Source organism: Pituophis catenifer, unplaced genomic scaffold (assembly GCF_029215685.1).
Source record: "Pituophis catenifer annectens isolate HBS135680 unplaced genomic scaffold, rPitCat1.0.hap2 SCAF_1, whole genome shotgun sequence".
NCBI lineage: Eukaryota > Metazoa > Chordata > Lepidosauria > Squamata > Colubridae > Pituophis > Pituophis catenifer.
The window spans coordinates 197,062,068-197,134,156 of NW_027256881.1; the positions used below are offsets into that span (position 1 = coordinate 197,062,068).

Consider the following 72,089-nt stretch of genomic DNA (forward strand, 5'->3'; position numbering starts at 1 on the left):
AGTTGTGACATTTGCGTTTTTTCAAGTCAGGTAAGGCTTCAGTGAAACAGTCGCCGCAGAGAATTAACGGTTCCAAAGCCATTGCTATTAAAAACGCAGAGTCACTGAGGGAAAGAAAAAAAAAAAACCACCAAAACAGGGAGGCCTGAATACCTCACGCCCTTCTTGCTCTGGACGAGATATGACCAATTATACGGGTAAACAGAAAAGCCGAGGAATAGAATATGCGCGTCGCGACAGTCCGCTTTCGGAATCTGGCTGGCAGTTTTGCAACACCTCTTAAGTATGTTTACCCAGTTGGGTAATGAAGCGTCTGCAAAGCAAACTCGGGGAGCACCAAGGACTCCCCAACTCCAATTCCAACTTCAACACTCAGAATTACTCCTTAGGTTGGACGCAGTGGGAGCGAGGCTTACTTTCTAGCTAAAAGATGCCAAAAGGCACCGTTCCCGGGCCAGCGGGTCTGGAGAGCCTGCTTCAAGAACCAAGGAGGCGGATCTGGGGTGTGAGCGGGAGGCAGAACGACTGGTCCGCCAAGGCAGGAGAATTCCTGGAACCCTTTGCGGGTTTCCCCTCCATCCTGGGGAAAAGTCCAACTTACTTGCACGGCCAGTGACGAGAGAGATCCGCTCATCTTGGAGTTGCGATCCTAAACTTGGCACCGCAGCCCTCGCGAGCGCCGCCTTTTGAGGTTGCAGTGCCAACCCGGGACGGGAAAGCTGACGGTCCCTGTCAGTCTGCCACAAGCCCCCCCTCCCCCGCCCCCCACACACAGGGGAGCTAACAGAAGCCTGCATGGTATGGAAGTTCGTTTGCTTCTATGTGCGCTACCGCGTTTGCAGGGAAAAATAAAATAAAGCCCCGCAGCCTTTTCTCGCGCCCTCCTCCCTCTCCACCCCTCCACCCCCCGGCCCCGATCGCTCGACTGCCCACCCACCCACCCACCCACTCCGTCCGCCTTACGTACCGATCCCTTGGATGAACACGAAGCCCGTGATCATGAGGACCGGGTGCCAATTGAACTCGGCCGAGCCCCCGTTCCAGCCGAGCCCCTCGCGGTAGTGGAGGACCCAGAGCAGGGCGAAGACGACGGAGAGGAAGCCGAGCAGCAAAGCGGACGCGAGGAAGGCCAGGAAAAGTTTGTAGCCTTCCATCTTCCCCCACACCAGGACGAAACTGCGGAGGACCCAAATAAACTCCGGAGCGGGGCGGAGACGGGAGCCGGAGCCCTCGGCGTGGCGCGCCCTCCGCTTTCGTCCCCTGGAGGGAAAGAAAGAAAGGGGTGTGAGAGAAAGCCAAGTGATTCCTCCCACTTGGACCGGGCTGGAGAATCACGAGGAGGTCGAGAAGGGAGTTCAGGGGCTTTCAAGACTCGGGCGTCTGTTTTCTCCTTCTTATCCGCTGCTTCTTTCTGCGCCTCCTTTTCCTCCCCCCGGCCTTGAAATCAGCTGAACTCAAAAAGTTTGGGCTCCTAAATTGCTCTGGTTTAAGAACCATTTAGGCTCTCCAGGCGGGGTTTTTTTTCCCTCTCGGAGGCTGCCGGCGCTGATATTGGTAGCCCGAAAGCAGCAGCGTCAAGCTCAAGCTATTGTAGTTGGCTATTGAGGAGTAAGCCCAAGGGAGGAGAAGGAGGCTTATTTTGGATGCCGTTTGGATTTCAGCTTCAAAGAAAGACCCACCGATCTCCTCCCCGCAGGGAACGCTCGGTGACTGGAGTCCACCATATCCTGGCCTTTCCCGAGGCAACGTGAAAGTTGTAGGGTTGTCCGGTGCCAAAAAGACTGTTTTTCAGTGGTGAAATCCAATTTTTTTTTACTACCGGTTCTGTGGGCGTGGCATGGTGGGCGTGGTGTGGCATGGTGGGCGTGGCAGGGGAAGGATAGTGCAAAATCCCCTTTCCCTCACTCATGGGGGAGCCCTGGTGGCGCAGCAGACTAAAGCACTGTTATTAACACCAGCTGCCTGCAAATACTGCAAGTTCAAATCTCACCAGGCTCAAGGTTGACTCAGCCTTCCATCCTTTCGAGATAGGTAAAATGAGGACCCAGATTGTGGGGGCAATAAGCTGACTTTGTATAAATATATACAAAAGTATGAAAGCTGTTGCTTAACGCATTGTAAGCCGCCCTGAGTCTTCGGGGAAGGGCGTCTTATAAATCAAATTAAAAAAAATATATATTGCAAAATCTCCATTCCCACCCCACTCCTGCGGCCAGCCAGAGGTGGTATTTGCCGGCTCTCCAAGCTGCTCAAAATTTCCACTGCCGGTTCTCCAGAACCTATCAGAACCTGCTGGATTTCACCCCTGCTGTATTTGCATTTGTTTTTAAGCTCCTCTAAACTATCCTGCTTTTTGCACTGGATGCAGCATGAACAGTATGGGGCCTATGGGTGATACTGTGCTTTTTTTGCCCCTTGAGTCGTCTACCTTCTGATGCAGACTTGTCAGCTTTTCCTGTGCTGCTATTTCTGCCCTGACATTCTAGCATGTAGCCAGAATCTAGCATGTAGCCTTGTAAGTATTGGGTATAGGATTAGGGCCCAAAGTTGGCCTGGTTCGCTGTGCATTTATGTACATATATACATACCATACTGTTCCCTTTTGGGGTGTGTATCAGAGGAGGTATCTAGCAGGTTCTGACCAGTTCTGGAGAACTGGTAATGGCCCCCATCTATTCTCTGCCTCCAGAGTCCCAGCTGATCGGGAGAAAATGGGGATTTTGCAGTAACCTTCCCCTGGAGTGGGGAGGAAATGGAGATTTTACAGTATCCTTCCCCTGCCACACCCACCAAGCCACACCATGTCTACCAAGCCACGCCCACAGAACCGAGCACAGAAAAAGAGTTAAATAATAAACCTAGGAATAAAGAGCATGAAATAAAAGAAAAGGAAAAGGAAAATCTGATTTACACCAACAGAGCTTGCTATACTTCTTAATGCCTTTGTATCCTGGCTTCCTTCTTACTCGTGCATTATCTTTTAGTCTGTAATCTTAGCAATTTTTCCTTTGTATCTCATCAATTCTAGCTATTATTTTCAGTTTTGTACTTCATCTCAGCCTGTCCCACTCTTTCATTCACTCCTCACTTAAATTAGATAGTTACTAATTTAGCATGCTGTATGCTTTTTCTACTGGTCTCTCACTGTTGTATTCAATTTTCCTGCATTCCACATTCATTTTTACCACTTTCTATTTTAAGAGACAGACATCTAGAATCCAACCCTGTACATTCAACTTAATTTTTTTCTTTCTCCTGACATAAGCCAACTCTTTACATAACAAAGAGGCAGAAGTACATTTTTACAGTCCCTTTTGTTCGTTGTTTGTTGACAAACATTCTGTGCAACAAACCATAAAGCACCTATTCCCTTTCTATGACAATTTGAACAATCCCTAAATTTTTTTCATGAAGTGTTCTATCTTTAGTCAATATTAAAATATACATTTTAATCAGCTTGCTTTAGCTGTTTCGTATTTATATATAACTTGCAATTTGTTCTTTTTTCTTTGCTGCTGGGCATGTCCACCATAAATGATAGAAGGTTTTGGTCTAACATCAAAAAATGGTTGGAACAAATAACAGAAACACAGATAGATAAAGAACCAGAAACGTTTTTACTAGGAATTTTTAATAAACCATTCCCCTAAAGATATTAAATATCTCACAATCCACATACTAACAGCTGCAAGAATAATATATGCAAAAAATTGGAAGCAAGAAAAAACGCCAAACAAAACAGATTTAATAGAAAAAATTCTAGAATGCACTGAAATGGATAGGTTAACCAAAGAAATACAAGAAAGAGAAGAATCAGATTACTATAAAATATGGAATAAATGGTATAATTGGTTAAAAATTAGAAATAAACAAAAACCTAGAGGGGAAATATTGCCGGTATAGAAAATGTCATTACACTAAGGAGAGATGAAGAAATATATAACAAGCAGAATGTCACTTTGAAACAATGCTTAAGAAGGAAACATAATTTCTTTTTGTTTTATATGTTGTATAAATGTTGTGTGTATGTCATGTCATGTTTTTTTAAATATTTATACTCTAATAAAAATTTATTTAAAAAAAAAACTTGCAATTTGTTCACTCCATTTTTACTATCAAGCACAACCATCTTGGTCTTTGATACATTAATTTTCAGATTCATACCCCTTGCTGCAGCATACAGTCTAATATCTGCTTCAAATCATTTGGATGCTTGGCCAGCATAGCATCATTTGTGCACAAATTCCTGTCCAAACCAAACACACCTGTGGCCTCGCCACAAGCATTTCTCCATAAATTATAAGCAAACAAGGGAACATGAATATTTGAGGGGCTGTCACAGAGAGGAGGGGGACAACCTATTTTCTAAAGCACTTGGGCCAGACAAGGAACAATGGATGGAAACTGATCAAGGAGAGATTCAGCCTGGAAATAAGGAGAAATTTCCTGACAGTAGGAACAATTAACCATTAACAACTTGCCTTCAGAAGTTGTGGGTGCTTCATCAATGGAGACTTTCAAGAAGAGACTGCCACTTGTCAGAAATGGTATAGGGCCATGATGTCACGTGTGCCAGAGCCGTTGCCCCAGGTCAGCTCCACCATGCATATGCACACGGCTCCCACCAGCTGGCGGGCCTTGGGGTTTCTGCTGTGCATGCGCTGGGGGAGGGGCACGTGTGGGAGGCACCTGGGGGAGGGGCATGTTCGGGTTTCTGCTGTGCATGCATGGAGGGCGGGGGGCGTATGCATAGGGGTGGGGTGCATATGCAGGGGCCTCGTGCGCATTGCTTATTGGGGGTTTGGGTGCACGAGCGCGCATTTGCGCGCACGCTTGCGCTTTGGGCACTCAGTCTGGAAAACTTAGCCATCACTGGTATAAGGTCTCTTGCTTGATCAGGGGGTTGGCTAGATGACCTACAAGGTCCCTTCCAACTCTGTTATTCTGTATTCTGTAAGCAATGCTCAACTTATTCTATGCATAATGTTTAATTATTTGCTAAGCAAACCTCCTTGCCTAATTTTTCAGACTTTGCTCTTTGTTACCTTTTGGTCAGAATTCTGTCGGACATTTTTCTGAGCATGTTAACAAACCTATTCCCCTGCAGTTTTTGCATTCACACTTGCTTCATTTCTATTTAGAAAAATTCCCAAAGGTTATTGTTCCAAGCGTCAGATACAAATGCAATCTTCAGACACGTGTACACACACACTGAACAAGTCATACTTCCACTCAGTAAGCCAACCACACATGTATTTTATCATTTCTCAAGGTATATAACTTTTACCTTTTTTCAATATTTTTATAGTAGTTATAATTGGCTTTTCATCAGTGTTTTATTGGATACTAGCGCTTATAGTATTAGTTTCAATGCCATTTTTAAAAAATAAATCTCTATAACTATTTTTACAAAATTTTAAAATCATGCCTTCCAACATTTCCTCAGTTCAGTTTCATTCCAAATTATATCCTCACTTTCATTTTTAATCTGAATCACTCTGCTGGAAGCTCTCTTGTATAACTCTTTCATCTATTTCCAAAACATTTATTTCTTGTTCTGTTTAAATATATTGTTTGCAACCATATTTATTAGATTTCTGTCTGTCATTCTAATTTTTTGCAGCAATCATTCTCTTCATTTCATTTCAATTATTCTACCAAAAGTCATTTTTCAAATTTTGCATTAGCATAACTCAGCACACTTCTTGGCATCCTGTAACATTGTTTTCATTCTGTTCCAAACAGTTTCCATGTCCTTTTTTTGTCTACATTCCATTCATTCTTTTGTGACAGTAATTTGTGTTCTAATGCTTTTTATAGATTCATATTTTTTTCCTGCAGTTCTACTTTCATTCTCATTTCTTTCGTTTCCAACCATTTCTTTCTTTTTCACTCTTAACCCCACCAGAAATTGGTCTGTTTTATTCTGAGAATCTGTCATCCCTTTCTATCCTTCACTAATTCTTTCTTCATATTAAATCAGTTTTGTTTTCAACTGTATGTTCATCTCTTTGGTATTAGTCTATAAGTTTAAAGTGATAAGTGAAAGGAGTGCTTTTTCTAAGCAGCTATTCACAAAACAATCACTATTGTCATTTTTTTTTTTTAAATTTGATTTATATGCCGCCCTTCTCCGGAGACTCAGGGCGGCTTACAATGCGTTAAGCAATAGCCTTCATTCTTTTGTATATTTATACAAAGTCAGCTTATTGCCCCCACAAACTGGGTCCTCAATTTACCTACCTTAGAAAGGATGGAAGGCTGAGTCAACCTTGAGCCTTGGAGAGATTCGAACCAGCAGTAATTGCAGGCAGCTGTGTTAATGACAGGGTGCTCTAGACCACTGTGCTATCAAGGCTCATATCAAGGCTCATTTATTCTTGGATCCCCAAATATCTTTGTCAGTTTTTCTGTATTCTTTCATTCCATTTATTTAAGTCATCTAGCAGAATAATTTTAGCTGTTTACTAAAAAAACATAAAATATATAGGTTTTAGATTAATTCATAGCTGTTTATATGACAAACTGAATCAAAGAATAGCCACATATTAGGTAAACTGTTATGTGAATCCAACCTATGGAAACACAGTTTCCATAGGTTGGAAACTGATGCAATGCAAACACTTCTGATTTGATCAGCTTCTAAGAATTTAATTAAGAAAATCAAACCTGAGGATGTGAGTTGTGTGAACCGAGCCAAAGAAAACCCTATATGCTTAATAAGGTATTTAGGATTGGATCAGTGGATATAGATAAGATGCAGAGTTTCATCCATCTAAGCCTCCACAAAAAGACATAATCATTTAGTGCAACACCTTTTTTTTTTACTCTTGAATTTTTTTGCAGAAGAGGTAAGTGCTAATTATAGTTTCAGCTCCTATCTTTTTTTCCAGAAAGTTGGAACTCTATTGTGAGAACAAAATTGCTGCAACCTACCTCCTTACTTAAATATAAGGATGAAGAGGAAAGCTTTAAAACTGTGTTATATTTCCCCATTCAACTTGGGGGATCTTCTGGGATTTAATGAGAAGGTAGCAACCATGACTAGGAGGGCCTTTGCGGTAGTTCGTCTTGTGCCTCACCTGTGCCCTTTCCTCAGCCAAAAGACCCTTCAGACAGTCACTCATGTTCTGATCAACTCACAATTGGATTATTGCCATATTTCTGCCAAGACCAAAAGTTACAGCTTGTCCAAAATGCAGTAGCAAGAGCAGTAATGGGCACTTGTTATATCAATGTGTCATTGTTGCTACGTGACCTGTGTTGGCTGTCACTTGGCTTCTGGTGCAATTCAAGATGCTAATTGCTACCTATAAAACCCTTTGTGGCCTAGGGCCTATTATTTGAAGGGCCACCTATTTCTATTTGTTTCTCTCCACTAGGTATGTTCAGTTAGACTGAATGTGCTTTAGGTCCCTTCAATTAAACATCATTTTGGGGACCAATGAATTGTGCCTTCTGTATTGTTGCCCCTACCTTCTGGAACAACATCCATCAGAGATACACATAGCATCCAGTCTCCAGGAGCTCTTATGATCTGGATCTGTTCCAGCCTGAGGGTAGTGTATTATGTTTTTATTGTTAAGGTTGTTTTTGAACTGGGCTGATAGGTTTTATTTTATGCTTTTAACTGTTTTAATTTTATAGTTGGGTATTAAAAGTCACTCAGACTTTTGGGAGTTAAAGAGAGTTAAATTTATTACACATACAAATTTAAACACATGCACACACATTTAGGTGCCCAGGGTATATGACTTTGTAAAATTATTGTGATTAGCACAAGATATTTAAGATGGTTGAAGAATGTTTAGCTTAAAGTTTTAAATATGCAAGACATTAAAGTTAGAGGCCTGTCAAAAAAGTCTGGTTGCATTTTAATATATATACGCCAGGATTAGAATGAGAAAGGAATAAGCTCTAATAAAAAACAAGGTAGTCCTTCAGAACATGAAAAGGTAAATCTAGCAGAAATAAGAGCATGAAGTAAGACTGACGTTAAAAGAGGTGGAAACTTTTAAAGAAGACATTGTAGAACATTGAAAGAAAGAGGAATGTTTGATCAGTTAACCAGTTTCAGACACACTCAGGCCCTAATTTTCACCCCAAACCAAGAGTTTGCACTGATCTCCTTTTTACCTCAACTTTCTTACTATGTATCTTTCTCCATCCCTTCTTTTTACATTAGCTTTCTCCATTTAATATAATTTGTGATTGCTGGGTATGATTGCACAGGAAAGAAATCTAACTTTATTCACAGATTAGTGAAAAATAAAAGTCCCAAAGTGAAAATTAAACAAAACAACCCTTTAAATAGAATTGTAAAACAATATATTAGGGTACTAGTTTCAGCCAAAAGTTAAGCCTTTATTGAGGTCATATCCATTCTAAACTCTCTAAATCTTTATCTTGAAATAAATTAAAAAGCAACTATCAATCAGTCAGCAATGGAAAAAAGTTGTAAAAATGCAATGAAAAAATTCAAACATAAATTATGCATACTTACATTACTAGCACGATACAAACACTATATGCTTTAGGCTTGCTCTGTAGACAGGACTACAGTTAAATGTATTTCCAACAGAGAACACAGCTGTTGCCATTTCATTAAAACATGGCTTCCAACCAGTTTTTAACTTCAAAGAGTGGTTTAGGCAGTAGCATTAGCAAGAGCTCTCTTACAAAATCAACAAAAAGATTAACACTTTCTGTTGGATCTAAGTTTCTGGATTCAGTATAGTTCTTAAGAGGTACACAATTGGATCCTGGAACCATATTTGTCTATTTTTCTCCCATGATTAGGACAAAGTGATTTCAGGATCCAACCAGATTCTGCTTCACTAGGGATTGCTTTGGATTCTGAAATGTATTTTTTTTCTACTGCTATATCTGTGACCTTCTGTGGAAGCAAAAGTTGGAGTTTAAAGAAGCGGGATAGGATGATTATCAATGCTTTGAACATTGGTTTTGGAGAAGACACTCCTGAGCATTCTGTGAATAGCCAAGAAAACAAACTGATGGCTCATTGAGCAAATTAACCCATAATTGTCACTTATACAAATTCTGATACAGTATATGAAGACCCACTCTCTAGAAAAGGCTGTAATTCTAGGAAACATAGAAAGAGAAGAGGACAAAACAGATAGGCTCAACAACAGAGGGAATGAGTGCACGGTTGGGAGTCGTGAAAGAAAATGTTAGTGATAGATCGTCTTTGAGAATCTGTGTGGTCCTTATCTATGTGGCCGTTAAGAATTGAAAATGACTTGATGGCACATAATCACTATCTCAGTGCCTTAAAAATAACTTTGAACTTTGGTTCCTTCTTGTTCAGTCCTCTAGTTACAGTGATTTCTACAAATACAATTTTTGCAAGTCAATTGCAAGACTTTTTGCAATATTACCTTATACGTAACTTTGTTTCATTATTCTATTGAAATATATTTTATTTTTATACATTTTGCAAATAATTTCTATTTTCCACTCTCTCCAGGCCAATTTTCTTTCTATTCCACTTGTTCTGTGCACAGCAAAATAATATCATAGTGATATATCTGGTGATATTCAGAGTGATGATAATGTATTTTACTTAGCAGCAAGTAAGCAATGTGTTGAGTTAAAGAAGTCAATATGTCTGCGCACAAGGTTTTTATGGTATGGGGAAAGCCAGGGATTCTGATTTGTTCAAAACAAAACAAAGATTACTAAAACAAACCATGGCTTTTCCTCCGGGGGAATATGAAGTGTTTCTGGTTTGCATAATATAGAAACCATTGATAGCTTGTTTAGTTGCAGATTATTTGTTCACAGATAAGCAGAGGCTGCTTATGTTAGTATTTCTTTAACCCATGGTTTAGCAAGGTGGTTGAGGATCACATTATGTCTATCCTCTGTATGTAGGGGTCCAATCAAGCTGCAGTTAATGATAGAAGCGAAATAAGGCTCATGTTAATCTTGATACAAATGTTAGTAACAAAGGGGTCAAGGCAGGTTTTATACCTGTGGTGGGTTGCTATTGGTTTGGATTTTATGAACCGGTAGTAACGGCAGCGGGAGGCTCCGCCCACTCACCCAGACATCACAATGGACGCTCTGCGCATGCGCAGAAGTTCCGCACGCATGCAAAGGGAGTGTGTGCGCGCACTCCCATTGCAAACCCGTAGCGAAGGTAAGTGGAACCCACCCGTTTTATACTAAGGAAGTTATGCATGCAAAGGTGTAACATCAAGAGTATTGATATATTTAGGAAGCTAACATGTCTCTAACCATTCTTTTCCCTAGCTGAGGCACAGCTTTTAATCCTTTGCTAAGATCTTTAATGCAGCTACAGCCAAGTTCAAGCAAGATACTGGAATATTCACAAACAATTCTAACTCCCACTTTAATGGAATTGTATATAAATTGTGAAAACTGACCCTTTCCTAGTTGAAAGTTACAAGGAAGTAAAACTGGGATCAACTCTCCAGGGACCTGAGTGTCAATAAACTTAATATTTAGATGTAAATTGGCTCTTTTTCAGATATTAATTTGACTTTTTTACATTCCAGTTTAGGTTTTGAGCCTTTCTTTACAATCTTTTGTAAGCATTTTGTAAACTCTTTAGTTTTCCTGATGCAGTCATTCAGACTGTATTTTTCTTATTCTAGTTCATTCCTTCATTCTAGAAAACATTCCTTTTCTACCTCTATATGTAAATGTCATTTATTGGGTGAAGCACATGATGTATGGTCATTAGTTTCCTAGTTTTCCAACCAATTTTGTCCATTTTAGCTTGGGTCCAGTCATTGATCCCTTTGGTATATCTAATTAGAGGGACTGCACGGGTACTTAATGTCCTATCAGGATTTCACCATTGTAGTGAATAAAGAGAAATGTCCTTGGAGGATAATGGGTTTATCAACCACTAAGGCAATGATCAGATAAACAAGGCTTGAGTCCAGACCATGAAAAGTAGTTTGCACAAACATCTCAGGCAGTCTTCTCCCGATTCTCATGAAGATAAAATATTCAATAAAACTTCAATAATTCATTAGTTGAAGCCCATTTTTTCTTAACAACTTCGCTTATATTGCTAAGGCATTTGTCCAGGTTAATTTTCAAGTTTTCTTATTAGTGTAATTGTTGCTATTGACAGTACATCCTGTTAGAAGTTTAACCTTTTTCATAAAGTTACTGGTGATTTTGAAATTCCTCTTTCCACATCCTGAGCACTTTCTGCTACCAGAATGTTATGTTCTATCTCCAAACAGATATTTAACAAGGAAACACAATCTCCTCTGCTTTGGCTATTTATTTTTAAAATGTTTGGAGCATTTCTGTAAATATTTAAGCATAATTTATTTTCTTGGTCTGTTCCCAAGCTGAAGTATAGTTTTTCTCCCTAGAGATCATATGGAAGCTTTTGATATTTCTTCCTTTCTCTCATATTACTTAACTGTTGAGCATAATGAATAATTTAAAAATATGATTTCCAAGTTACTTCTCATTTGCATTGGCTGAGACAGATAGGAAGGTAAATGTAGCCAAGTCACATAGCCAGAGGCTTACATAGCTTGATGTATAGCAATGAAATTCCAAAATGTAAAATGTAGGCTTCCAGTTCCAAAAGAATATGATTATGCAGTAAGAACCACAAAATGCATTGAGCAGAATTGCAGGATGGATTAGTCCATAATTGACCTGCATTTTTAAATAGTTGATTTGATTTGATAAATATAATAAATTAGCATAACATTACACATTTTTATTCTTCTATTCATTAGCAATTCTCCTTCATTTTAAAATGAGCAAAGAAGGTTATAATAAATATGTTCCTGATAGATTTCATTCTGATCTTTCTAGTTAGTAGAAGAGAAAAAGGAAGAAAGCCAGTTGGTCTAGTGGTTAAGACACTAGGCTAAAAGCCAGCAGATTATGAATTCTAATCCTGTTTTTAGGCATGAACAGACAGCTCGGTGACTTTAGCCCAGTCATACTCTCCCAACCCAACCCACCTCACAAGGTTGTTGAGCGGAAAATTGGAAGAGGAAGGAGTATTGGATATGTTTGCTACCTTGAGTTACTTCTAAAAATAAAAAAGGCAGGATAAAGTTTAAATAATTTATAAAACTATAAGTAGAAAATCGTATTTTTCTATTTGAAACCCATAAATTCAATAAGTATGGTAATACCATTTTGTGATGTATCTATCGTACGGTATTAAACCAACATGTAATGACTAAGTTTGCACAATATATTGTATAAAGCAAATCACATCTATGACTATTAAGAAATATTTATTTTCAGCACCAGAATGCCAGGATATTAAAATGAATAAGTGAGAATGTTTTACATGTTCTAACATAAATGAACATCTTTCAATAAAACACTGAGAATAGGGAGGAAATCGAACACAATTAATTCTCAGGAACATCTGTCAGAAATGATTTTTTTTTTCTTTTAAAAAGAAAGAAATTAAAAACCGGAAATTCCCAAAACAGGATAGCTGGGAATGGACACACATAAATATTGGGAAAATCATGCAGCAGGAGAATGAGCAGCCTATTCTTAACTTTTTTTTTTTTATTAAACAAAAACATAAGACAAAAATACTTACAAACATGTATACATTAACGACAATACAAGAAAAAAAAGAAACTAACTAACTAACTAACAACTAACATTGGTTCAGCCTATCGGATGACTTCTAGAAAACTGTATGTATAAATAGTTAGAACGGTTATTAGAAGGATGTATAGAAGTAATAGATACTTATATAGAGAGAAAAATTTAAAAATAGAGTATAAAGTTAAGTCTTGGATATGTAAAAAAGTAAAAATAAGAAAGCACATAAAATAGATCTCTAAAAGAGAAATAGAGGTGAAATAGAAAATAATCACCGATGCCTATTCTTAACTCTTAAGCACTCTATTTCTGCATAACTGTAAAATAGTAAACACACCCCTAGGCATTTAGTAGCGGACTGCTGCACACAGTATTACTTCTAAAGAGAATCCCATTTAACAAACTTCTTCATATGACTGGCAAGTGATCAGTTATCTGCTGACAGAAGAACTAAGGTCAGGCTCCACTCTGCCTGTTAGAAGAAATGCAACCCTGTCAGTTAGTGTTTATACAATGTCTATCTGTAGCAGGGCATAGATAACCACGATTAAGCCCCTACCGAACTGAAGAGTGTTCTCTGCTCCATAGAGTAGAATAATTTAAATTCCAATTTTTTAATGACAGCATAAATGTAGTTTGAATTTGCATTCTGCACAATTCTCCCAGCAATATTAATAAAAAAGAGCTATATTTTAGAAATATATATATATACATCTGTGGCAATTTACAATTTTGCTACTTGAGTGTTTTTTAAAATAAATATTTAAAATAATTTATACTACAGTACATTTGATCTTAGCCCAAAGGCTGGGAAGCAGTTAAAAAAAGAATTACATTTATACAAAGAAGAATAACAGTTACTACTATTACATTGCATAAAAAGAGACTTGTACGTCTTCAGATACTGTCTACAGCAAAGTCTCCAAATCAAGGTGAAATCTAAAAATATTCAGCATCTCCCCCCAGTTTTCGACCAAACACCTCCTCTTCTTTTTCCTTTCTGTATATTGTCATCTTTTCCACTATTGCAGGTCATCTGGTATACGTGACAGCTGAACATTCTGCGGGGTGTTTGTTGTATGTGCAGCACTATATCTCTATCAAAGTGAACTTCATGGGTGTATGTCTGCATTAGGAGAACAAAAACATAATTTATACTTCAAAGGATAGCGAGAATGCATCTATACCACACATAAACTCTTTGTGGTGATAAAACATTTTTTATTTTTTAAACACTTCCAGATTATTGGTAAATTACTGGATCTTCTATGGTAGCATTCTTTCATTTTCATATATGTCTTTACAATAAAGGCTAGCCCTAACCCTTTTCTTGACTCTTTTTTCATACTTTGCCTAAATAGTCATTCTGTGTAATGCCTAGGTAGTATACCAAGGACAGTGTATAGCATTTTAAAATAACACAGACATTTGATACTTTGCCTAAAAACATCACGGATTCTATAGATTTCCTTGGCATTCTGTTTGAATTTCAGCTGTGGACATATATTTTTTTTCCATGTTAAAGCTTGAAAAGCTTTGCTTTGCCCTTTTCTTCAGACTGAGGACATTTTTTAAAAAATAAATGCCATTTATACATTTATCCAATTATCAAAAACACCTGTCCTTCAACTTTGTTTTTAAAAAGATGCTTAAAGCTTATTTTTAAATTGGAAAGGTTCTTTGGAGGGAAGTGTGTATCTCATAGCTTCAAAGCAACCAGCCAATTTAAATCTACAAAACTCAGCTCTGGATAGAAATCAGATGGATCCAAGAGGAATGCACTGGGTGTATTTCGAGATTGCTGCATTATTATCTTTCTGTAACTCCTTTACTTTAACTTGTCCCATATCTTGGAAATTTTTATCTTTAGCATTTGAATGGCACTTATAAATGGCTCGACAGTCTCATGTTATTAGAGCTAAGTTACTGTAGTACGTTGATAATAGGAACATTAGGAAAACCTAAATTATACTTACCACATCCCAGGACTCCACAAAAGGAAAACTCTTCAACCGAATACCCTGCTCATTACAATGGAAATCAAGATGAGCTGCCCCATCAACTCCTATCTGAGTAACAGCCACAACAGATAGCAAGTTCAGTTCATCTTCATAGTCAACAATTTTGAAGGTCTTGCCACAAAAAAAATTAAAATTAAAATTAAAAAATCCAGCAGTGGGACATTAGTCACATTTTAAAGTATCTTCTATTTTCAATACAAATTTAAAACATAAAAACGAGGAAAAGTACAGTGGTTTAAAGCACCCTGTTATTAACACAGCTGCCTGCAATTATTGCAGGTTCAAATCTTACCAGGCTCAAGGTTAACTCAGCCTTCCATCCTTTCTAAGGTAGGTTAAACGAGGACCCAGTTTGTGGGGGCAATAAGCTGACTTTGTATAAATATACAAAAGGATGAAGGCTATTGCTTAACGCATTGTAAGCCGCCCTGAGTCTCCGGAGAAGGGCGGCATATAAATCAAATTAAAAAAAAAAAGTTCCCTAAATTTTTAAAAGCTTACTCTCATTCATCAGGTCATAGTCTACATTTTCAATCCAGTTTACTTGAGATCTCTGGAAGGATGCATTATTTCAACAGTTGACCTTAATAACTCAAATTCCAGTTGCCTTACTGTAAACATTGTGTATGTAGAAAGGCAAATGAGTGCAGGTAGGCTCTTTCCATTTCAATGAACAAGGCTATACTCATCTGAGCTTTTACTTGTACATTATCAAGTTTATTTAGTGAATTTGCATCCTGACATTCAGGAGTTCAACATGACATAGGTACATAGTTTCTTATTTTTTTCCTCACAATTACAATCTTGTGAGGTGGGTTTGAAAACACTTAGTGAACTTCCAATGACTAAGCGTGGGATAGATCGTAGGTCCCTCTGCTCCTAATTCAACATTACATTAGTTCCTTTACTTTATGTGTGACAACGTTTACAACCCACTTAAGTAACAGATGGGCATAGAATGACTGACATCATCAGGATTTGATTTGAAATGTATGAATAGCTTAAGATATGGAAAGATGTTCTGGGAAAAACAACAATGCAGCAACTACCCAAATAAATAACTGTACGTAACTGTTAACAATGAAATCACCACACAGATAACTCATATAGGTATCCCATGTTTTAAGATTTAGTCTAAAATGGACTGCAGAAATTTTTGCATTTATGTACCCCAATTAAATACAGGCAAGTATTTTAAACAACTTCCTTCTGTAAAATATAATTTAAGGCTGTAAAAACCAAAGAAAAGGTATGTTTTAGGTAAAACTTGGGGTCTTGCTTCTCTGTGATCTCTTTTTAAATTTGGCAATTGAATATAAATGAATTACAGATTCTAAAAGCCTCAAACAGTTCTTGCCATGTTTTCACCCCCCACCCCCCAACTATATTCATTTCCATGGAAACAAGGCTGAAAATGGTTTCCAGAGCTGAGGAATTAGAATTCTTGTGGCTGTGTCATCTCGGCTACAGTTCCTAATAGAAAGTGAAAAATGGTTTCCAAAAATACATTGCTAATGATGTAGGGACACATTGCTCAGCTCAGATCTCAACTGTTTTCTTTGCATTATTTATCATTTTTTGTGACCTGCATGCTCTTCAACAGCATAGAATTGGTCTCCGGCAAGACCTTGCGAGATTAAGTAGATAATCAACAACCAAGTTAATTCCTCACATCTCTTTCCAGGAACTTAACAGTCCTCACATTCTTTAAGTCCTATTAACACAATAATAACTCACAGAAAGATTCCTCACAGATCAGAGGTCAACGATAAAATGAAAATGCTTGATCTCTCTCTTTCTCTTTCAAAAGAGAGCAACCCCCAACATATTCCTGGAGATATCAATTAAGAAATTATGGTATACAAACACAAACATTTTGTAGGCAGATGCAAACTTTACCCAGCCAATGGGATCATTTCTCTGATTGCTTTATTTAGGATCAAATGATTGCCAACTAACTAAAACTGAATTTACCTCTTGCTCAGGATCATCATCCAATAATTTAAAACGCTTCTTCACTATTCGGCCAGATGCTGTTATTGTTACAGAGTTGTTCACCTTTGTTATGAAAAAATATGAAGATAAGAGAGGGTTTTTTGTGCTGTTTTGACACTTGATCAACTAAGGACAACACTAACTGAGCATTTGTTTTACCTTTATTTGAACACTTTAACTATTTTTTAAAAAAATCACTTTGCAGAAAATAGAAAATACAGCTGCAAGGAGATTTCCCCCTCGATTATTATGTGTTATATCTCTTGTACAATTTATCCTTTAACAGGAGGAGTTCAGTTAAAGGACAGGCATCATGGTTAGGAAGTTTTGGTTTGTGCTTAGCATGTTTTATGAATCCAGCCAACTGTCATATATTTGATAAACCATTATTATATATGTAATGTTTGAGTCAGGCCTCAGGAACAGAAACTCTCCCAATGAAATATATTTGTCTTAAAAGAATAATGGTTTCAACCTGTTTTCTTTTTATAATCTCACATTATTTTCCCTGTTGGCTTCTATGATAAAATCTTCCGTGACTTCTTGCTGCTTGGCACTTTCAGTTTCCTTCAACTTCAGAACTCTGTAGAAAGAAAAACCCCATGGGGATCGATCACATTCACAAGAATGGGGAAAGCTGAAAGTACTTTCTCCCTAAATACCAATTTTACTGCTTTTTATTCCTTGTAGAAAATGAAGTTGAGGTTGTTTGAACAAATTACTGCACGATGGAGCCAAAGGCTGATTTTTTTCAAAAAGGATCTTTTGGAAGAGCTAGGTGCTTCTTCAGAGTAACATACATAATAGCATACAGGTAGTCCTTGACTTACAACTATTTGTTTAGTGATCATTCAAAGTTACAACGGCACTGAAAAAAGTGACAACCATTTTTCATATGACTGTTGCTGGTCATGGGATCAAAATTTGGGTGTTTGGCAACTGGTTCATATTTACAACGGTTACAGTGTCCCGGGGTCAACTTTTGTGACCTTCTGACAAGAAAGGTCAATGAGGAAACGAGATTCACTTAACAACTGTGTTACTGTTACTAACTAACTAACTAACTAAATGCAGTGTTGCATTTAACTGTGACAAGAAAGGTTTTAAAGAAAGGTTTAAAGAAAGATTTTAAAGAAAGGTTTAAAGAAACTGTGACAAGAAAGGTTTTAAAATAGGGCAGAACTCAACAACTGCCTTGCTTAACAGCAGAAATTCAGGCTCAATTGTGGTCATAAATGGAGGACAATTGAGCCCAAAATTTCTGTTGCTAAGCAAGACAGTTGTTGAGTTTTGCCCTATTTTAAAACTTTTCCTGTCACAGTTTCTTTAAACCTTTCTTTAAAACCTTTCTTGTCATAGTTAAGCACAACACTACAATTGTTAAGAAACATTTCGGCCAAAGAGCCACTCTCAAAAAGCAATACTAATCTAGATAACTTTAATTGTGGATAAGCCTCATGGATTGGGACCAAGTTATTTACCGGACTGTCTCTCCACAGAGAGGTCATTAGATGCAGTAGTATAGGTATGATCTGGTGCCATCCATGAGAGAGTGCTATCTGGAGGACCAAAAAGAGAGCCTTTCCTGTCAAAGCTCTTTCTCTGCAACATCATAGCCCACAGACTTATCTTCACCCTACTGGCCTTAAAAGACCTGGCTTTGTCATCTAAACTATCTTGTAAACCAGTTGTAAAATCCATTTTTTTTTTTACTACCGGTTCTGTGGGCATGGCTTGGTGGGCATGGTGTGGCTTGGTGGGCATGGCAGGGGAAGGATACTGCAAAATCCCCATTCCCACCCCATTCTGGGGCCAGCCAGAGGTGGTATTTGCCGGTTCTTTGAACTACTCAAATTTCTGCTACCAGTTCTCCAGAACCTGTCAGAACCTGCTGGATTTCACCCCTGATGTAAACCCTGGGTTAACTTGCCCATTCTTTATTACCTGTGGCTCTCATTCACCTGTGCCCAGCCCAACCCCACGATGTAGCTCCTAACTTTTGCTGATCAGATATTCAATCTGAACAGCCAATCCCACACAGAACTAGCAAATTACTCTCATCCTGATGCAAAGTAGTTTTCAGCAATCACTTACTTAATTAAATTTGGACCCACGTGTAGCATCCTTCCTGAACTATCAGGGTGGAAAGATATCCTGTCAGGTTCCAGTGAACAACATTTCATATCCTGTATGCCATTCTTTGCCTAAATCGATAGAATTTAGATTTCAATTTAAATCTAAACTAACATTTAAATATTAAAGATTAAGCATTTAAATCTAAACTAACACTGAAAAGAGCAAAAGCTGAGAGAAAATCTATCATCTGCACATCCCAATATTCTTAAAGGGGCTGTGGGAAATTATGCATATAGAAGATTATCACATTTTAGGAATTTTGACACTTTTTCCCAGCTCAAACCCACAATTTCACCTATATGTTATCTGCTCTTATTTAGACTTCTTTGGTGTTCCACTATGTTTTAAAAAAATCTTTAGAATGTTTTGTTGGCTCTGCTTCTGGAACTGTTGCTTCCATTTGGTCCTGTTCCAAATTCACTAAGCTTTAAATTCCTTATTGGTTAGAATTAAGTATGGCGGATGTTTTTGCCTCGGGCAGGGAGAATTCTGCAAAGATCTGAAGAACTAAAATGGAAGTTAATGGAAAGCAATATTTCTATATGATTTATCTAAGGAGAGGGTAGAGACATATGAAAATGCAATTCTGAATTGGAATGAGATCAACTGACATTTAAATTCCCTCTTTAGCATTAACATTCTACTCACGCTTTTCCAGGAATGTGCTCAACTAAATTCAGTGCGACCTATTTCTGACTACATATGAATAAGTAAATAGATTCCAGATGGGGAGGGGAAATGAAGATCAAGATCATAACTGTTGGCCCTGTTCACTATGCTTTTGGATATACCCCTCAGTGGGATATGGCCTTCCAGAATCCTTTTCAGAATGAAATTTAAAAAATCCTCAACTTGATCATGTATTATTTTGTACATGCCCAATACTTCAATATTATGACGGTCATTAACTTTCAATATTATGTTGCCACCTAAATAAAACTGTTTGATGAAAGGCAGTATCTAAGAAAAAACATTTAACATTTTGATTCTATTAACATTCCTGAGGGAACTGCATAATTCACAGCATTAGAATGTTACCAAAGTGTGATCTTTTAAAGAACAAACATGGAACATTCCTTCTTGACTTTTCTTGTTAGGTGTAATGATATAATGCCAAGGATATCCTCCAATTTGAAATGCGCTCTCGAGGGATGAGACTTCAAAAAGAAGATCTGGAGTGTCTGTGAAAATAACTGAATATTAATAAATATATTCACGTGAACAGCTCTATCATTTCACTTGTTCTTCTGCTTGTCAATCAAAATAAAACCTTCCTCTGAATTTGCACTAAGTGCGGAAAAATGCAGTTCTCTACTTTATAATGCAGTGATGATTACAAACCATGCTACTTCGCATTCAATTAGAAGAACCTCAACTGATTATCTGAGTAAGTTAATGAACAGCTCAAGGAATCAATTTCCTGTAAGTATTATAAAGAAATATTAAAAATTACACAGTAATAGAAACTCTAGCATTATTGGAAAAGCAGTTATGCTATCTGGACATATGTGCACTATAGTCACCGACTAAATTAATTATTAATCTTATCTAAAACATTTTCAGCAAATCATTCTACTGCTTCTACGTTTTGGGGGGAAATCATGACAGCTAAACCGATATAAAACTGCTCAATATTCATACAAAGTGTTTCTTTATTGACTTTAATTATGAAAATTTTATAATTTTCACAGAGTCTGTGATCAAAAACATTAGAAACATTTTGCCAAACACAGAGCAAATATTTCAATTAATAATAAAAGTTTATATTTGAATGCAAAAATAATCCAGGCTAATAAAAATATAAAGTTAAGTAAAATCTTGATCTGTTTCTTAATTTTACTGAAAACCCGACATCTTCAAGAATGGCACCCTGTTATTAAGCTTATTAAGACCAGCTGCCTGCAATTACTGCAGGGTTTGAATCTCGCCAAGGCTCAAGGTTGACTCAGCCTTCCATCCTTTCTAAGGTAGGTGAAATGAGGACCCAGTTTGTGGGGGCAATAAGCTGACTTTGTATAAATATACAAAAGGATGAAGGCTATTGCTGAGCACATTGTAAGCCGCCCTGAGTCTTCAGAGAAGGGCGGCATATAAATCAAATAAAAAAAAAAAAAAGTCTTGAAGTCCAAAAATAAAAATATATTGCTGTACGTCCTCCTGTTGTCCTGATTCTACTGCAGCACAATTACTCCAGAGAAATGACAGTAGAGGCTGATTTAAATTCCAAATACCCTATTTTTCGCTCCCTAAGACACTCCTGACTATAAGACGCACCTAGGTTTAGAGGAGGAAAACAAGAAAAAAAAAATCTGCCTCTGCCTCCCAGCGTTCATCTGATATTCATCTGGCTAGTGTCCTTGCAGCAAACAGCCTGCCTCCCCCATGTCTGATGCCTCTGCTGGGAAATGCTGGAGCTTTTGCTGCTGAGCAGCTGATTGGCGGTTGGATCAGCCTCCCAGAATACTGCCGATCAGCTATTCCAGGCGGCAGGGATTATTGCTGCGGTTTGCCGCTGCTGCCTGTCGCCCATATTCGCTCCATAAGATGCACAGACATTTCCACCCACTTTTGGGAGGAAAAAAAGTGTGTCTTATGGAGCGAAAAATAAAAATAATATATAAAATATAATTTATTTCTTTTAAAAAATTGAATTAACACACATACAGAGCCACGTAAGAACAATTTATTTTAATGTGTACCCATATGCATATATACATACATATGCTACATATGGAGACACATATGCTAAGCTAAATTGTTTTTACCTGTCCTGCTAAAAACATAATGGAATATCTATAGCTTATAGAGGAGCATTATTGCATAACAGAAATTAACAGTGGTCCTTCAGATACTGTTGTAGTACAACTCCTGACATCCTTTATACTTTGTTAAGCTAGTTACCACTGACAGGAACTGAGTTTAGTAACATCTAGTGAGCTACATATGGCTTCTATCTCTTTATAACTAGCTAACACAAAAACTGCAAAAAAAAAAAATTCTCTTGAAGAGACAGATACATACTGATAGAGAAAAGAGTCTGGAAAATAGCATTTTTCGAAACCACCTATATAAGCAGCTTGGGTTATTGCCATGAATTGGAGATGAGCCTCCCACTGAAAACAGTTCAGAACAGAGACTGCTGACTTAATTTGACTAATGTTACATATGCCAGGACTTTGCCATCTTTACTGGCTGCCACTAAGTTTCTGAAACCACTTCAAAGTGTAGAATGAACTTACAAAGTCTAGAAACAGCCTCTCTTGCTGTGTCCCTACTCGCTCCCACCCACCCACCCAAGAACAGATGGACACAAAGCGGGGCATTTTTCAGATAGGTGTCCCATTTTTAGAGTACATTCCCTAAAGTAACTCATTTGGTGCCTATGTTAAATTCCTTTCAATCATGGTCCTGGTGATTATATGTGTGAATGCAAATGTAGGGAGGCTACAGAAGGAGGGTGCTTGATGGGTGTGTGAGCAAAGGGGGAAGAAGAGCTTGGTGTGTGTGAGGAAAGAAAGGGCAAGGAGAGAGACTTACCAGAGCAACATAGGACCTTGCCTGCTGACTTGCCCATTGACTCTGCTTGTGGGAAACTGGCAGAATACTGTATCACCTTAATATTTTAGTCAGGGTAACTTGTTAAAAATTCTATCACTTTTTAACACCACAACCTCACCACCTGCAATGTTATTGTATTCACCTGCTTAGAAGTGATTGTCACTGAATTCAAAGAGCTAACTTGTGTATAGGATTACACTGGGAAGGGCTAATATGAATAACGTAACAGTATATAAAAATACCGTCAGATTATAAAATCAATTGGGATTGCTAGCATGTTTAAACAAAATCTAAAGCCAACCAGTTATGCTGATGAACAATAAGCCTTTATAAATACCTGTTATTTTAATGTTACACGGAATGCCAAAAGGGTATTTCCCCACAATCCCAACTTTGCCATTCCAGCTGTATTCCTGTCCCAAATCCACCGGGTGTTCCATGAACTAAAAATAATATCACATCTGATTAATTCTATTGCACATACAAAATATAATGTCCTTGCATACACATCTAAGAGAGGTCTACATTGATTTATAACAAATGTTTGGTATCTTATTTGTGTGGATTTATCTATATTTATTCCTGAGTAACTGTGTGCATGAGATTGAGATTGCATCCTCAAATTCTATTGTCAAATTATAGTCTTGTTTCTTAATTAAAATGGTCAAATGATCTTCAATAGTACATTGCTGATTAAATTAAATGTCCTCTACACTGCATTGGCTTGGAGCCAGGCATTTTATTGTTAAAAATGCAAAATGTTGACAAAACATCTAAATACACTAAAAGAAACCCAATTAAATGAAGCAATCTTTAAATGTAATAAAATAGAATAGAATAATAGAAACAAAAAAAGGAAAAAGGATAAAAAATAGGAGGTTTTTTAATCATCTTTTTTCCTCTTCAATTTGGATCCAAACAGGCTTTTTGGTTAGTAACTAGGTGGATAGTAAATTGCCTCCCCAATACCCTCACTGGCAAAAGTTAAAATTCACTTAAAAACCTCATATAAGTTCATAGTGATACTAAAAAAAAATAAATGAATAAAGTATTGTAATTGTATGTTATTACCCGTTCAGAGATTGCCTGGAAGCTATACAATCTGACATGACCTGTGCTGTGCGTTACAATCAGCATTTCATGAGATACTGAAACATCTGCCATGCTATTTCCAAAGATCTGGTTTGAGGAGGGGGGAAAAAATCGCATTAGTCAAGTGATCACTAGAGGATTCCAGCATCTGATCAACTCATAACAAAATATGACCTCAAGAGTTGTCCGTATAAGAATGTCAGTAGCTATTTTCTACCAAACCACACAATTTTCCATCTAGTTAAGGACCATCTGCTCTGCTGTTCAGTAGCTCTCAATTTCTTTCCATGTATTTCACAGTCAATCCTAGGAGCCTTTTCAGGAGGTATGCCTGGAACTGAACCTGGGGCTTTCTACACGGAGAGCATATAACCACCATTAAGCTATAGTCCCTCTCCCCTGGAAGCAAAATAATGATGGTACATTAATATTAAATTTAAATAATCTATTTCTAATTGATTCAGGACAGTGGAAGGCTTGGAATACTGATCTACCTTCAGGTATTACTAGAGGGGAGAGCATCGCTAAGACAATAAACTTACCTTTTTGTCAAGCTCCAGCATGCCCACAAATGAAAGTGGCCAAACTCTGAATATAGCAAGAAAGTACAGTACGGACTGCTGGATGCCTGTCTAAGAAAACAGATGCAAGGCATAGTGTAAAACTGATATTCATATATGTACATAAGAGCGGTGGTGGCGCAGTGGTTTGAATACAGTACTGCAGGCTATTTCTGCTGACTGCCAGCTGACTGCAATTTGGCAGTTTGAATCTCACCAGGCTCAAAGTTGACTGAGCCTTCCCTCCTTCCGAGGTGGGTAAAATGAGGGCCCAGATTGTTGGGGGCAATATGCTGACTGTGTAAACCGCTTAGAGATGGCTGTAAAGCACTGTGAAGTGATATATAAGTCTAATTGCTATTGCTACATTTCCTATTCTTCTAGAATACTTATAAAACATATGCACTCATCTGTTTTCCACCTTTCAAAATGACAAATAACCTTCCCACTAAGTCTCCATTTAAGGGATCCTCAAAAAGTCCAAGGATAGCTTAAGGTGTGGCTCATGCTTGCAAGGTCTCAACTAACTGTATTATTAGTAACCTGCAACACAATGGAGCAGTAACTTGTATGCTAACCTCAAAAGAGATTCATAAGGAGTCTATGTACTTTAAAGATGCAGTTACCAGGAAAGCATGAAGATTCTATTCTGTTGTCTAATAATAATAACGACTGTGGCAAAAGAAAGCAACACGTCTATTTCTCTAAAATGCAATGGCAAGTCTTTTTGGAGAGCAGTAATAAACACTTCCATGTCAACATACCCGTCGTGCAGCTGCTGGGAGTTTTAGCTGAGTTGACTTTATTGCCATGACCTCTTGAGGCATGTCCCAATTTAAGTACCTATAAGAAATAAAGAGGAAACTCATAAAAAATAGAATTATAGTGCATTTTTAGAAAGCCAATTGAGAGCAAAATATTTTATTTAACTAAGAAACAACATAGCTTGATTTAACCAGGAGAGTTTTCTGCCTGAGAAAAGACACACTTGGAAATATATCTTTGTTGGATTCAAACAAACTCCTGCAGTTTCAACTCTGCTATCAAATAATGACACTGTTACACTGTGTTAAAAGTTTACACCTTAGTCCTGAGTGCAAAACGTGTCATTATAGCCATCTGATTTCAGTGAAAGGGACTCGCAAGTCAGTATAGGTCAAAGTGCAGGCACACAAACTACCATAATAATAATAATTATCCATGTACGTGTCCTTACCAAGAACCTGGGATGGGCAAATGTTGTTCTTCGTCAGGGTTAAAAGGTATTGCAGGACATCAGCTGTTCTGAGTAAAGCTGTTTTTGCAATTGTCCAATGGTGATTTTTTGTCAATGCTGATGTGATGCTCCATATGTTTTAGGATCGCACCCAGGGAGCCTACAATGGATTGAATTAATACTGTCTTTGCTTACTTTTGCCACAGTCCTTCTACTCTGTTTCCCCGAAAATAAGACATTATTTAGCATGCGCTAAAATAAGCCTCCCCCCCTGAAAAGAATTAAATGCAGAGCTGGGAATCAGGTAAGGCGGCAAGAGAAGCCCCATCTTGCTCCACGCGCCCCAAAATAATAAGACCTTCCCGAAAATAAGGCCAAGCACTTATTTGGGGGTTCAAAAAAATATAAGACAGGGTCTTATTTTTGGGGAAACACGGTACTGTTATCTTCTATTCTGTTGTCTAATAATAATAACAACTGTGGCAAAAAGAAAGCAAAGATAGAATCAGCACCTGGAGTCAGCAGAAGAGAAGAGAAAGAACTGGAGAAAATCACAAAATCACAAGACCCACAAACAGAAGTAGAACAAAATTATCCCCAGTCAATTGCAAGAGGCAGCTTTACTTGGAACAGCATCAACAGACAACAGTATCAGCCTCTTCCAGGTCCTTGGAAGGAACTTGATAGGTGGACAAAAATGCCAGATCCAATCTAAACATCTGGATGACTGTGCAACCACCCATAGTAATAAAATGTATTTGAAATAGCTGCCCATCCTATGTGACTTTAGATAGTTTACAATACAATAAATAACATAAACAAATAAAGCTCATGGCAGTTGGGCATTATCCAACCAATTATTCACACAGCAGGAGATGGGCTCTATCACATGTTCAGAGTCCCAGGCTCAGGCTCAGGCACAAAACTAAATTTTCAAGGCTTTACAGAAGGGGAACAGGAACAGGACTAAGATCATCTTAGGGGGATGATATCCCTCCCCCCCAAAAAAAACAGTACTGTATGACAGAAAAAGCCTACTTTCTGGGCCGCTAAGCCGACAGCCTCCAAAGCACGTCTCTTCTGCCAGATCAAGTAGGAAAGGTAGAGAAAATTGAGAAGAGACATGCCTATAATTAACCTGAAGAAATCTAGGAATAAATCTAATGAATACAGTGGGTTACAGCCTCTTTAGGGTTACATTTTAAAGCACCGAAACTAGACGGGAAACATGAAGAGTTCCAATCCTTTAAGACACCCATACAGCGTTATATCAAGCATACCCTGATTACCTGAATTTGCAGTGGGAAGCGAGGTACACCTTTTCAAGTATCTCTCCTGAATTTGCAGACAGGCGGAAAAGCCAGTTGTGAGCGGTCACAGCTGCCCAAGAAGGCTTGTAGTCTGAAGGCATGGGCAATACTTCCCCCTGCATTAAAAAGACTTTAGCTCTACAAAATTCAGAGAAAGGTCACATGTCATGCTACGCCACAGTTCTCTAAGCTACGGTTTACTGAATAAACTACAATTGGCTGCATTTGTGTACAGGTAGTCCTTGACTTATGACCACAGATGGGGGTCAGAATTTCCACTGTTAAACAAGACAGTTGTTAAGACGAGTTGTGCCCAATTTTACAACCTTTTTTTTGTCGCAATTGTTAAGCGAATCGTTGCTGTCGTCGGGTGAAACATGCAATTGTTAATTGAATCTGGCTTTCCCCATTGACTTTTACTTGTTGGAATGGTGGATTGGGAAGGCTGCAAATGACAATAACATTGACCTGGGATGCTGCAAACATAAGTAAATGCCAGTAGCCAGCTGCTCAAATTCTGATCCTGTGACCACGAGGATGGTGTGATGGTCGTAAGAGCGAGCCTGGTTGTAGGTCACTTTGTTAGTGCTGTTTTAACTTCAAACAGTTGCTAAAGAAATTGTTGCAAGTCAAGGACTACCTGTAAAGCCAGTTGGGGGAATGCCTTTTACAGGTAGTCCTCGACTTTACAACAGTTCATTTAGTGACCGTTCAAAGTTACAACAGCACTGAAAAAAAGGGACCTATGACCGTTTTTCATATTTACGACCGTTGCAGCATCCCCATAGTCACGTAATCAAAATTGAGATGCTTAGCAACTGACTCATATTTATGACTGTTGCAGTGTCCTGGGGTCATGTGATCACCTTTTGTGACCTTTTGTGATTCATTTAACAACCATGTTACTAACTTAACAACTGCACTGATTCACTTAACAACTGTGACATGAAAAGTCATAAAATGGGGCAAAAATTCACTTAACAAATGTTTCACTTAGCAACCAAAATTTTGGGCTCAATTGTGGTCGTAAATTGAGGACTACCTGTACTCCTATAGGCCTTCATTTTGATAGAGATGCCACTGATTGTTCACCACCCTGCACAAAAATTGTCCAGATACATTCACCAAAGCAGGCAAGAACAATCTTTCGGCCCTCCAGATGTTGTGGAATGAGCCAGGTAGTACAAGCGAGTTATATTTCAAAATATCTTGAAGGACTCATTCCTTAAAAGTTATTTTCATTTAAATAATTTAACATGTTGCTTAAATGTTCTAAAAGGGAAAACTCACACAAAACTTCCATATTATTAATAACCCCCATTAATACAACTTATAATTTTAAATCATATTATTAAACTCTGATGCACAAAGTATTTATCATTCCTTCCAGTATGTTGACAAAAAGCCCACTCAAAAACAGGTACTGTATCTGTAATCCAAAACTCTAAATCTAGATTACCTCTACTTTTCCAACACTGAACACTGTTCTTCCTTGCTATCAGGGACATAATAAGTGCTAGAGCCAGGTGAAGTAACTAGCTTGGGGCCCGTAGTTCCTGCAGGGCTTCCCAATCCTTGTCCCACACATTCAGTCAATCTAGTTATATAGGCAAGAACCCTATAGAAGTCATGAACAAATAGTGTAGAATTTAGTACCAAGAAATTGGGAGGAGTTGTTGCTGCTACAGATTGCCAGGAAGTGGGGTAAGTAAGGCCTGGACCAGAGGCCAGAAGCAGAGCCTTTGGTGATTCTGGTGGCTTCTCCAATACTTGCTTTAACATTTGCCCTCCATTCTTCCCATCTGTCCTTGCTGCAGCAATGGGGCAAGGGGACGGGGGAACTGCTCCCCTACCAGTTCTCTCAACAATCTGGGCCCATCCTTTATTATATGTAGTTTACTACCCCAAGCACTATCAAACCATACTACTTCATATAGTAATCAGATTTCAAACATGGAGCATCTAAGGTTGTATGAATTCACAAAAGATTTTGGATTGCACTTTGTCAAATGTATTGACATCTTCCTGTAATTTATATATATTCCGACAGCAAAACAGAATATTAGGAAAGTAGCTAAATACTGTAGCCTCTTCTAAACTCTTGAGTTGTGAAGAAGTAGTTATTGAAGAAACACCGAGATGACACACGGAATGACTGATGTACTATGTGTGTGTTTGTATAAAAAACAATAAAAAACTTTTTATAAAAAAAAAACTCGAGTTGTATAACTGATTGTTTTGTCCAACCATATTCCTGAAAATTACCTTTTTCTTTCTTTCTTTCTTTCTTTCTTTCTTTCTTTCTTTCTTTCTTTCTTTCTTTCTTTCTTTCTTTCTTTCTTTTCTTTCTTTCTTTCTTTCTTCTTTCTTTCTTTCTTTCTTTCTTTCTTTTTATCTATCATCTATCTATCTATCTATCTATCTATCTATCTATCTATCTATCTATCTAATCTATTATCTTTTAGCTTTCACACATCACATATTTTATCCCAATGAACAGCAGGTACATGTAAATAGGTAACAGGGAGAACCCAAACTTGGTATTAAAATGCTTCTTTCATTCATCAAATGATGCTTTTGAGATTTCACTGAATTTGTTGTGCTTGTAACTAAGAAAAAAGAAGGGAGGATATTTTGGATATGACACAAGGGTATCAATTACTTGTCATATTCAGCAGAGTTATTTTAAAAAAAATCTTACCACTGGGCATTCCAATAATAAAGCATCTTCTATTTTTTCTGAGGTAGGCCATCCTGGCATTTGATAAATCGTTCTTGGCTCTGGTGTAATGCTGACAGACACAAAAGGAGGAGGAAATTAAAATATATCCCTTTCTATTATTCAAACAGTCCTGCTTATTTACTAAGAACATAAGCATACTGTTAGAATAGGCAACAGTCCTATCTTGGCTAACATGCTGTATCACATAAGATTTATAAAATGTGAGAAGTCATGGTGCCCAAGCAGATTCAGCCAGAAAACTCACAGCCTGCAAATGAGCATTTAATCTCTCATTTTTGCATCACAGCAACTGATATTTGGGAATTCTGAAACAAGGATATAGCCCGATATCCCTTTCCCAAATACGTCTAATTGCCATCTACATTGGTAGCTACCATGACATCTGATGGGGATGAATTCCATGATTGAACTATTCTAAATTGTTACCAAATCTTCGTAGTGCCCAGCATTCAGGATCTTCCCCGTGCCACTCTGTGATACTAAACTTCATCATTACCAGAGGATTGCAATTATTTCAGTTCTGCTTTCTCATGTCTCTCTATCACTGCTCAGGGCCACCTTGGCCAAAAAGTCCCTGGGGTCATATTCTGCCTGATTTGGTATTACTAGAGACAAATACCAGGATATTAATTTGTTACTTTTTATTTAATATAATGTACCACAAGCTAGGGATGCAGTGGCTCAGTGGCTAAGACGCTGAGCTTGTCGATCAAAAGGTTGGCAGTTCAGCGGTTCAAATCCTTAGTGTTGTGTGACAGAGTGAGCTCCCGTTACTTGTCACATCTTCTGCCAACCTAGCAGTTCAAAAGCACGTAAAAAATGCAAGTAGAAAAATATGGACCACTTTGGTGGGAAGGTAACAGTGCTCTGTGCGCCTTTGGTGTTTAGTCATGCCAGCCATGTGACCACAGAGACGTCTTCGGACAGCACTGGCTCTTTGGCTTAGAAACGAAGATGAGCACCACTCCCTAGAGCCGGAAACGACTAGCACGCATGTGCGGGGGAACCTTTAACTTTACCTTTACCTTACCACTAGCTATTGAGGTCTTTTGGCGATTTATAATAAAACATAAAGCCCAAGCTAAAACTAGAAAAATTAAAAATAATTAAAAACAAAGATCTGTAATTCTAGGCATGAGTTATATCAAATAAACAGAACCTTTTCAAGTAGGCAAGTCAGCCTTCAGCTCTACAGAATTGCCACCTCACCCAATTTTACCCCAAACACTATGCCTCTATGAATATCTAGATTTAAATTTTATCATTTAAAATTAATAAAATTACTTAGAAAAAGATAAATATCTCTTTACAATATTTTCTAAAAGGAAATGGAGAAGGTTTTTAAAGAGAATAATTACCAGCTCACACAACGCCGGTAATTGTTAAGATAAATTTTTCCACTGTGATAAGAAATTGGAGATGAAGACTGTATAGTACAAACATTCTTGAATGTTGTTGTCTCCTGAAATAAATGATAACTAATTATATAAAGATTTGGCTTAATCATTTCTACATCATATTTTTCATCAAAGATGGAAGATAATATACTTGTTTTCCAACGTCAAATATAAAGTGCAACTATACAATATTAATGTCAGGGTTCCAAGTAACATCCCCAACAAAATAAGACTCTGGGGCCTGAAGTTCCTCAAAGTTCCATTTTATTTGAGATGTCATATTGGCACATATTGGAACTTTGAGGCTTAATTAATTTTGCAATTTTTCTGAGCCCGTTTATGCTATAACTACATCTCATATAAATAATATACCTAACAATGTAAGCAATGGTATGGTAACTTTCCAGAGACTCATATAACTTTAGCTTCAGTCCTATGCAAAATTAAGTAGAAGTAACTAGATTGACCAAAGTAGGGTTATAGGAAAGTAGGAATAATGATGTATGTACTTATGGGACTGAACTGCAGCAACCTTTGAAAAGACCCAGAAGAGTCAATAAAGCTGCCATCTATACAAGCCTATTGGAAAATAAATCTCATCTAATTCTACAAGGCTTATTTCTAAGTAGCTATATATAGGAATGCACTAAGAGATTTGTTTGGAATTTTTAGTACCAAGTACTCTGTAGTCTTGATTGCATTAATAATCACTGAAAAAATATTTCCTTTAGAACCACTTCATGCTTCTATTTTTAGTAAACATACAAGTATAGGAAACAGCATTAAATCCATATTTGATCTCAAATTTATGATCTACCTATGAAATTCATTCTAGGTTTCTATGCAGAAGTTGTCAATAAACCTGGTATAGATTGAGCTATAAGATGTACTGCATATGAAGAATTCCCATAGCTGTTACCTGGCATATTAGCTTCCTCAAGAGACTCATGTTTTTCCTATAAACAGTTCCAGCATCTTTGGTATAAAATCCCTGTGATCTTCTAGTTAGTAGACAGCAGATATTGTAGATATCAAATGCAACAGAAGAAGTGATTTTTGCTGGGGCAGATGAAGATGAATCAGAAGACATTTTAATAAGAATTCCAATTTCTGGTTTGGATAGTTTATTCGGAAAACAGTAACCATCTAAATAGAAAAGAATACAGGTTGCCTTTCAGGTTCCTCCCAATGGAAATCATTACTTTCAGAATACTTTGCCGAGATATACATTCTTGTATAATTTAGAATTGCAGTTTAAAGTTGCAGTTTTATGTTTGTTTGGAAAAATGTTCCAGGTAAATTTTAATGGGTTTTTCTGAGTAGTTTTGCATTACAGGTAGTCCTCGATTTACAACAGTTCATTTAGTGACTGTTCTAAGTTACAATAGCACTGAAAAAAAAACTTAGGGCAGTTGCAGCATCCTCATGGTCACATGATCAAAATCCAGATGCTTGGTAGTTGTGGTCGTAACTGGAGGATTACGTGTACTATCCAGAGTATGAGAGACGTGATTATTTCCAGAATTATCCTCAACAAGTAGCTTTCCTTAATATGGGGCCCACCAAAGTTTTGGCCTTCAACATGAACATTAGAATAGAATAGAATAGAATAGAATAGAATAGAATAGAATAGAATAGAATAGAATAGAATAGAATAGAATAGAATAGAACAGAATAGAATTCTTTATTGGCCAAGTGTGATTGGACATACAAGGAATTTGTCTTGGTGCATAGCTAGTTGAAAAGTATGAGAATTGAAAGACTGGGAAATTTGAATTTGAATACAATTTGAAGCCCAATTTATATTTGGACAGCAACAGATAAGAAAAGGCCAAATATTCATGTTTCCCACCAGACTTCACATCAGAAGCATTAACACAAACTATATTATTACCGTTGGCAAACCTCTTAAGCACCATCTACTTATAATTCTCAAGCACACATGAATTCCTACCTAGAAACTCTTCTCTCACCTTAACTTTAAGTCACGGAAGAATTTAATTTTGTAATCCTTTGAACAGAATATAGCTTTAAAACCCTGCTGTATTCTTGAAGCCGCTGTCCTCACTGTTAACTGCTGAGTAAAAAATCCTAAATGCAGAGTACATCGGGGGCTTTCTTCCTTCCTTCCTTCCTTCCAAACTTTAGGCTGCGTTACTGACTCTGCAGTGCTGCCTATTTGTAAAACGGAACAGGGTGTCGCCAGAAGGCTTACTCGGAGGCACCCTTTTCTGAATTATCTGCCATGCAGAGTAAATGAAAAGTGGGTTTATGGAAAATCTCAGAGGGGTGGGGGGATGCCTAAAATCCCTCTTAGCAGAACAATATATACAAAGCAACCCACCCCCTCCGTCTAACCTCCAATTATACCAATACCAAATCCTCCAAAACAGCCACAATTAAAAGGCCGGGCTGGCTTCCCCCACCCCACCCTGCTCCCACGTCTTTCCTCCGCCGCTCTGTATTGTCGACCTGGAACAATGACTCCCTATCTCACCATCTCAGCGCGGGCGGCCTCGATATCTAGCAGGCCTACAATCCCCAAAATGCACCGCTTCCTTCTTACGTAAACTCAGGAGGTCCCTCCCCCGCCACTTCGCGCGTCACGAAGCATTGCCCGAGTGCTGCTGTGCTTGTCGGGGAGGGGGAGGGGGTGTAGAAAACGTGACGAAGTTGGATGTTGTGGTGCTTTGTAATAGTCAGCAGGAGGAGCCTTTTAAGGCATCATGCACGTGCCGCGCTTTCATTTGCTGTGCTTTTTTTTTTTAATTTTTTTTTTAGCCATGTCCGGAATTCTTTCGGTATTATTAAAGATAGCGATGGGATTAGAGGACACGCCCGATTAAGAGTTATTTGAAACGTTCTCTGGATTGCAGAGGGCAAATTCCCTTTTGAAAAGTATGCTCCGCTCCCCACCTTCAAAATCACTTTTTCCCCCCCGAAAAAAATTTAAATCACTTGAAATTAAATGCAGAAAGAAAGTGGCAATGGGAAAAGATCCGAACAGTATCTAAAATATGCGTTTTTATCATGATTGCTATCGATACCCCTGGAGCATAATAAGATCGTCTGAAACGCTTTTTAAGAATAAGACTTGAATCCACTGGGTTTTCATCTGGGTAATATAATGCATAAGAATCTGGTTATTTCAGGTTCTTGGGAAAGCGACATTTATTCATTCCTAAAAGATTCAATATTTCAGGTTGAAATATTCCTCTTGCCTGAGGCGTGGAATTGCCATCGGGTTGCAGGATCACCACCAAGCTACAAATTAGAAAGCTACCTTTTAGCATGTTGTGTAGGTCCGTATTCTTTATTGTAATCTACTGCATTTGTACCGGGAAAAGTACATTTCATAAACTGGTTAAATTTACCACAAATAAATAAGGTATATGTTGAAAGATCTGAAAGGCCAGGTTAGGGAAATGGTCATGGAGAAAATCTTATCTCGGGGCTGAGAATCAACATGGACTTGACAGATGCAGCAAATAATTTAAAAAAAAAAAAAAAAACAAGTATGTGAATAGTCATTACTGGTGTAGTGTAATTCAAGAATGGGCCACAAGAGTATCTGCAGACACTTCCTTTGATGTCTACAAACTTGTCCCTGCTGATTTTAAAAAATAAAATGCTGATGAAATCATGCCACAAAGCAAAAACATATCCCCGTTGCCTTTATTTTCATGAATATTTCTGGAATTGATAACAGCACATAACCACCATTTTTAATTTTCTAATTTACCCCCTGACTTAGAAAAAGACAATCTGTGGTAGAGAGTATCCTGAGAGAAAATACCTAGGAGCAAGGCCGCACTTGTGTTTAGCTCTTTGAGAGTATCTGCAATGTATTTGCAGTGTTCCAGATATGTCTACTACCCCTCAAAATTGCCTCTATTATGTCTTTGTTGCATTATAATGCAGCTTTATCCTCCAGGTTTTCTTTTGTTGGCCAGCCTGACTTTTAACATGTATTAGTTTTGTTAGCTGTGCTGCTGTGTATTTGCTCTGGTTTATAATTGCTGCCATGCTTTTGTTTAGTTTAACCACCTCAAAAGCTGTTAAGGTAGAAAATATCAACTCTGTAAATTTTCTCAAGTCTTTATTTGAGAGTAAATCCTATATTGATAAATAGGTGTATCTGATTCAAATAGAAGTTTAGAAAAGTGAAGTTCTTAAGGATGAGGAACAGTTCCAAATAATAAAGAGTATATGCACAACTTGCACACAGATAAACACACACACCCTTACTTGTTTCCTGTGCCCTCCCCCCTCACTCCCAGATTTCACATTTAGATCTTATGCTTTCTTATTGGAGCCATTAAAATGACATAATTTAGTGATCAAAACACCAGAATAATTTGGGGTTCCAACTCGAGCTGGGGCTGTGTAAAAATAAATAATAAATAAAAATGAGATCCAGACAGCTGTGAGGAAAGAAGAAATATTTATTTCTAAATATTCATTTCTAAAAGCAAAACAGTTTGCTTTTAAGGACAGGCTGCAGAGAAATGGGGTACAGCAGCAGATTTTTATAGGGGGAGCTTGTCCAGGATTGTGTACATGTTGATTCTAGGGTGATACTTGAAGTGTGTGTGTGTGTAGGTATGTTTATTTTTGTGAACATGCAGTTCCTCTGGGAGACATAATTTAATTAACTCTGTGTTTGCAGACCTTATCCTTTGGTATGTGGATCAGGTCTGGGTAACTTATTTGGGAGTTTGAGGAAGTTTGCTAATTTTAGTTGATTGACTTAGTTTCAACTTAATTGTCAATTATCTAGTAGATTCTTAGAATCATTGTGGATTCTGTTAATATTTTAAGGGAAGATGGAAACTGTATAAAGAATAAAATATATTTGGATATAAAACTTCTCCCAAAAATAAGTTTTTGTTGTTATTGTTTAAATTAAGTTACTTTACAACTTTTATCCTGTAATATTCAAGGCAGTGTGCATAACGCCTCTTATTTTCTCCACAAAAGCAACCCCATAAGGTAAATTGTGCTGAGAGAGAGGCTGTAGCCCAAATTCACCCAGCCAGTTTTCATGCCAAATGGAAACATAAAATTCAGAGCCTCTTGGTCTCTAGGCCAGCAGCTTTACCACTATAGCATATTGATTTAATGTTAGTTCTAATTGTAACTCTAATAAATGATTATCATTTATTAAACCTGTATGACTTTTGACTCTCAGTGACTCTGGGCATCTCATAACAATTAAAATAAAATCAACAAAAGATCAAAATAAAAGCGGATAAATAAATAGCAAGCAGGATGAATTGAGGGGGTCTCTGTCTCCCTTGCCAAAGGCCTGGGTGAAGAATGTGGTCTTCACAGACTCTTCTGAACAACAATGAAGTGGGGCCATCCAGATATCAAGGGAGCCAGAGGAAGGTGCTACAATAGAGAAAGTGCACTTCCAGATCCCTGAGAGATGGTCTTGTTTAATTAAAAGAACGTGTGACATGACAATCCTGCAGGATCAAATTGGTCAGGCAGATGTTACGAGAGACAGATGGTCCCTCAAGTAGTCAAGTGAGATAAAACACTTTTGTTAACTTTTTATCCTTCCATCCAATGTAACTTTTGACAGAGGTAGTGATTTATAATTTCCATCGCCATTAGAAAACCTATCTGCAAATAATTCATTGAATAGTTTTTTCCCCCTGAAATATTCAGCCTTCCTCAGCTTCTTTTATATATATATATAGAAGTGGTTTGCCATTGCTTTCTTCCTAAGACTTTGCCATTGTTTCCTTCCTAGGACTGTTTCTTCCTAGGACTTCTTAGCATGGCCCAAGGTCACTCAGCTGGTTTGTACCTAAGGCAGAACTAGAAGTCACATTCTCCTGATTTCTAGCCTGATGTCTTAACTACTTCACCAAACTGGCTCTCTTTCCTTAGCCAAAATCCATTCAAATGCATTGAGCTGCAACTGAAGGAAGAAACAATCTGAGGAAAGTTGACTGATAACAGGAATGGGAATTTGTAGCCCTCCAAATAATTATAACAATGATCTGCTATTATAAATTTCAAGCAACAAAGCAGGGCTATGTAAAGCAAAAGTTTGAACAGTGGAAAAGGATTTATCTCAACTCAAATATCACTGAAAAACGATTTGCAGATCAAAGGAGATCCATTACCAAAAATAAAATATTCTGGAAGAGATTCAGGAAAAACTGTGAAAATGAAAGACCCCAAGTAGTAGAATAATAGAAAAAATTCAGATAACAATAATTGCAACTGCAAAGAAAACAACTGATACGAAATACACAGATGATAACTTAAAAGAAATCATAACAGAATCAGTACAGGCCTAAATTGAAACAACCTATGAACTGAACTCCCTTAAAGAAGAATTAAAAGAGAAGATTATATGACATATGCAAAATTACAAGTAGACAAAGACTACCAGCATTGAAAATAATGCCCCAAAAGGCCTGACACCTTTTATAAAGGATGTGAATAATGTGCTTTCAATGATTAAAATAACATCTATCCAACATACCCATCAGCTTGTCTAGAGTACAGCAGAGGTGATTATAAAAGAAATGGATATTTAAATTAGAAAACTAAAAGCAAAATCTTATTAATTCCCAAAGTGGAAGATCAGACATGAGGTCAAGATACATTAAGATCAGATGCAAGTAATTTAAAAAACATGAAGGAGCAAAAACTGGGAATATTGTTTTAGCACCAGAAAAAATGAAGAATTTTTGGAAATCATAATGCAACAAATAATAGCATTAGCTGAGGAAATTGAGTGCTATGAGGCACAAATCATTCAATTTAAACAATATCATCTATTTCAATCAAACCAGAGATGATTCTACCAAATTATAAATAGCAATAGAAATTTTGAAAATAGAAAACTAAAGCAAAAAAAAATCCAGTTTTGGAATGATCTATTGGAGACTCAAAAAAGACAATATGCTGGATTGATAAAATACTTTGAAAATCATCATTATTGCCTTTATTTTTTCTCATTGCCATGATCCCCCGTTCAGTGATTTTGAAGAAAATAAATCTTGGCTATCAAATAGCAAAATAGGGTAATCAAATCTCAAATTTTCTTTACAGGAATGACCTGAAGCTTTATGGGATGTCCGAAATCAAAATCCAGACAAAAACTGAAATAATTTTTACCACAGTACAAATATAGATATGCCCTAGAGAAATATGGTACAATAACAATAAGGCAGGGTAAAATAGCAAACAGTAATGGGATTTAAATGCCAAATGATCAAAATCATCAGGAGCCAACAAGATGAAGCCTATAAGTAAGTATCTGGACCTTTTTACAGCTGCATAACATCAAGCATGGACAAGTTAAAAATGTGTTTGGTAAAGAATACATTTAGACTGAGAAAATTGCTAGAGACAAAATTAAATAGTGGAAAGACTATCAAAGCCTTCAATATTTTGGTCATACATATGATATGATGCAGTGCTGGAATTATTAACTGGACACAAACTAATCTGGGAAGTTTGGACCAAAAAAACAAGAAAATTGATGACTATTCATTATTATTTAATCCCCATAGTGATATTGATAGATTACACCTACATTGCAGAAATGGAGACAGATGTTTATTTCATGTGAAACAAATTGTTGAAAAAGAAAAGCATGCACTGGCTAATTATACAAAGTCAAGAAGGAGCATTAATGCAAGTTAAAATGTACCAATAATAAATAAAATATAAGGAAACAAAACATTAATATCAAAATAATGTAACAAAAACAAGGAAATGCTGGCAAAGAAACACATTACATGGTCAATTTCTATAAAAGATCAAGAGGAAAGTAATAAAACTTGGCAATGGCTTATAACTGGAACATTAAAAAAGAAACTGAAGGCTTTATTTTGGTTCCTCAAGAACAAGTTATTTGAACTAATGCATCAAGGCCAGAATTAAAAAATGAAATGATTCAAAATTCAGATTGTGCAGAGAAGCCAAAGAATTTTGAAAATAGAAAACTAAAGCGAAAAAAAAAATCCAGTTTTGGAATGATCTATTGGAGACTCAAAAAAGACAATATGCTGGATTGATAAAATACTTTGAAAATCATCATTATTGCCTTTATTATTTCTCATTGCCATGATCCCCCGTTCAGTGATTTTGAAGAAAATAAATCTTGGCTATCAAATAGCAAAATAGGGTAATCAAATCTCAAATTTTCTTTACAGGAATGACCTGAAGCTTTATGGGATGTCCGAAATCAAAATCCAGACAAAAACTGAAATAAAAGAAACAGTAGATCATTATTCTGTTTGTGCAAGAAGATTGTACAAACTGACTATAAACAGCAACATAACTGTAACTGGATAGTACAAATTATCATGTGCCAATAATGAAAAGTTGGTGGGAACATAGAGTTGAAAAAGTAGTAAACAATGAACAGGTTAAAATAGTGTGGGATTTCTGAATACAAACTGATAAAGTCTTGAAATATAACACCAGATTTTAACACTGGTTCAAAAGAAAGTGATAACTGATGTTACAATACCAGGGGAATTGTAGAATAGAAGAATTGGAAAAGATCAAAGTATCAAAATTTAAAAGTGAAATTGAAAGATTATGGCATAAACTGTCCCTGGTGGTCCCAGTGGTTATTGGCATACTGGGTGCCATGCTAAAAAATCTTGGACACTTAGAAAATCTGTGCATCGATAAAATTTTCATCTGTCAATTACAAAAGGCCATGTTGCTTGGATGTGCAAATATACTACAGTGATATGTTACAACATGTCAGGTTTTTGGGAAGAACTGAATGCATATGAAGGTCAACACCAAGTAAAGAACTAGCAGCTGTGAATTCACAATGTTGTGTATGTAATAATAATTAATTAACTTGTGTGCCGTCTGACTCTCAATGACTCTAAGCAGCTTATGACAATCAAACTACAATAAAGCGCAAAAAATAAAGATAGCAAGATGTAACTGAGTGATCAAGGAATGGAATTGGAATACAGTTGATGTTCAGTGAGTGACTTTGGCCTAACCTTTCAACCAAATTTATCAGACAGTTTTGCTGTAGGATTGAAGAGAGTCCCTTTACAGCGTCCCAACAATATAATAAATGCAACAATAACAACAGCAGAAGAAAACTGGAATCCAGAGAAGCTCAATTATTTATTTAGGTGTTAGATTTATTTTGTACTTTTCCTTTTCCCCCACAACAGAAACTCTCTGACACAGGTTGAACCTGAGAGAGAGAGAGAGAGAGTGACTATCCCGTTCACCCAGTCAGCTTCTGTGGCTGAAAGTGGACTTGAACTTTGGGCTCTGTGGTGAATAATGGCCAGTGGCAACTGCACTTCAGGGCCTGCAAAGCCACAGAGGCCCATGTTCCGTTATAAATTTTTCTATTGCTTAAAGTGGTGACCTTTTCTGTGGTTTTCTGTGTTGTTGGAAAATGCCTGCAATGATAGGTTTCCTGCAGTAGGAGTGGTTGTTCCAGGATCAGATGACATACAGTAACCCTTGTTCCTTCTTCTCCTAATGAATGACACAGAGCATTTTTAAAAGAGAAACTCTCATTTAAAGCATTGGCATTTTTGACTTTATGGAATAATTAACTGGCATGATGTCATCTCTACAATGACAGATCATCTAATTGGGGCAGCTGTTTGTTGAAGTGCATGCTACTGTATGGATGCTTCTCACCTCAAGCATTACTAAGTTGCGGGAAGTTTGTTCCAGCACTGTCTCCAAAAATCTGCTCCTATGGTTATGCACATGTTAGACTATATGAAGGTGTGGGGGAGGGAGGAAGGAAAGATTTAAGAAACATTGCTTCTGCACAAAACCTCCTATTAGTGACAACCACTTTTGCTTGAATGTCTTGGCTCCTGCTCAACAGTTTGAGGCCTCTTAATGTGTCTATTCTTTCCTGAAACCACTAGCACTGTCTTCTGTGACCACATCCTGTGACAGTAGATTACACAGATTATATTGAGTAAGAAAACGGTTTTCTTTCCAATGTATTACATACCATCTCCTGCTCCTAAAAACAGACCACATACATTTTTCTTCTGAATGTTTTGAAAGCATTCCTAGCATTCGGATGTAATATTCCACATTGATTAGTCTCTTTAATTCCCAGAGTTGTTCAGCAACATCTGGAGAGCCATTAAGATGCCCATTCTACTTGTTAGGACAGAATGTGTCACTCATTTGTTGATAATCAAGCTGGGAGGTTCCTAGAATTAACAACCAGAAAACCTCCGTCCTTGGTTAACCCCCCCTTTTTTTTGTGGAAGGAAAGAAAGTGAAACTAGATTTTTTTGTGGCCTGTCATGGTTATTTCACAGAAAAATAATATACATTCCAGAATATCCCATCTCAACTATTATGTTCATATTATGTGCACTTCTACTTTTACTTTATTTTACATACTTCCCCTTTCTCCTCCTATGCTTAATCTTACAAGCTGACTGTTATATTATCTAACATGCATGTTCCGTAGAGATGCTCACCAAGAAACAGTTTTTGAAACCATCCAATTTGACTAGTATTATAGCTATTCATTATGCTGCAATTGTTTTTTCCCCCAAATACTGCATTTCTAAAGGTGATACATTTTCAATGTAAATGGATAATTGTGGGAATATTTTTGTTCCCACGCTGCAAAATTGGGAACAGCTCAGATGTTTGTTTTGAGAGTCATCCACTGTTGAATGACGTGAGGTATATGTGTATCTACAAACCAACAGTTAGATTTGTTTTTATATAAAAGCTTACTTGTTGTATATAGTTTTTAGGTTCCTTGCTAGTTCTTGGTGTCACCACAACACTCCACATATACAATTACCTTCTTACATAAGAGAAGAACAGTATTTAAGCCATTCTTCTTCAATCTGGTACTTCTGCAAGCTTGTGCTAGTGTGAAGGGAGGAGCGATAATTATAATTTCCAAATAATTCCAGTGCCAGTGAACAAGGTGTAGAGCAACACAAATGGTCATGAATATATTATAGTAGTCATTTTATATAGGTCTATTTTCCATTTAATATATTCGTTTGAACTCTAGTAGTTTTTCACAAATCATGTTACCCAAAGTCTTCATCTACATTCCAGCGACATGCGTTATTTCAGGAATGTCAAACTGGATTTCTTCAAGGTCCGGATTAGTATTGTAGTTGTCCTCCACAGGCCGGTCTGGGGAGGGGGGGGGAAAGACAGGGCGGACGGCAGACGGGACAAACCCCTCCTGCAGCACTCTGCTGGCCAAAACGGTGGGGGGGGGCGCATGCAGTCCTCCTGTGCCCCATTTTCTCTGGCAGAGGCACTGCAGGCAGGTCCTTTGCTATTTCCAGCCTGGCCCCGTGGGCCAAGTCTAAGCACCCTACGGACTGTATCTGGCCCGCGGGCCTTGAGTTTGACACCCCTGTGTTATTTCTTTGTACATGGCTAGGTAGTAACTGCCATGAAAGGTATGAGCTAGCATTTTCTTTAATATTTCTTCTAGATATTTTTGACCATCTACCTAATTATCTCATGTGGGGTTATTTCTTGAGTTACGGGTAACCCTTAACTCAGGGGTCTCCAACCCCCGGTCCATGAACCAGCACCAGGCCACAGCATGCCAGAAACCGGGCCATGCAAACAAGCAAAGCCCCATTCATGGGATGCAGGCAGCACACTAAACCATGCTCCTTCCGCTCTGCAGAAAAACCTGTCTCCATGGAACCAGTCTGTGGTACCAAAAGGTTGAGGGCCACTGCCCTTAACTTATAACCATTTGTTTAGTGATTCAGTTTGAAATTACAAAAAAGGCCTGACTTATGACTGGTTCTCAGATTTATGACAATTGCAGCATTGCCACGGTCCTATAATCATAATTTGGGCACCAAGTGGGGTGACTGCATCTTCCTGGGGTTTGGCATATTTTCATCCAAACCAAACAGTAAGCTGCAAAATACGAATTGAAATCAGATAAATCCAATCTTCCTCTTTCCTTTGCATCTTGTGACACCAATATTTAATTCCTGTTTTTTTCCATGCCACACAAATTTAGATTTATCCTTTGGTCACTACAGTATTTAAATGGTGCATCAGTCTGAAACAAAAATATATATTTAGGCAAGGCATTCATTTTTATCATGCAAATTCTCCCCAGCAAGGACCAACTCTCTTCTTAACCCATCTTTTTAAACTTCATTTCATATTCTTAACATAGTTATTTTGAAATAACTCACAGTTCATATTTGTCATAGTGTTGCCCTGATATTTCATTTTCTTCTCAATTTTAAAATCCATTAAATTCATCAGTTCTGTTTGATTTTCTATTATCACATTTTTGCTAACATCTTCATTTTCTGTTTATTAATCTTGAAATTTGATAATGTATCAAATTCTTTTAATTTGCTGATTAATATTTCAATTCTCTTTAAAGGATCTTCCAGTCCAAAATCAAGTCATCTGCGAAAGCCATTATGTTTCTTTTTTAAACTTTACTCCCACAATCTTACCTTGTCTTCTATCTCTATTCAGTATTTCAAGAACAGCAGCAGCAACAATAACAAAAGCAGTGGGCATCCCTGTATAGTTACTTTTTTTTAATCACAAAGGATTTTGTTAGATTTTCATTAACAATTATTTTTGCTTTTTGGAAAGTATAGATCGACCTTACCCATGTTATAAAGTTTTCCAAAATTCATATCTTCCAAAACTTTGAAGAAGAAAGCTCAGTTCAAATTGTCAAGGCCTTTTTTGCATGTAAAAAATCAATGTGGCTTATTTTTTATTATGTTACCCTAAATATTCCAAAATATCCAACAGATTTCTGATGTTAGACTTTAACTTTTAGATTAAAAATCCACTTTGATCCTCATGAATAAATTCTTGCAAAATTATTTTCAATCTATCAACTAGAATCATCTATATTAAAAACAAATCTTGTCCCTCTTTAGGTATTACTGCTAAATTGGTCTCTTTCCAACTCTCTGGCATCTTTATTATGTTTTGAGAAGTTGTAAAAGCTCATCCCCAAAACATTTATAATAAAAACCTGATAATTCATTTGGTCCAGGTACCTTGCCTAGTTTAATCTTTTTTATAGCATCACAATCTTCCCTTATTGATATAGGTCCATTCATAATCTGTCTCATTTCCTCTATAATCCTTGGTAAAATTTGTTCCTTTAAATATTCATCTATTTTCCCTAGAGAGATGTCCTTTATTCAGGTTGGAATAATATTGATGAAACGCTTAGTGTAAGGCTGCATTGCCCATTAATACAGTATCTGCTTCTTGTAACTTCAATTTTTTTCTTTTTGTTTTCTTTTCATAATTTGCATGTCAGTCCCCTGGTTTATTTGGAAACTCATTTTTTTTTTGTTTTGCATAATTCATTTTGCTGAAAGGACTTTGTTGTAGTCAACAGTTCCAAGAAGGTTCCACACTCATTTGCACTATTCAGGTGGCCCTGACAACACGGATAAACCTCCAAGCGGCCTCAACGACTCTCTAAAAGAGTGCAAATGACCAGCTGTCTGCAAGGAGTATAAATCCTTCCATTCCCTACCATCCAGTCAGAGCTGAAGAAGCTTCTTGGATGAGAAGTGAAATGTCTTCAAAGGAAAACCAGGAAGTCCAGTTGCCTTTTGAAAAAAACACCTTTGGGACAACCATGAACTGAGAATCTCCATAAACAACATTTCCTTTAGTCTCCGTCTAAAAGAACTAAAAATTTCTTTTATAAGCAAAATTCACAGGATTATGATCTGAAAAAGTCTTTGGTAATATTTCTCCTTTAGAAATCTTAGTAGCTAATTTTCTTGAAATCTGAATCATGTCTATTCTTGAAAAGGATCTGGGTCATTCAGAAAAGTAGGTGTATTCTCTTAAATTGCCATTTTTCTGTCTCCATACGTCAACAGCTTTATATTGTCCATCAAATCAAAGAAAATGTTTGGCAATTTCCCTTGAGTGATTTTATTTATTTACATCCCCTCTTTATTATTTTTTTATAAATAAGGTGGCAAATGTGCACAGTACCCATTCTACCTCCTGTTTTCATCACAACAACCCTGTGTGGGAGGTTGGACTGAGATACAATAACTGGCCGAAAGTCACCCAACTGGCTCTCATACTTACAGTAAGGTGGGACTCGCTGTCTCCTGGTTTCTAGCCTGGTGACTTAACCACTAGATCAAACTGGCTAGATTTTTCTCAGAACTTCTCTCCAGTTGTAGGGAGATCATTCCATTCCATTGTCCCATTAAACACTAAATTTCATGCTGAAACTTTTCTAACTCCAGGGAAAGCTGTAGCTTGGCTTGTGGTGGGACTGGGTGTCTTACTGTTTTGTTTTGAGTTTGAATGAAACCACAATGGATAATCTTAAAAGAATCACAATGTAAACTATAGTTGAATTTTATGCAAATTAGTGATTCCACAGACACCCGTATGCTGAGCTTCCATTTTTCCAACCCATTCCAAAAATTTTAAATACCTTTTCCAGTTGTCTTCTTTCTTATTTGGCTTTGACATATTTGCTTGACCTGCTCAGATATCAAGCAGCTGTGGAAGACATATAATCTTTTGAAAGGGATAAAAACATTACGCAGAAGTGCGGTATCTTGCCTCTGGAGTTGAATTTCTTTGATGGTCAGTATTTGATTATCGTTTCATTTTAAGACAGTGTTTAAAATAATATGTGGGGATTTTTGCCTGTTTTATTAGAAACACTCATAGTAACAGAGTCTGATATGGGTGCGCTTGTGTATATCCAATTCTGTTTGCCTTAAGCAAACACCTTGTTACTCACCAGGTAATTTCTCATTACATTACTGGCCACTGCAGTGGAGAAATTTGCTATTTAAGAACTGCAGAGGCACTCTTGTACGTTCACAACTTTGCTTAACTTACTTGCACTACTAGTCTAATAAAGGTAGTCCTCAATTTACAACCATTTGTTTAACGACTATTTAAAGTTAAAACAGCATCAAAAACATTTAGACTGTTGTCACAATATCCCCATAGCCACATAATCAGAATTCAGGTGCTTGGCAATCGGTATGTATTTATGACAACTGTAGCATCTTGGGGGTCATGTAATTGCCCTGTGTGACCTTCCCAGCTGGCTTTTGTCAATCAAAGTCAAGGGGGTGGGGGCGAGGGGGGAAGTTGGATTTGTTTAACAGCTGTGTGCTTCACTTAATAACTGCAGTGATTCATTTAACAACCATGTCAAAAAAAAGGTCATGGAATTAAGCTCAACTCATTTAATGACCAATTTACCTAGTCAATTGTGATCATAAGATGAGGATTATCTGTCATAAGAGCTCTTTAGGTAAACCAAGTTATTTTTTAAAAGCCAAATTCAGTCTTTTATTTCATTTGACACTGATTTCAATTTGAGTTAAGAGGTTTGGCTTTTTAATGTAATTTGTGTGGAATCCAGCCCAACACCCACAGCTCTCTCTTTGTGTATTATCCTAAAGTATTTTAAGGAACAAAAGTAACTCAAGGTTGAATTGTGATCTGAACATTGGACTACTGAATCCGATGCTAACCGCTGCCACAGCATGAAATATTACATCTAGAACAACACAGAGATTTTAAAAACCCACAGAACAAACGAGCAAATGATTAAATGCCAAAGACAAAAATCTCTCCCTGAGCAGTTAAGGTAGTATTGCAATATAAGACGCTAGCCCAAAAGTTTTTTCATAGATTAATATATTTTTTAGCTCCAAACATCTGGAGGAATGAATGAATTATTCTGTGAAATTCCAGATGTGCAGTATTTTATAGTCACAGTTTAGAGATTAGCTGGCTCCATTCTTTTTCTTGTGGTCACTCATGGACAGTTGGGGAAGCACATGTGGGAACATCACAGGCAGTTAAATAATTCACTGAGAAAATACACAGTTTAAAAGATTACAGATTAGCGGATTACAGATTACAGAGGAAGAAACCCTATATATTGTTGTGACACTTTTTTCTGCAAAATAGCATATAAAGAAGATGAACTCTTGTGTGCTGCAACCACAATCCATCTGTTGTTAACATGCACAACAAAAAATTTTTGAATTTTGGTTAGAGGGGTTGTCTCCCTCCATTCCCCTTTTCTAGTTCTTTGGGTGAAAAGGAGAAATTGCTATTTAAAGATATTACTGATCTGTGTTTCTTCCACCGCTATTGAATTGCTTTCATGAATAAACTATTTGAGTAAATTTGGTACAATCAAATATTGGTTAGAATACTTAGCTTATGAAGCTGTCTTTACCATCCACCCACGGGGTCTGTAATTTAAAATATATTTTCCTCAATTATTAGAATGCAAATAATGTCTTGGTTTTTAGTACAATAATGAAAACAAGAGTACTTTTAAACCTAAATTTGGTCATAAAAACCAGCCTTTTATATTACCAATGACTTAGCTGGCTACCCTACAATTAGACATGTAGAAATGAATGTTGCAGGTAGCAGTTTTGGTTTTTGTAAGGAGGAGGATAATCATTAAAGTGGATTTACTTCAAAACGGGAAGGTACTGTATGTGTTTGGAACCTTAAGAAAATTTAAAATATGGTGATCAGGTTGCACTGTTGACTGATTTACTGTATTCATTCATTCAGGTCATTCATAGTGTAGCTTTTAAAAAATTAATAAAACAAGAGAAAAACCACAGACATCCAATGTGTCGATATTATCAGGAAACAGGAAACAGCCTCCTTGTATTAAATAAGTGAAATACTTATATTTCAAAATTGCATTTTTGTCTAGAGTAGCATAATTTTTCTTTTGGATCTAATTTAATTTTTTTTGCTAAAACACTGTTTAAAAGTTTCTCTGCTTCATATCTGAGGAACTGCAAGGTTCCATACCACAAACGTTCAATATTTCTTCAGTTCTCAGATTTTGTTGGATAAAGTTTTTGATCAAAATATGTAAAGTTAAAGTGGTTTGCTATAACATTTTTCATTTGACTTAATGGAAACCTTTGCATATCAATGTAACCATAAGATCTGGATAATGAAATCATGCCCAGTCATGGCCATGGATACTTTCCAACTTCAAGCAGCAAATAGCCCATCTGTGGTTTATTTGTTTTCTTGTTTAGCAAATGCAGGATGAAGGAGAAACTAACCACAAACTATACTCTTGGCTTGCATTAAGTGTGTTTATGGCTTCATTCTCTGATTAGCTCCAGCTAGAAGCATACTTCTATAAACAAACCACAGAGGGTGGTTTGCTAGCCATGCTATTTGGGTGAAGAAACCAAGGGGAATAATGTAATGCTTTTACACTAATCACATTGTATGTTTAGGCCTAAATCATGGTTATTTTAACCATGTTGGTTGATATAGCCATAGTGGCCTGATTTGTAAATATTGCTAAGCCATAAACGATGGCTTAAAAGCCTAAATGCTGAGTATACATATGAAGCTAAACCAAAACAAAAGAAATCACATTCCAGATGAAGGATGATCTGTGACCTTCATGTAGATATGAGTATCTGTGAACGGGCAAAATGTACAATGTGAAGGCAAAACACAGTAAAAACAGCCCACATTTTTATATGCATTTCTGTTCTTCAGAGCTCTGAGATGGGACAGCTTACTTAGTGGCTCTAATACGATTTCTACTCAGTTCAGAATGTATTTACATAGTTAGCAGGACGAGAGAACCTGAGATGCAAAGCATCTTCTATTTTATTCTTTGCCAGTTTATTTATAATCATCAGCAATCCAACTATCTGTCAGTGTAACACGTAATCTTTTGGGAAACATTTGGCATCTCAGGCTCATGTTTCTTAGTTGTTGTATATACAATAACTGCAATTGCTTTTATTCTAGAAAACAGCACGGGCTTGACTGTATTCAAAATGGAGTAGAGGAAGATCTTGCAGCTTTGGTGTGGCCTGCCCTTATACATGGTTCCTGATGGATCGTTTCTGAGAGAATGAACCATTTTATCATCCTGCGCTGTATGAGGCTATGGTGGAGACTGCAGTTTGTTTGTGGGTTTTCAAAGGCCACCAGACTTTGTTTTTTAGAGGGCACAATTTACCCTTGAAAGAGGTAAGAATCCATATTAGGTTTGAATAAGTTCTGTAAAATTGATGTCACTACAAAGGCCTTTAAATTTCAGTGTAACTATTAGTTTTATGGAGAGGTTTCATTATCACAGTTAATACATCTTATCTTTAATTTCTCAGAATATTGTAGAGTAAAGTAACTAGCCATTAAATTGTTATTCTCCATGAATTGCTAAACTGAAATTGCTGGAGAATATCTTCTATTGCTCAACATTTTTCACTTTGTTTTGACATAATACTCTGAAGTGGTTGTGACTCCGGTAATCCTTTACTCCAGTCTAGCTGACATTTGAACACCATTATTTGACTGGAGAGACTTAAATCTTCATCCCACTCAAATCCATCTATTGTGCTCACTAATTAAAAGCTCCATGTGGTTCATCTTTGGCAGATTGTGTTTAGGAGTCTTCTAAGAGATATGAGTAACAAATGAACAAATATGATTTTAGCAAAACCACTTATATTTTCCTCTTATTATTGTAATCCACATGGCTATTAAATGTTTCTCTCTCTCTAGATGATAGATAGATGAGAGAGAGGGGGGAGGAAGGGAGGGAGGGAGGATATGATACGATTGATATGGTATGATATATGACATATGTGAAAGACATTCTTTTAGTTCAATAAGAGACCAGATTTTTATTGTTACAGATCTGTGGAGGAATGTTGACCATGTTAAACAGCTGAAGTATAATATGCCAATGTATCATTCCAGCATAATGCATCATGATCACGTAGATAGACAGATTTATGAGTTCGCAGGCATGTGTGTATGTGTCTCTTTCATATTCAAAATGACAAACTGCACAATGAAATCAGCCCTGTGCTTTCCATCACTGGGCATTAAAGAATGGGCAATGTGTGAAATCTCTCCCCCCTCCCTCCCCCCCAAGAAAACAATAGAAAGATAACACACTGCAGAGCCATTCAGATATTCAAACACTACCACAGACTGTTAGAAGAGGACACTGGAAGGGATGCCAGCCTAGAATCTCCTGGAACATTCAAAAAAGCATAAGAATGGAACATAAGAATAGTAGGAGTTGCAGAGCGCAACAAGGCCTATTTTAAAAAGCAAAGGAGGGTAATGGCATCTAGAATATACATAGTTGATTACATATGGTGTTTAACAGGAAGAAAGCATTGCAGAAGTTTTCAAAATAATAATTAAAAACATCTTCCTTCCTTCCTTCCTTCCTGCCTGCCTGCCTGCCTGCCTGCCTGTCTGCCTGCCTGCCAAGAACACATGCAGTGGTCATGGGAAGAAGAAAGGCAGACCTAGGAAAAAGATAATAGAAAATTCAGGACTAACAACTGCCAGAAGTCCAAGGTAAATTTTCCTAAGAAAAATTAATGTTGCAGTTCATCTATTCTTCCACTTCCACTCCTGACATCACAAACTTATCTCTGATGGGTCTGTACATGGGATCTGATTAGACAACTGTACATGGGATCTGATCAGACAACTGTACATGGGATCTGATTAGACAACTGTACATGGGATCTGATTAGACAACTGTACATGGGATCTGATTAGACAACTTAGAACTACGCCGACTTCAGTACATACATAGTACATAAAATTATCTGCCACAATGTCCTTCCTGTCAATGACTACTTCAGCTTCAACCACAACAATACATGAGCACACAATAGATACAAACTTAAAGTGAACCGCTCCAAACTCGATTGCAGAAAATATGACTTCAGTAACAGAGTGGTCAATGCCTGGCATGCACTACCTGACTCTGTAGTTTCTTCCCCAAACCCCCAAAACTTTAACCTTAAACTGTCTTCTGTTGACCTCACCCCATTCCTAAGAGGTCTGTAAGGGGCATGCATAAGTGCACCAGCATACCTACTGTCCCTGTCCTAATATTCCTTTTTACTTACTCTTTTCATGAATTCGAATTATGTTTATACTTTTACCTGTTATCTTATTTATGCTTGACAAATAAACTTATGATTATGATTGAAAGAGGTAGGACCACAGAGATACTCAACTTGTTTCCCCACATGTCGTCATTTAAAAGACAATAAGAAGCAATTTCCGCCAAGCTTTATCAGAACAGGCAAGCAAACTGCACATGTCTGGCTCCAAGCCCCCTTAATTCTTCAGCACCCTATTTTGGGTGGTTCCCAAACAATTATTTTCAGCAATCTTCCACTTTTCTATAAGCTAATACTGGCAAACCAACAATGCCACTTCCATAGCCAATCGCTGTCTAAGTCTGCTTTAGCCCTTTTAGCCGTCACCTCCATTTCTAATCTTTTGCTGTTCAAGCTTTTCTTTCCCAGAGTCCTTCCTGATGGTGTTTCACTCCACCTCTAATGCCAGTGTGGCATCCGACATTGGTCCAGTCCATCTGCAGCTCCTCTTTCTCCTATGACAGCTTTCCTATGAGAAGCTAAACTAAACATACTCTCAGCCCTTTATCGGCAAAGTGAGTACAGCCTGTTTTATTTGGGTGTCTGCTGCAAAGATGCATGAATATGTGAAGAACCAGCGGGATGCTTTGGCAGAGAGCTGGCTCATCACAATTTTGTTTTACAGATTTTTTTTTTTTATCTGTGTGGAGGAAAAAAAAGGGGGGGAAGGGTGGAATTTGTCACATCTCTCTCACACATCTCTTCCTCCCAGAATTAATAGATTTGGACTTGATAAATTTTTGCATATTAAAATGAGCCCATTCTCTTGTGCTAATTCTATATTGTTGAGATCTTTTATGTGGCTGTCATTGGGGGGAAATCATTTGGAGAACAGAGAAGTAGAATCTAAATAAGGTACAGACATTAGTGTCACGTGATCCAGTTGTTTTTGATGCTGTATGCTTATGTGTGTGTGTGAGAGAGAGAAAGCTGGCTTAGCATTCAATTCTCCACCTGCAGTCTAAAGTAGCAGAGTCCAACAAAGACTTAAAACATTTCCGTATGCATAAATCCTCTCTCAAAATGGTTTTCCCATCTTTTACCTCAATCCAACTAGTTAGCCCTATATGCAAGCATGCGTATTCTCCTACATGCTCACAGTGAATGGATGTTTGTAGATCTTTTCTCAATTAATGTAAATTGACTCTTTGGCTAAATAAAGAAGGGTAGGTGTAATTAAAACCAGCTCTCCTATTTCCACATTCTTCCCATAACCGAAATGCTTTGAGATACTTTGTGGCTTTCCTGTACACAAAAGCCAGGACAATAGTCTGGCTGATCAAAGTATTGAACCCAGATGAGATTTGATTTAAAATGTTTCGTCAGTGATGGGCAATTCCAGAGCGCTCACTCTTTTAACTTCACTTCTCCACTGAGTCAACTGGGATTATTTTTAGGCAACACCCATATAAAAAAAGCATCTTTCTGCTTTGCAGATCAACTGTTTTACAACTCCTACAAAAGTGAAAAGAATTGTCTCTTAGGAATTGGAAGAAATGATCACAGAAGACATGAAGAGTAGCTGCAAGCTGTTACTGTTTTCATCAGAATGAAAAGCACTGTTGTGCCACAAATTGTGTCCCTTTGGGGCATGCATGTGATGCATAAGAAAAAGGGGTTGGGCTTGTGCAGCAATGCTACTGATGTCACTCTGTTTTTAAAGCCTCCCCACAAAATAGGTGTATGAATAAATAATGGAATAACAGAATAATGGAAAGGACCCTGAAGATCTTCTAATCCAACCCCCTGCTCAATCACGAAACCCTGTACTATTTCAGACTAGTGATTGTCCAATCTTTTCTTAAAAGCCTCCAATGATGGAGCATCCGCAACTTCTGAAGGCAAGCCTTTCCGCTGATTAACTGTTCTAATTATCAGGATATTTCTCCTTATTTTTAGGTTGGTTCTCTCCTTCATTCGTTTCCATCCATTGCTTCTTGTTCTGCCTTCAAGTGCTTTGGAGAATAGGTTGACTCCCTCTTCTTTGTGGCAGCCCAGTGGTGGGTTGCCCCCGGTTAGGACCAGTTCGCAAGAACCAGTAGTAAAACCAGCGGGAGGCCCCACCCCCCACCCCCGATGTCATCATTGGCAATCTGCGCATGCGCAGAAGCTTCTGCGTGATCCCACTGTGAACCGGTAGTAAAGGTAAGTAGAACCCACCCCTGTGGCAGCTCCTTAGATATTGGAACACTGCTATCATGTCACCCCTAGTCCTTCTTTTCACTAGACTATACATACCCAATTCTAATAATGGCTAGGTTTGATGTGTTCTAGTTTGCTTGACTACAAGGCCTAGATAGTTTCCTCCTTTGAGCCCTTTTCTATACTATATATATACTGGAGCTGGCATAATAAAGGCACTATGCGGATGTGGACTTGAGAGTATTGTTTATGGCCAACTTTTCTGTCCTCATTTCTCACAGTGCCAGATGCTGAAAGTGAGACCATGCTGAAGTGCCTACTCATTGAGAAAAACAGATTATTCTGTGTCATGGAATTTGTGGTTTGCTTGGAGACCTATAGCATAGAGTTCTTAAGAGAATCAAAACACAGGGAATGAAGCCTTTTTAAAGACTTTCATATTATTGCAATATGCCTGAACCATAGAGATTTTAAGGATCTTGCATAAAATCTTAAAGATCGCAATATATGAGTGAGATTTCAGTGATGTTAAACTTTTCATTTTGCAGAGCCTAAAGGGAAAATCGTGGGAATCTATGGAATACCCTACCCTATGAGCAGTTCTTTTTTGACTTTTGCTCCATGTAATATAACCGCTATGAAAATGAGAATCGTGTTGCTTTTGTTGATTTATTGTGCAAAACCTTGTTTACTTTGCACATAATCTTTCCCTTTGGATTCTTGGAAACAACTGTTTCCCAACCCTTTTCAAGGTGCATCAGAACACGGTTAGCATTCAACAGAAATGTAATTAGCAAGGTGCAGGCAGTAGCTTATTGCAAGATATATTGAACTGAAGCCGCCATTTCCCCCCCTATGGAGACTTGCATGTTTAAATTGGGTATAAGTGAATATTGCCAGGAATGTTTCCTTCGAAAGCTTAATCTTGTTTTCTAATGTGGCAGCAAATTTTGACCTATTTATCAGTAAGAATGAGCCAGGCTAAAACTAATGAGCAGATTATTTTAAATCTGTGGAAAAACTGCAAATAGTAATAAATAAAAATGGCATTTCTGCGACAATTACATTATGGCCAAAAAGAAGTATTGTGCAAGAACAAGTGAACCAGTAGACACTTATTAATAACTGAACGATTTGTACACTTCTTATTGTGCTCTGCTATTTCTCAACTATGTTCGCAAAGAAGATGGAGACATGGCCTTCTTTTTAAATGGGAAGATATTTATGTTTCAATTTTGTATGTCACTCATTTTTAGTTTCTGCTTCCAAACAATGTTACAGGCAGACTTCTTTTAATAAAGTTGGTTTTTGAACTTAGTTATTGGTAACGTCATGGCTAAATCTGTGTAGTTTGGGAGCAATGCTGACTGAAGTGGTTTGTTCTGGCTTCTCGGGTGCGTTTTTGTTTTTGTTTTTACATTCCAATCTACCCTTCAGCTTTTATAGTCTCTGCAGAAATCCAATCCATGTACTAACTAGCCCCAATTCTGCTTAGTTTTGAACCTAAGCATCTGCTAACTGCTAAGTTGCTATTAGTATTCATGTTCAAAAACTAACTTAGTCTACTAAGGGTTCCAAACTGATGTACAATTGCTTAGCTCTGTTTTAATGCAAAAGAAAAGCAAGAATGTCTGTCTATACTCTTTCATATTTCTATAAATAAAAAAGTCAAATACCTGCAGCAGAGATGGTACTTGCTTGCAGGAGGCTCCAGAATTGGTCCTGTTCTGTTCTGTGTTGAAGCAGTTTCTCTTGCTGAAGGAACATCAAGACAGTTCCCTGGTCTACTATTGATGACTGGATATTGAAAGTAACTAATTTAGCTGAAATGGCTAAAATTTCAGCATATTTGAAGGATCACACACAAGAAAGGTATATACAGGACTGGAGAAGATGGATTGATTATATACAAAATAAGTATCAGACCAAAAAATATCAAATAGCTTATGAATGATTTCTTTTATCTGTATAAGCGCTATATAACTGATATTAGAAGTTTTATGTCTAAGAAGCAGGATTTTATACATGGGGGGTTAAGAATTTTTTTTTTTAGGGGGTGTTAGTTTAATGATTGGTTAAGCAATTTAGTTTATTGTTAAAAGTCAATAGAAATACCTTGTGTTCTGCTCTGGGAAGTCGGGGAGGGGGAGGGGGGTTGGGTGGGAGGGTTGTGGGGAAATTGTGTTTGTTTTAAAACTTTTTCAATAATAAAAAAAAAAGACAGTTCCCTGGTGACTGTAGATCATAGGCAAGTTCCTTATAGGAAAGAATCAATCTTTCAGAAGATTGGCTGGCCTCAAGCCATTTGAGCTTTATAGATCCAAGCTAACACTCCGAACTAGCTTGGAAATAAATGACCTGTTATATAGTTAGTTCACGTTGAGTGATATATGGTCACTGAAGTACACACTTTTTATTTATTTATTTATTTATTTATTTATTTATTTATTTATTTATTTATTTATTAGTTTGATTTATATGCCGCCCTTCTCCGGAGACTCAGGGCGGCTTACAATGCATTAAGCAATAGCCTTCATACTTTTGTATATACCTGCTTAGTAGGGCTTTTGGCCCCCCCAAGCGGTGTTCTATTTTATACAAAGTCAGCTTATTGCGCCCACAAACCGGGTCCTCATTTTACCTACCTCGAAAGGATGGAAGGCTGAGTCAACCTTGAGCCTGGTGAGAATTGAACTCGCAGTAATTGCAGGCAGCTGGCAGCTAAATACTACTTTAACAGTAGTTTAGTCCATTGCACCACTAGGCTCCTACTACACTTGGTAGTAGGTGGCTAAAGTCTGGGAATTTTATTCAGAGGAAGCATCATACAAAATGCAATAAAGAAGTCTAAGCAAAAGATAATTTGGCCTGAATCACTGTGGTGATTAGTGATATGCTAATTTTAAAAAAACACACAGCAAAATGAACCAACAAAAAGCAATCACTGGCAAATTTTATTGCCAGTGGTTTCTTTCTTACGTTTGTGAAAATTTGCAGCTTTATTTGTATATGGCCAAATGGAGGGGAAAGAAATCTTTTCAATGAGATACGACAGATATTAGCAGATTTTTGTACTGCTGTTTTATTGAGAGATAGCTGTTCCTGATTCCTTGATAGTGAATAATTGGTTATGTTTAAGAATGTTAGCTAAACATCATGATTCAAAACAAAGTGGAATGGATAGAATTATAGCTAAGGAGCAGACAATACCAACACATTTAATTAAACACTTTCAGTATTTTTAAAAGTAGTAGTAGTTTATTTAGAAGAAGAAATAGATCAAGCAGATTGCAAGCCTTGCTTTAAAAAAAACCCTGTCTTAAGCAAACTCCCCAAACAGCCATTTGCAGAAATCCCATCTCCCCAATTGCTTCAGTAAAGCAGGAAGTGCTGCTTAATGTTAATATTTGCCAAAACCTGCTCAGAAAACATTGCAAGGTTTCTAAGTGTGTTTTAAATAGGGATAGTGGCAAGGGTGAAATCCAGCAGGTTCTGACAGGTTCTGGAGAACCGGTAGTGGAAATTTTGAGTAATTCGTAGAACCGCCAAATACCACCTCTGGCTGGCCCCAGAGTGGGGTGGGAATGGAGATTTTGCAGTATCCTTTCCCTGCCATGCCCACCAAGCGACACCACGCCCACAGAACCGGTAGTAAAAAAAAATTGAATTTCACCACTGGATAGTGGTACTATTCTTATAGCATGAATGACAGAAACGCCATCTTTTTTAGTTAATAGACTCACCATTGGACTTCAGCACATATAGCCAAGAACTGCAGTAGCATTTTTATAGTCTTCCAGATGCTGCAGTGAGGACTTGGAGACACATCTCCTTTCTCATTTTTTTCCCTTCAAAATACAATAAGTTTTTTTAAAAAATAATCATCATGGCATATCCTCCTCCTCCTATCCCCAGAGGTGAAGTTGGCACTCACTACACTCTTGTTCATAAAGGCTGTCAAAGTTCTTATGTTGGAAAAAAACTGAAGAACAATCATGGTTCAAGATATTTACAAAGTCATGACTGACTACTTAGAAACCCTTTCATGTACCTGGAAATTCTGAGTAGGAATTTATACAGATATTTATTGAGTCAATAAATGTCTTTGTGTCTTTAGTGGAAAAAACAGTCATACTATCACAGGATTACATTCTGAGTCATGAAATATTCATAGCAATTGGCTATAAATAGCAAATTCCACAAGACAAATTTGTGAAAATGTTGGACTATGTTCAATCTATGTCAGTTAAGCCCCATTTATTTACCCAACCTAATTTATTTTATTTAGCATATGGTAAATACATGGACTTATAGTAGTTCAAATGTTAATGTCCAGTCCACCCAGCCATTCAAGGACAGAGTGGTCTATGTTAAAAAAAATCAGACATTGGGCTGATGTAATCTCTTGATGGACATTGGGACACAATGTGATGGATATTTTGTCGAGAAGCACCAAAGTCACACTGAGGGGTAGAGACAAGATGCCACTTAAACAATGAGTCCTGGCAGACACCATGTTGGGTACGGATCCTGTTCAGAGTTGATCAATGCTGGTGAGGAAGGTCAAAACCTGGCACCTTTTGTGAAGGGTCATCTATGTAACTGCCTGTACCTGGGCGTTCAGCAGCCCATTTGGCTTTCCACTGTGTTTTGATGTCAAAGTTGTTAGACAGCTGTTGAGCGAGTGCCAGAGAGGACTTCCTGGATTTAAGCCTGCCAATTGATAGATGAGGAAGATCAGCATGCACAAGAAGAAGTGGGTTTCTCATAATTTTGTTGTACTCCTTCACTAAGGCTTCCTGCCTTCGTAGAGCTGGTAGTGCAATGTGGCTCAAGATGGGGAGCCAGCGAGTAGGAGCAGATTTTATGCAACCACTTATGATCCTTATTGTATCATTTAGTCTAGTATCGATCTTGCTAGTGTGGCAGCTATTAAGCTAAACAGAGGCGCAGTATTCAGCTGTGGAGTAGACCAACCCTAGTGCTGATATTCTGAGAGTAGAGGCTGAGGCTCCCCATCTTGATCCTCTTAGTTTCTGGAGTAAGTTGTTCTTGATATTGATTTTAGTGGACATGTTCTCAAGATGTTTCTTATAGGAGAGAGTCCGATACAAAGTTGCTCTGAGGTATTTGGGGTGAGGATCATAAGGGAGTAGGTTGTTATTCAAGTAGGCCTTTGGGAGTGGCATTGGCGAGTTTGTTGTTGAGATGGAAACAGGTAGTCACTGTTTTGCTGATACTGGGTATGAGTCTCCAGTCAGCAAAGAATTTTCCCAGGGACGTCAGAAAGGAGGCAGTCCAATACTTCCAAGTTTTTATCTTGAGCTGCTAGGGCTGTGTCATCTGCATATCCAAATTTACATCCCCTTGTAGCTGGAATATCTGAGATATAAAGATTGAACAGTGCAGGTGCCAGTATAGAACAGGGGTGAAATCTAAAATTTTTCTCTACCGGTTCTGTGGGCATGGCTGGGTGGAGGGGTAACACCCGAAAGTTACCAGAGTCGCTCACTCTCCTTCTTGAATGAGCCGCTCTGGTCCACGCACCAGCTGCACAAGCGCACACCCAACCTGCCGCTGATGAGTGAATTAAATAAACGGTGTGCGCTTGCGCAGCCAGCACATGGACCAGAGTGGCGATGGTGGCGGCTCATTCAAGAAGGAGAGTGAGTGACTCCAGTAACTTTCGGGCACTTGCCTTCCCTGACAGCCAGCCGCAGGAGAAAGGTGAGCAGTAGGACACACTGCGTGGTGAAGGGCGAGCAGGCAGCGGCTCCATGGCAAGGCCGGAGTTGGGGAATGGTGCATTCCCCGACTCCGGGGAATGGGGCGGGTGGGCGGATGGGCGGATGGGCGGAGCCTCCAGCTGCCATTGCTACAGGTTCTCTGAACTACCAGCCATCATCACTACCAGATCGGCTGATCGGGTCCGATCCGGTAGCATTTCACCCCTGGTATAGAACCTTGTGGAAGGCGGTTGTTGAGTCTTCTTAACTTGCTAACATTGTTCCCCATAATGATCTGAAGGGATCTATAGCTGAGCATGTTGTTTATTACATGATAGAGGATTTTACAGGGGATGATGTGACTCAGTTTGTAAAGCAGACCCTTCTTCCACATGGTATCGTATGCTGCAATAAGGTTGATGAACACAGCTGTGGTTTTTAAGCCTTGCTGAAAACCAGCTTCGATATGTCCAGTTAGGCTCAGCACCTGATCAACACAACTGCGATTATGACAAAAGCCGGCTTGTTCCACGGGCAGAAATGTATCTATTGTGGGTCCAATTCTGTTTATGATAAGTTTCTCCAGAAATTTGTAACAAGAATTCAGAAGGGCAATGGGGCAGTAGCTTTCTACTCTGTTTTGTGGTTCTAATGAATTAGGTTCCAAACTAACGAAGAAATTGGAACAAATCCACCAAACCTCCTTTTCCAAACAGAGGCCAAAGGGCTTTTGAGAAGAAAAATGTTGTCACATGTCTATGAACTGAAAAAATGCTGATTTTTTTTTAAACTTTTGAGCAAAAAGAAGAATTTTAAGGCGCATGGCAAACGATACTTGGTCCGCAAAGTTATCTTACTTTAGAGCGGGTATCAGCAACTTGCGGCTCCGGAACCGCATGTGGCTCTTTCGTCCCCCTGCTGTGGCTCCCTGATGGCTGGCTGGCCCTGCCCCTCGCTCTCCCCTCCCAGTCATTCCTCACGTGGCCTGAGAAGGTAAGGGCGAGGTCGGGGATGGAGACTCACTCCATATTCCAGAGCGGGAGGGAAGAGCCCTTGTATTTGCCTCTCATCTCGCGGGACCTTCTTTTGGCTCTTATTGGTGCTGCGTGCACCTCGGTCACTCGGGGAGATGCACAACTAGATCTCTGCCCCGAGACACTGGCCTGGCCCGGCTGCGGCCAATGCTCCATGTCATAATGGGCTCCAGGAGGAGGAGGGGATGCCATCTCCCCCATTGTGAAGCGTACTAAATTTAAGTGTGCTGCGCAAGGTGTTGCAAAAGCAGCGAGCAGGCCATGGAGGCAACGAGAGCATGAGAGAGGGAAAAGAGGGAAACAAATGAGAGAGAGAAGGGGAGAGAAAGAAAAAAAGAAAGGAAGGAAGGAAGGAAGGAAGGAGGGAGAGGGAGAGGAAAAAGAGAAAAACAAGAGAGAAAGAGAGACAGGGAGGGAGAGAGGCAGAGAGAGACCCATTTCCCACAGAAAACACAGGGAGCCACAAAACCCATGTGACTGGGGGGAATGACATTGAATTGGCCACACCCACCCAGGTTTTGTGGCTCCCAGTGTTTTCTGTGGGAAATGAGTCCAAATGGTTCTTTGAGTGTTTAAGGTTGCAGACCCCTGCTTTAGAGGATGATTGTGACAATTTAAAAAGGGTAAACTCTGGCATGTAAAGCAAAGCTCAAAATGTCTTTGTCTTCTTCAGCCAAAATTAATGCTGTGAGAGAAAAGTTAAGATTTCGACTGGAAAATGACAGAGGACAATATGGACATGTTCCCAAATATTGTTGCAACAAACAACAGTGAGGTCATGCCACAAACTGCTGAGCATCTTGAAGAATTGGAAAAGAAAATTCAACTCTGTTTTCTAAATATATCTGCTGAAAAGTGGTTGAAAAATCCCTTTATGAAGCAAAATCAAACCAATTCCATCTTAGTCTCACACAACTGAAGGAATGAGTGGATATACCCTTACCCAACAACCTCAGCTTGAAATTTAATTGGAATTTATGGGAAAAGTTCTTGATAATTTTTGGATAAAGGTGAAGAATTAATACTCTCAAATATCAAAAAAGGCTCCAGTAATTCTCATGCAATTTTCAACAGATTATCTGTGCAATTTACGCAGATAATATGTTATGACACATATGCATAAAAACTGAGAAAAGCGATAGATTGCAGATGGTTGAGGAACAAAATGCCAGTGTGTATCTACAATATTCCTCCTAATATCAAAAGGCCTTATAAATCAAATTAAGCCCTAGTATCCCTCAATCTAATTTTTTTTAAAAAAAAAAACAATCATGATAAATGTCTCTGTGTTTAGTTGTTTCACATTATTTAAAATTAGAAGTACACTGGTAATGTGGTAAATATAGTAATTAAAACAATTTGAAAGCTGCCAATTTTTCCTCTCATTTTTTTTTACTGAAGTTGTACTGCCACAAAGATTTTCCAAAAATAAATATTTTCTGTACTCTTAAGAGTCTCACGGATTTCATTTCATCCAGCAATTCAATTTATAGCTCCAGTATGCATTCTTGCTGCAACCATATTTGTAAAAAATGGGAAAGAGTATTATAGGGAATCGTCAGAAAAGGTGGAGGACTACTGGCCTAGAATTTCACTCACGATGAAGGCAAATATACCTGTGCCAGGATAATGTTGCAGAATTCAATCTGGGTCAGTCACCAGGAACAAACGTTTAGTCTTCCGAGCTTTTGGACTCATGCTGGAGCCCATCCTGGAAAACTCAGAAGACTAAACCTCTGGTGACTAACCCAGATTGGATGGCAGACTTCCACTATTTTTGGAAGGTCTCTGGATTTTGTCTCAGTCTTGGGAGAGATAAGGATTGCTTAATATTCCAGCTGATTAGGTGGAGTTAGTTAAACTGTGCAAGATTTGGTCTATTGAGAGATAAATTTAAAACCCTGAAGTTAATTGATTAGGTTAGTTGATCTGCTTTTTTTTTTTTTTTTTGTTCCATGAGAAATAAACTCTTCATTGTTATGGAAACAGAGCCATACTGTGAAGCAATCTTGGGTTATTACAGAACTGAAAAATTGGTAAAATTTACATTTCTATCAAATTAAACCTAAACTGGCATACTGTTTCAATTAATTTTGATTAAAGGTAAAAGGCAACAGAACGGACTGAAGAGAATAACATTCAGTGAACAAGAAGAAGATGGTGTTTTTGAAATGACAAGTTTGGATTGTTACATAGAACAAAAAGACTTGAGGATGCATCTGAAATGATGAACTCAAGGTGAAAAAGATAGAGAGGGGAAAAAAACAAACAAACTGAAAGCAGACAGAAAGTTGTTATAGTTACCTGGCAATCATGAAGGCTTAAAGAGACACAGTGAAAAATTATCCAAAGTTTCGGTTTTTAGATCTACACTGAAAATAAGAAACAAACCTTTACGCCTGTATTGGGCACAATTTAGAACACTTCTCCAGACAGTCAGTTCTGGCAAGAAAAATAAAAGTACAAAACTGAGGCTGTTATTTGTGGCATTTGAGCACCAAGAATCTAGTCTTAGAAGTAAAAAAAGTAAATGGCATAATGGTTACAATTGCTCAAGGTTTAAAATAACAATTTTTCATGCACTCATGACCATGACCATTGTTCTCAAGGCTAGTAATTCGCAAAATGAGCTTTTAGTCATGCCATCTAGGGAATTAGGCTTAGGCCTTGGTGTTTTATCAGGGGATAAAATGTTCCTTTAGGGAAGTGAAGGCAAACTAATCCACCCAGATGTGAGAAAACAAGGTCGGTCAAGGAAAGAAGCACAAGATACTGGTCTAGATAACAGTAGCTGGATCAAGCCCAGCAACAGCAAATGGTAAGGTTCCTATGAAATAATCTCAGTAGATAAATGAATCAATTCTTGTTCCAAATCAAGTAAAGAAGACTTTCGTTGTTTGGCTTTGCTACCCAAAGTCTGCAGTGTATAAAGGTATGTATCTTAGGTAAAAATGGATTATAATTAAATATTTCTGATAATAGGGTTAAAACATTGTCTATTTATCTGATAAAATTGCTTGTCAAATCACATAACAGTTATATGAATAACTGTTTACAAAAATATGGACACATTTTTATGTAGGTCGAAATGCATATGCATCTACTTGTAGAGCAGCAACCTGCACTTTTCAGAGGGAAAGATCAACAACCCAGGTCCATTGGATTTAATTTAGTGTCCATCTCAGTTTAGCAAATTAGATATTATTTCCCCTTTATTTCATATATTGAAATGCATTTATTTATTTTCTTGTTCTGCCACTAGAAACTGGTGACAACTTTTAGAGAATCTTAAAAGTTTTCAAGGCTGTGAATGTGGCTGTACTACAGAAAAAGAAGAGTTCAAATTATTGTGCCTATCATGGAAAATAAAACCCAGATGGATTCTTCGGTCCTTAGATCAATGTTTCTCATCAACTTCAGCATGTGTGAATTCCAATTCCCCATGCTGTCGGGGAAATTCTGGGAGTTGAAGTCCCTCATCTCAAAATTGCTGTCAGGGTTCCAAGTAACACCCCCAACGTAAGAAAACTCCGAGGCTTGGATTTCCTCAAAGTTCCATTTTATTAGAGATGTCATATTGGCACATCTGGGAAAACCTGAGTCTGAAAGTTTCCAGGTTTTCCCCACCCAAGTGAAAGTTCAAATACCTACCCAGCACCCTCATGTCCATCACATGGTCCAGTCATCTACCATCCAAACTGGAGACACCTCCCAGTCATCCGACTCCAGGTGCCAGGGCAAGGTGTCCTTGACTCTGAGAAAGGAATGTTATTTTGACTACATATCATCTATACTCTATGAAATTCCCTCCTCCCATTTTCCCACAGAAAAATATATGGCAGGCCTGAAGGCCCAAAGGTAAAAGATGGCTTCCAGGTCTGACAATTGCTGAGGTTGAGAAACACTGCTCTAGACAGAGTGTTTCCTCTGCAAGTAAAAGAATCTAAGTTCAGTTCTGATCAACTCCAGATCAACTGAATGGAAAGATTCTGCCTATTAGTAAAATCTGTGAGTTAGATGGTCAACATCACATTGTAAGCAAAAGTTATCTTTGTAGATATAACGTTCACATAACCTTTCTTTACCCTATAATTGTCCACTCTGCCTTGTATTGTAATGTATAATGTGAAATGGCAATTCAAAAGAATCTAGGACACCACATGCTATTTATTACTGTAAGATTACAGAGTAATAATGACACTTAAACCATCTCAGAAACCAAAAAGGATCCATCAATCTATCTGCCATAGTAAAAAAAAAGACAGTTTCTTATATTCATTCAGAAGACATTCATCATGGGTACCTGCAATATGTTGATCAAGGCCTAAGGAACTATCCAAGGATACTTCCAATTGAACTCTCTTCCATGGGGAACTGGGCAGGGGTGAAATGCTCCTGGTTCGGACCGGATCGCCCGATCCAGTAGCGATGGAGGTGGGTGGTTTTGAGAATCGGTAGCAAAAATCCCTGAGCGCCCCCCCCCATTGCCCAGCTGAGCCGCGCAATCATCAGAGGCTTTTTTAAAAAAAATTAAAAGCACTTTTTCTACAACCTCTTTGGCTGAAAAAATGCTTTTAAAAGTAAAAAAAAAAGAGTCTGATAATCGCGCGGCTCAGCTGGGATCATCAGAGGCTTTTAAAAGTATTTTTTCTACAACCTCTTCAGCCGAAGAGGTTATAGAAAAAATGTTTTTAAAAGGAAAAAAAGCCTCTGCCGATCAGGCAACTCAGCTGGGATCGTCAGAGGCTTTTAAAAGCATTTTTTTTACAACTTCTTCAGCTGAAGAGGTTGTAGAAAAAATGGTTTTAAAAGTAAAAAAAAAAAGTTGGCAACCCCCACTCAGTCATATTACCCCACCACCACCAAGCCACGCCCACAGAACCGGTAGTAACAAATTTTACATTTCACCACTGGAACTGGGGTTGTTAATATGTTAATACTGTAGAGCATGGGTATCAAACTTGTGACGTCACGTTGCCATCATGTGACATTTCACAATGTTTTTTCCCTTTGCGGAGCTGGGCTAGGCATGGCCTGGCATGACGCATCCAGCCCATGGGCTGCCAGTTTGACACCTCTGCTGTAGACCCTTTCATTTTAAAAAGTTTACAAGGTAATGCAAAACAAATCTAAAAATAGAATAAGGAAGAGGCAAACATCATCAGTAAAGTGAGTATAACAAACACAAATCTTTCCGTACAAATATGAAAACAATGTTCAAGCTCAAGTTAGAGATGTAAGATAACACTTCATGATGCCAATATACCTGCAAATATCTCACTTGCTCACCAGACCTTTTGTGCCATCAGACTTTATCTCTGTCTCCAGATATAAAGTTAGTTAGTTGGCTGTTTGGTTGTTTGAACTTGAGTGTGTAGTAGAGTTACAGTTACGTGTCTAACCTTTTTATGAGCAGAATTATTACTCGAGATAAAAAAAACTAGCAAATTTACTCAAATACAGACTCATTCCATAACTCAATTGTTCTCTAAAAACAAGTTTGAATAATTGACGTATCTTAAACCAACCAGAACAACTTGGTTGATAGTGTATTTATTTCCAATAAAAGGGGTGTGGGTTTTTTTTTTCTGGGGGTACCCTTGAGGGACTCTTGATTTCTGGTGAGTGCCTGGACAAATCTCTACAGTTTTCTTGGCAAGATTTCAGAAGCTGCTTGTCATTACTTCTTCTCTAGACTGAGAGAGAGTGATTAGTCCAAGATCCCTTGGCTGGCTTCATGTCTAAGGTGGAACTAGAACTCATGGTCTCCTCCTGGTATGTAGCCAGATACCTTAACCACTACACAAGTTGACTCTCAATAAGAGATTAGTATTCAGAAAATAACAACAGTTTAATAATAAAATAAAGATATATTTTTCTTTTAAATCTAGTAGTTGGTTATATTGTGTGTGTAAAAAGATGTATAGTCTTTTTACTAAAGTTTACATCTTTTACGAAAACAGAGAAAACCGGTTCAACGGCTCAGCTGGATTGTCAAAGGCATTTAAAGGAAAAAAAGCCTCTGACGATCCCAGCTGAGTTGCCTGATCGGCAGAAGCTTTTTAAAAAACTCAGCTGGGATCGTCAGAGGCATTTAAAAGAAAAAAACCCTTTTTTTCTTTTAAACGCCTCTGACGATCCCAGCTGAGTTGCCTGATTGGCAGAGACTAAGCCTCTGCCGATCAGGCAACTCAGCTGGGATTGGCAGAGCCTTTTGAAAGCATTTTTTTACAACCTCTTCACCGAAGAGGTTGTAGAAAAAATGGTTTTAAAAGTAAAAAAAAAAAAATTGGCCATGCCCATCCAGTCACATTTACCCCACCACCACCAAGCCACGCCCACAGAACCGGTAGTAACAAATTTTTAGATTTCACCACTGGTCTAGTGGTTAAGGTATCAGACTAGAAACCAAGAGACCAGGAGTTTGAATCCCACCTTAGCCACGAAAGCCAGTTGAGTGATGTTGAGATGGTCACTCTTTCTCAGCCCGAGTCATCTTGCAGGGTTATTATTGTGGGGAAAATAGGAAGAAAGAGTATTAGATATATTCACCACTTTGAGTTTATAATAAATAATAAAGGCAGCATATAAATGAATAATAAAACTACTCTGTGTTGTGTGCTTAAAAAACATCATTCCAGATATATCAATGCCAAAACATCTTCTGACCTTAGTAATACATATTTATCGTGTTATGACTCTTCACTTGCTAACATTTGAATATGTGGAGCAATCTCATTAAAAGTATTATATTTTTAATGGTGAGTTAATATGAAAAACTTAGATCATTTGACTAAATATAGAAAACAGAGTATGGTATTTGATATGTAATGGATAATCCAAATAATCACTTCATGTTTCAGTCCCCAAGTAATAAATGTGCCACTGTCAATTTTCTGACAGAATATAAATAGTGAGTACTTGTCATTTGTGACTTGTCTTTCAAATCAGACCTTCTCACATCCTGGGCTAAGCACATTGGGCTACAAGCATACTCCACAGTTCTCGATCCGTAGCTACAGTCTCTGCATCCTTCCGTTTAAGATTGATGTTTTTCAGGTCTTCCTGAAATGTTTGGTGCCAGGTTTTCTTGGGCCTTCCTCTTTTTCTATGACCATCTGGTGATATCCAATTGATTGTGGTCTTTGCTGGGCGTTGCTCACTCATGTGGAGCACAGGTCTAGCAAAGCGCATTCTTCATTCTGTCACTATCTCAGGGAGTCTTCGGGAATTGCTCCTCGGTAGAATTTCCTCATTTGTGACATGGTTCCAATATGAGATACAAAGAATCCTTCTGATTGTATCTGCAGTGGTGGGTTGCTCCCGGTTCACACCGGTTCGCAAGAACCGGTAGTAAAAATTAGTAGTAGTTCGGAGAACAGATAATAACATTGGCTGGCCATGCCCCTGAACCAGTCCCTGGCCCGGTCACCGCTTGCTTACCCCGCCCACCTCATTGGAGGCTTTTTAAAAAACTTTTAAAAGCATTTTTTTCTGCAACCTCTTAAGGTTGTAGAAAAAATGCTTTTAAAAGTTAAAAAAAAAAAGTTGGCCATGCCCACCCAGTCACATTATTCCCCACCAAGCCACACCCACAAAATAAGCCATGCCCACAGAACCAGTAGTAAAAAATTTTAGAACCCACCCCTGCTTCTGAGGCAATGTTGTTGGAAGACATTGATCTTAGAATAATTCTTGTTGTAGATTTCCAGGTCTCACTGGCAGAGATGGCAGTCGGTATAACAATGGCATTAAATAATCTGATCTTGATTGCTGTGTTTATGGAAGATTGGGCGTTAGAAGACAACAGTTACTTTGCCTATTCAGCATTTCACATCTGCTTCCCTTCCCCATCTGTAATCATGATGCTACCAAGATAGTCGAATTGTACCAAAATTTTTAACTATCCTCCTAATCTTATCAAGGGGGGTTGCCTTGAATATTACTGACTTGAATCAGATCTTAGTCCTTGAGAAAAACTGTCAGAGCTTTGAATAAATTCAGAAAAAGCAAAATTTGTATTCTTTGAATGGTCTTGTCTGCCTTTCCAGTTTAAGATATCTGACTTTTAATGCAAATGTGTGTGTATGTGTTTGTGTGCGTGTATGCACATTATTGTGTGTATGTTTAGAGAAAGAAAATTTGATACCTAGTGACTGTTTGGACCAGTGGTGAAATGTAAAATTTGTTACTACCGGTTCTGTGGGCATGGCTTGGTGGTGGTGGGGTTAATATGACTGAGTGGGTGTGGCCAACTTTTTTTTTTTTAAACTTTAAAAACCATTTTTCTACAACCTCTTCAGCTGAAGAGGTTGTTAAAAAAATGCTTTTAAAGCCTCTGATGATCGCAGCTGACTTGCCTGATCGGCAGAGGCTTGTTTTTAATTTTTAAAACCATTTTTTCTATAACCTCTTCGAGAGGTTGTAGAAAAAATGCTTTAAAAAAAAAAGCCTCTGATGATTGTGCGGCTCAGCTGGGCAATGGGGGAGGGGGGGCAGGGATTTTTGCTACCGGTTCTCCGAACCACCCGCCTCCATTGCTACCAGATCGGACAATCCGGTCCAAACTGGGAGCATTTCACCCCTGGTTTGGACTAATCCTTATGTTTTTCTTGGCAAGGTTTTTCAGAAGTGGTTTCCCATTACTTTCTTTCCTAGGGCTGAGACAGAGTGATTGGCTCAAGGTCACCCAACTGTTTTTTGTTTTTTTGTTTGCCTAAGACAGGATTAGAACTCAAGGTCTTCTGGTTTCTAGCCTGGTGCCTTAACCACTACATCAAACTATCTTTTGTACATTCTACAGTCCAATGTCATACAGTGTGCTGACAAATGACACACATACATGTAGTTTTCCCACTCTTATATGTTCCCAGTTATTCAAATGAGTATGACAGCTGATAACAAATGTTGATCCTTATTTGAAAGTGGTATGTAGGGGAGTTTGTGTGCATGTTGCAAGCTTCCATACCTCTTGAGAAATTGGGAGCCAGAAACAAATTTAAATTGAACTCTTGAGGTAAAACTCAAGAGGCCAAAACTCGGGGCCAAAATTATTTAATTTGATTTTATTCTATTTTTTAAATTTTGTATTGTATGTGTTTTTATTGTCTGGCTGTGCACCCCCCTGAGTCCTTCGGGAGTAGGGCGGTATAGAAATCTAATAAATAAAATAAAATAAAATAAAATAAAACTATTGAAATATTTCCTTTATATTTTGCATAATTTAACTCATAGCCTCCCCTGGTTTATTTGCTTTTCATCTGCTAAGCCACATGGTGATTTAGAGCTCTTGTCCTCCAATTACTAAGATCCACTTCCATGCAGATGCTTAGCACTTGATGGAGCATTACTTCCTGGCTTCTGATTGCAGGTTCCGTCTGAAGAGCTTTGACTTGCCGATCAAAGCTACATTGGCACCAGTGGTGTGGTTCATACAACCACTTCATATGTTCAAAGAAGAAACTTGCTTTCTTTCACTTTTAGACACATTGTTTCTCTCTGGAGTTCTGCCCAATATTAGCAACACACAATCAAGCAGTGAGGAAAGAAACACTTGGATGCCTCTATGACTCAGCTCATTGTAGTTGCATTTATTTCCAAATATAATCACTCTTTGGGTCAAAAGTTGACATGGATATCACTAATAATTCTTAGGAATGACAAACTAGGTCAAGCTATCTTTATTTCCATGTTGCTAAATAGGATTGCTTATTCTGGAATTATTCCCCTCCTCACACACAGAGTAGTGTTAATTGTAAGAGGTTCTTGGAGCCGAGAGCCCTGCCTTGTTTCCTCATATTGATGATTAATGTTGAGGCAGAATGTGGAACTGCTTCAGTATCAGATGTGGGATGATAAAGAAGAGAAAGTTACCACCATGGCCAAGGCAGGCTGGACACACCCAGAATAGCCTCAAAGCTCCCTCTTACACTAGTTTCTATTCTCCATGCTGCTTTTTTCATTTTTAGTTTGCCTCTTTTCCACTTGTCCCAAGAACTGATCTACATAATGCCCTTTAAGCAATGGTGGGTTGTCCCCAGTTCGGACCGGTTCTATAGAACCAGTAGTAAAACCGGCAGGAGGCTCCGCCCACTGACCCCGACGTCATCAGGAAGCTTCTGCGCATGCACAGAAGCGCGCACGGCCCTGTTGCGAACCAGTAGTAAAGGTAAGCAGAAGCCACCCCTGCCTTTAAGTACGCATTTATCGTCCCTGAGAATTTGCTTCCCGAGACTACTTTATGCGCAAAAATGAGACACTTCAATTCCCACAGTGGACGAATGGCTGCAGAAGTTGATGGAGTTAGCAGAGATGGCTAAATCAACTGCTTTGATTAAAGGGAAAAAAAACCCAGAATTATTTTGTTTCTACTTGGAAACCGCTTCTGGACTTAGTGCTTGAGGTGGAAAAACAATGAAACTTTGATTTTGGGTTGTACTGATTAGATTAGTTGTTATAGAAATGGCTAGTTTATACTGCCATATAAAAGTAAAAAGTTGAGGTTTGATGTTTCTGTCTTATTCTACTGTACCAAAGGGAGTCGGAAGTCAACGCCTTCTCTTTCTTTTCTCTTTTCTACACTTTTCCCTTCCCTTTTCTTCCTATTATTTGCTTTTGTACGTTTGTATTTTATATTATAAACTAATAAAAAGGATAATATATTAAAAAAGAGAATTGGCTTTCCAAAAGCAATTAGGGAACTGCTGTTATTTGGGGAATTTTCTTGCCCTATCCAGCTACAATCCTAAACACTTCATTGGATTTTAATATTGTTTTTAAATTTTGTATTTCTTGTGTTTTATCTGTTGGCTGTTCACTGCCCCGAGTCCTTCGGGAGAAGGGCGGTATATAAATATAAACAATAAATAAATAAATAAATAAATAATTGCTGTGATTTTGCTTCAGGAGCAGTGGGGCTGATATGTATAGTATTTTATGAACAGAAGTTCCTGAGAGAAAATATGGCATTTCCTCACTTGGGTAAGTGGGTAAATTCCAAAGACAATGTCTTCATGGAATGGGTTTCTTGATCTTGAAATATAATTGCTTTCAAAAAAATAAGGAAAGGGTTATAGAGTTATGTCATTGAGACTGGTGCATACAACCTCTCTGAGATTATAATGGCTTTCGATATGTAGTACTAACCTATGAAGCTCAGTTGGCCTCATTGTGGCACATCTTCTGAGGTCTGAGCAAAAGTTTACCTTCATCTTGTCTTTAAAAACATAAAACCAGAGGTCGGAGAAGGAGCTAGTATCGGTATTGCTAGGTCCTTTAGCTGGTAATGATGGTCCTCAGCAAAAAAGATGCAACATGAACTTCCTTTGGTGTATGGTGAAATATTATTAGCAATACGGGGAGTTCCTGAAGGCTAGTTGGAAAAAATAGCTGTTATTGTTGTAATTCTTTGTTTTTGAAGAAAAATAATAATAACCTGGTCCACAGAAATATAATATTTATTTAATTTTTTAAATCTTCTACCTCAGATATGTCTATATCTCAAAAGACATTCTCAAGCTAAGCCACTGGAGGGAGGCAGCTTAATCATTTCTGTCTGATTGGAAACCTTCCAATCAGTTCAGATCTCTGTCTTTTTTTTCCTTGTTTTTTTAATGGGTGGCTCTGTAATAGACGTGCTCATTCTTCAATTCTGCATGGTGCTTTGTTTTTACACATGATGACGTGTTGCTTTATCCTTTCTAAAATGGGAGCCTGGAAATTCTCCTGGCCTTTGTTTTCTTTGTTCTATACATTTTAGGAGATAAAGGATGACTGAAATGTTGGGAGATTGAGTAGATGAGTAGATGCACTCATGGATATCTATGGTGTTCCAAGTTTTTCTAAAGAGAGAGATTGTACTGTTAAACAAACGTTAAACTCTCTTGTATTACCATTCGTATCGCCTTCTCCTAATGTGAACTGATCAAAATAGTGCTTTGTTAGTCACTTTGTGGTAAGATGAGTTTATTAAAAGTGGTTGGTCTTTTTCAAACCAGCAACAGCCAGAATTTGCAATCAGAAGCCCAGTTGTTCTCACCATCATGCTCTGAGGAAATTGCCTACTTTGTTTTCCAAACAGCTGGGGTAAATTCTGATTTTCTTGTCCAAAAAGAAGGCATTCTCCACTTAGGTTACATCTCCTTCCTGTTTGCTTAGGGCCAAGCTCGTGAGTCATGTGCAAAAGAATTCTGTGCCAAAGTCGAATTTTGCAGGTGGGCAAAATAAATACCTAAATCATCTGGCACACAATGACTGTTCAAAGTTTTCATCATTATAATTTCAGAAAAGAACGAGAGCCTGATGCCTTTGTGTTGTTGCTGACTCTCCGTTCTCTTCAGCCTCAATTCAGACCACTGGAACAAATAATTTGAGGCTAATGGGAGTTGGGAGTAATGGCAATGACCAAAGAATAACAACTTTCTCCTTTTTGAGTTTGTCCCTTTTCTTCATCCTACTACCTATGAGCTAATTAAACCATGGGTGGCCATTAGGCTTAGCACATCTTACCTCCATCCCCTTTTAACAGCTTCTTGGCCACTCTTAGGTCATGTTCTGAAACTGATTGCAAAACACCAAAGTT

General features: G+C 38.0%; 2 protein-coding genes across 2 annotated transcripts in view; both read right to left on the reverse strand.

Annotated features, from left to right (window-relative positions):
- The window catches only part of CYBRD1 (cytochrome b reductase 1), a 12,153-nt gene extending 10,928 nt beyond the window's left edge, over nucleotides 1–1,225 (reverse strand). Inside the window, exon 1 of the mRNA XM_070936520.1 lies at nucleotides 968–1,225. Within this exon, the coding sequence (XP_070792621.1) occupies nucleotides 968–1,154 (187 nt within the window). The 5' untranslated portion in view covers nucleotides 1,155–1,225. The remainder of the gene's footprint in view (nucleotides 1–967) is intronic.
- Nucleotides 1,226–12,255: 11,030 nt separating this feature from the next.
- Nucleotides 12,256–32,611, reverse strand: DCAF17 (DDB1 and CUL4 associated factor 17). The gene is made up of 15 exons (XM_070956907.1): nucleotides 32,583–32,611; nucleotides 31,548–31,774; nucleotides 30,590–30,693; nucleotides 29,190–29,280; nucleotides 26,468–26,604; nucleotides 24,727–24,805; nucleotides 23,945–24,034; nucleotides 23,382–23,489; nucleotides 22,648–22,753; nucleotides 19,791–19,933; nucleotides 18,711–18,820; nucleotides 17,115–17,199; nucleotides 16,596–16,679; nucleotides 14,577–14,732; nucleotides 12,256–13,726 (listed from the first exon to the last, which is right to left on the reverse strand). Exons 2-15 carry the CDS (start codon nucleotides 31,716–31,718, stop codon nucleotides 13,550–13,552), a joined length of 1,641 nt encoding a protein of 546 aa, XP_070813008.1. The 5' UTR covers nucleotides 31,719–31,774; nucleotides 32,583–32,611; the 3' UTR covers nucleotides 12,256–13,549.
- Nucleotides 32,612–72,089: the final 39,478 nt, after the last annotated feature.

Excerpts from the sequence above, each read along its gene's own strand:
- DCAF17 (XM_070956907.1), bottom strand. The coding sequence starts at position 31,718 with ATGTCTTCTGATTCATCTTCATCTGCCCCAGCAAAAATCACTTCTTCT. Across the intron at positions 19,934-22,647 it reads GTGTAACATTAAAATAACAG|ACACTCCAGATCTTCTTTTT; the intron begins GTATTTATAAAG and ends TTATTTTCACAG. Across the intron at positions 18,821-19,790 it reads CTTTAAAAGATCACACTTTG|GCAAAGAATGGCATACAGGA; the intron begins GTAACATTCTAA and ends CTATCGATTTAG.